Source organism: Phyllobates terribilis, unplaced genomic scaffold (assembly GCF_046119375.1).
Source record: "Phyllobates terribilis strain yellow unplaced genomic scaffold, ASM4611937v1 Scaffold_362__1_contigs__length_1925733, whole genome shotgun sequence".
NCBI classification, from domain to species: Eukaryota; Metazoa; Chordata; class Amphibia; order Anura; family Dendrobatidae; genus Phyllobates; species Phyllobates terribilis.
The window spans coordinates 1,050,905-1,122,993 of record NW_027363122.1 but is presented as its reverse complement, the minus strand read 5'-3'; positions in this window follow the sequence as shown (position 1 = coordinate 1,122,993).

The window sequence follows — 72,089 nt, the reverse complement described above, 5'->3', positions numbered from 1 at the left end:
CCTCCACCAATCTTCCAAGGGATTTTTAATCTGTCTTGTTAAGCTACTGTGACCTCCACGTCTCATCCACGGGGCATTGATATTGTCTTTTTATTCCACTGCGAACTCCACCACTCTTTCAAGGGGCATTGATATTATCTTTTTATTCCACTGCAACCTCCACCACTCTTCCAAGGGGCAATAAAACCATCAAGTTAAGCTACTGTGACCTCCACGTCTCTTCCACGGGGTATTGATATTGTCTTATTATTCCACTGCGACCTCCACCACTCTTCCAAGGGGCATTTAAACCATCTTGTTAAGCTACTGTGACCTCCACGTCTCTTCCACGGGGCATTGGTGTTGTCTTTTTCTTCCACTGCGACCTCCACCACTCTTCCAAGGGGCATTGATATTGTCTTTTTATTCCACTGCATCCTCCACCTCTGTTCCAAGGGGCATTAAAACCATTTTTTAAGCTACTGTGACCTCCACGTCTCTTCCACAGGGCATTCATATTGTCTCTTTATTCTACTGTAACCTCCCCCAGTCTTCCAAGGAACATTGAAACCATCTTGTTAATCTACTGTCATCTCCACGTCTCTTCCAAGGGGCATTAAAACCATCTTGTTAAACGACTTTGGACTCCACAGTTCTTCCAAGGGGCATTAAAATCATCTTGTTAAGCTACTGTGAAATCCTCGTCTCTTCCACAGGAAATTTATATTGTCTTTTTATTCCACTACGACCTCCACCACTCTGCCAATGGGCATTGGTATTGTCTTTTTATTCCACTGCGACCTCCACACTCTTTCAAGGGGCATTAAAACCATCTTGTTACCCTGCTGTAACCTCCAAGTCTCTTCCAGTGGACATTGACATTGTCTTTTTATTCCACTGCAACATCCACCGCTCTTCCAAGGGGCATTAAAACCGTCTTGTAAAGCTACTGTGACCTCCACGTCTCTTCCATGGGGCATAGATATTGTAATTTTATTCCACTGCGACCTCCACCACTGTTCCAAGGGGCTTTAAAACTGTATTGTTAAGCTACTGTGACCTCCACGTCTTTTCTACGGGGCATTGATATTGTATTTTTATTCCACTGTGACCTCCACCACTCTTCCAAGGGACATTGATATTGTCTTTTTATTAAACTGCGATCTCCACCACTCTTCCAAGGGGCATAAAAAACGTTTTGTTAAGCTACTGTGACCTCCACGTCTCTTCCACTGGGCATTGATATTGTCTTTTTATTCCACTGCGACCTCCACCACTTTACCCAGGGACATTTAATCTGTCTTGTTAAGCTACTGTGACCTCCCCGTCTCTTCCACGGGGCATTGATATTGTTTTTTTATTCGACTGCGACCTCCACCACTCTTCCAAGGGGCATTGATATTATTTTTTATTCCACTGCGTCCTCCACCACTCTTCCAAAGGGCATTAAATCTGTCTTGTTAAACGACTGTGACCTCCACGTCTCTTCCCATGGGCATTGTTATTGTCTTTTTAATAAACTGCGACCTCCACCACTCTTCCAAGGGGCATTGATTTTGTCTTTTAATTCCACTGCGACCTCCACCACTCTTCCAAGGGGTAATAAAACCATCATGTTAAGCTACTGTGACCTCCACGTCTCTTCCAAGGGCCATTGATATTGTCTCTGTATTCTACTGCGACCTCCACCACTCTTCCAAGGGGCATTAAAACAGTCTTGTAAAGCTAATGTGATCTCCACGTCTCTTCCACGGGGCATTGATATTACCTTTTTATTCCACTGTAACCTCCACCACTCTACCAAAGGGTATTAAAACCGTTTTGTTAAGATACTGTGACCTTCAAGTCTCTTCCCCGGGGCATTGATATTGTCATTTTATTCCACTGCGACCTCCACCACACTTCCAAGGGGCATTAAAACCGTCATGTTAAGCTACTGTGACCTCCACGTCTCTTCCAGGGGCATTGATATTGTCTTTTCATTCCACTGTAACCTCCACCACTCTACCAAGGGGCATTAAAATCTTCTTGGTAAGCTACTGTCACCTCCACGTCTCTTCCAAGTGGCATTAAAACTGTCTTGTTAAACCACTCTGAACTCCACAGCTCTTCCATTGGGCATTAAAACAGCCTTGTTAAGTTACTGTGACCTCCATGAATCTTCCACGAGCATTGATATATTTTTTTTATTCCACTGCAACCTCCATCACTCTTTCAAGTGGCATTTAAACCGTCTTGTTAAGCTACTGTTACCTACACTTCTCTTCTACGCGGCATTGATATTGTCTTTTTCTTCCACTGCGACCTCCACTACTCTTCCAAGTGTCATTGATATTATCTTTTTATTCCACTGAGACCTCCATCACACTTCCAAGGGGCATTAAAACCGTCTTGTTGAGATAATGTGACCTCCACGTCTCTTCCACGCGAAATTGATATTGTTATTTTATTCTACTGTAACCCCCACCTCCCTGACAAGGGGCATTAAAACAGTCTTGTTAAGCTACTTTGTCCTCCACGTCTCTTCCAAGGGGCATTAAAAAAAGTCTTGCTAAACCACTCTGAACTCCACAGCTGTTCCAAGGGGCATTAAAACCATCTTGTTAAGCTACTGTGACCTCCAAGTCTCTTCCACCGGGCATTGACTTTGTCTTTTTATTCCACTGCGACCTCCACCACTCCTCCAAGGGGCAATGATATTTTCTTTTTATTCCACTGCGACCTCCACCACTCTTCCAAGGGGCATTAAAACCATCTTGTTAAGCTACTGTGACCTCCACATCTCTTCCACGGGGCATTGATATTGTCTCTTTATTCCACTGCTACCTCCACCACTCTTCCATTGGGCATTAAAACCATCTTGTTAAGCTACTGTGACCTCCACGTATATTCCAAGGGGCATTGATATTGGGTTTTTATTCCACTGTAACTTCCACCACTCATCCAAGGGGCATTAAAACCGTCTTGTTAAGCTACTGTGACCTCCACGTCTCTACCACGTGGCATTGATATTGTCTTTTTATTCCACTGCGACCTCCACCAATCTTCCAAGGGATTTTTAATCTGTCTTGTTAAGCTACTGTGACCTCCACGTCTCATCCACGGGGCATTGATATTGTCTTTTTATTCCACTGCGAACTCCACCACTCTTTCAAGGGGCATTGATATTATCTTTTTATTCCACTGCAACCTCCACCACTCTTCCAAGGGGCAATAAAACCATCAAGTTAAGCTACTGTGACCTCCACGTCTCTTCCACGGGGTATTGATATTGTCTTATTATTCCACTGCGACCTCCACCACTCTTCCAAGGGGCATTTAAACCATCTTGTTAAGCTACTGTGACCTCCACGTCTCTTCCACGGGGCATTGGTGTTGTCTTTTTCTTCCACTGCGACCTCCACCACTCTTCCAAGGGGCATTGATATTGTCTTTTTATTCCACTGCATCCTCCACCTCTGTTCCAAGGGGCATTAAAACCATTTTTTAAGCTACTGTGACCTCCACGTCTCTTCCACAGGGCATTCATATTGTCTCTTTATTCTACTGTAACCTCCCCCAGTCTTCCAAGGAACATTGAAACCATCTTGTTAATCTACTGTCATCTCCACGTCTCTTCCAAGGGGCATTAAAACCATCTTGTTAAACGACTTTGGACTCCACAGTTCTTCCAAGGGGCATTAAAATCATCTTGTTAAGCTACTGTGAAATCCTCGTCTCTTCCACAGGAAATTTATATTGTCTTTTTATTCCACTACGACCTCCACCACTCTGCCAATGGGCATTGGTATTGTCTTTTTATTCCACTGCGACCTCCACACTCTTTCAAGGGGCATTAAAACCATCTTGTTACCCTGCTGTAACCTCCAAGTCTCTTCCAGTGGACATTGACATTGTCTTTTTATTCCACTGCAACATCCACCGCTCTTCCAAGGGGCATTAAAACCGTCTTGTAAAGCTACTGTGACCTCCACGTCTCTTCCATGGGGCATAGATATTGTAATTTTATTCCACTGCGACCTCCACTACTCTTCCACGGGGCATTGATATTGTCGTTTTATTCCACTACAACCTCCACCACACTTTCAAGGGGCATTAAAACCGTCTTGTTAAGCTACTGTGACCTCCACGTCACTTTCATGGGGCATTGATATTGTCATTTTATTCCACTGTGACCTCCTCCACTCTTTCACGGGGCATTGATATTGTCGTTTTATTCCACTGCGACCTCCACCACATTTCAAAGTGGCATTAAAGAACTCTTATTATGCTACTGTGACCTCCACCACTCTTCCACGGGGCATTGATATTGTCGTTTTAATCCACTGCAACCTCCACCACACTTCCAAGGAGCATTAAAACCATCTGGTTAAGCTACTGTGACCTCCACGTATATTCCACGGGCATTGATATTGGGTGTTTATTCCACTGTATCCTCCATCACTCCTCCAAGGGGCATTAAAACCATCTTGTTAAGCTACTGTGACCTCCACGTCTCTTCCACGGGGCATTGATATTGTCTTTTTATTCCACTGCGACCTCCACCAGTCTTCCAAGGGACATTTAATCTGTCTTGTTAAGCTACTGTGACCTCCACGTCTCTTCCACGGGGCATTGATATTGTCTTTTTATTCCACTGCGACCTTCACCACTCTTTCAAGGGGCATTGATATTATCTTTTTATTCCACTGCAACCTCCACCACTCTTCCAAGGGACAATAAAACCATCATGTTAAGCTACTGTGACCTCCATGTCTCTTCCACGGGGTATTGATATTGTCTTATTATTCCACTACAACCTCCACCACAGTTTCAAGGGGCATTAAAACTGTCTTGTTAAGCTACTGTGACCTCCACGTCTCTTTCACGGGGCATTGATATTGTCATTTTATTCCACTGTGACCTCCTCCACTCTTTCACGGGGCATTGATATTGTCGTTTTATTCCACTGCGACCTCCACCACATTTCAAAGTGGCATTAAAGAAGTCTTATTATGCTACTGTGACCTCCACCACTCTTCCACGGGGCATTGATATTGTCGTTTTATTCCACTGCAACCTCCACCACACTTCCAAGGAGCATTAAAAAAATCTTGTTAAGCTACTGTGACCTCCACGTCTCTTCCACGGGGCATTGGTGTTGTCTTTTTCCTCCACTGCGACGTCCACCACTCTTCCAAGGGGCATTGATATTGTCTTATTATTCCACTGCGACCTCCACCACTCTTCCAAAGGGCATTTAAACCATCTTGTTAAGCTACTGTGACCTCCACGTCTCTTCCACGGGGCATTGGTGTTGTCTTTTTCCTCCACTGCGACGTCCACCACTCTTCCAAGGGGCATTGATATTGTCTTTTTATTCCACTGCGACCTCCACCTCTCTTCCAAGGGGCATTAAACCATTTTGTTAAGCTACTGTGACCTCCATGTCTCTTCCACGGGGCATTCATATTGTCTTTTTATTCTACTGTAACCTCCTCGACCCTTCCAAGGAACATTAAAACCATCTTGGTAAGATACTGTCACCTCGATTTCTCTTCCAATAGGCATTAAAACCATCTTGTTAAACGACTTTGGACTCCACAGCTCTTCCAAGGGGCATTAAAACCATCTTGTTAAGCTACTGTGACCCCCACGTCTCTTCTACGCGGCATTGATATTGTGTTTTTATTCCACTGTAACCTCCACCACTCGTCCAATTGGCATTAAAACTGTCTTGTTAAGCTACTGTGACCACCACGTCTCTTCCACAGGAAATTTATATTGTCTTTTTATAACACTACGACCTCCACCACTCTTCCAAGGGTCATTGGTATTGTATTTTTATTCCACTGCAACCTCCACACTCTTACAAGGGGCATTAAAACCATCTTGTTAAGCTGCTGTATCCTCCAAGTCTCTTCCACTGGACATTGATATTGTCTTTTTATTCCACTACGACCTCCACCGCTCCTCCAAGGGGCATTAAAACCATCTTGTAAAGCTACTGTGACCTCCACTTTTCTTCCACGGGGCATTGATATTGCCTTTTTATTCCACTGTAACCTCCACCACTTTTCCAAGGGGCATTAAAACCGTCTTGTTAAGCTACTGTGACCTCCACGTCTCTTCCAAGGGGCATTAAAACCGTCTTGTTGAACCACTCTGAACTCCACAGCTATTCCAAGGGGCAATAAAACTGTCTTGTTAATCTACTGTGATCTCCAATTCTCTTCCACGGGCACTGATATTGTCTTTCTATTCCACTGCGACCTCCATCACTCTTCTTAGGGGCATTAAAACCGCATTGTTAAGCTACTGTGACCTCCACGTCTCTTTCATCGCGTATTGATATTGTAATTTTTTTCCTCTGCGACCTCCACTACTCTTCCACGGGGCATTGATATTGTACTACAACCTCCACCACACTTCCAAGGGGCATTAAAACCGTCTTGTTAAGCTACTGTGACCTCCACGTCTCTTTCACTGGGCATTGATATTGTCATTTTATTCCACTGTGACCTCCACCACTCTTCCACGGGGCATTGATATTGTCGTTTTATTCCACTGCAACCCCACCACACTTCCAAGGGGCAATAAAACCATCTTGTTAAGCTACTGTCAACTTTACGTCTCTTCCAAGGCACATTAAAACCGTCTTTTTAAACCACTTTGAACTCCACAGCTCTTCCAAGGGGCATTAAAACCGTCTTGTTAAGCTACTGTGAACTCCACATCTTTTCCACGGGGCATTGATATTGTCTTTTTATTCCACTGCGACCTCCACCACTATTCCAAGGGGCATTAAAACCGTCTTGATAAGCTACTGTGACCTCCACGTCTCTTCTACTGGCATTGATATTGTGTTTTTATTCCACTGTAACTTCCACCACTCGTCCAAGGGGCATTAAAACCATCTTGTTAAACTACTGTGATTTTCACGTCTCTTCCAAGGGGCATTGATGTTGTCTTTTTATTTCACTGCGACCTCCACCACTCTTCCATGGGGCATTAAAACTGTATTGTTAAGCTACTGTGACCTCCGCGTCTTTTCCACGGGGCATTGATATTGTCTTTTTATTCCACTGCGACCTCCACCACTCTTCCAAGGGGCATTGATATTATTTTTTATTCCACTGCGACCTCCACCACTTTTTCAAGGGGCATTAAATCTGTCTTGTTAAACGCCTGTGACCTCCACGTCTCTTCCACTGGGCATTGATATTGTCTTTTTAATAAACTGCGACCTCCACCATTCTTCCAAGGGGCAATAAAACCATCATGTTAAGCTACTGTGACCTCCACGTCTCTTCCAAGGGGCATTGATATTGTCTTTGTATTCCACTGCGACCTCCACCGCTCTTCCAAGGGGCATTAAAACCGTCTTGTAAACCTACTGTGATCTCCACGTCTCTTCCAAGGGGCATTAAAACCGTCTTGTTGAACCACTCTGAACTCCACAGCTCTTCCAAGGGGCATTAAAACCGTCTTGTTAAGCTACTGTGATCTCCACGTCTCTTCCACGGGGCATTGATATTGTCTTTTTATTCCACTGTAACCTCTACCAAGGGGCATTAAAACCATCTTTTTAAGCTGTTGTGACCTCCACGTCTCTTCCAAGGGGCATTAAAACCGTTGTGATCTCCACGTCTCTTCCCTGGAGCATTGATATTGTCTTTTTATTCCACTGCGACCTTCACCACTCTTCCAAGGGGCATTACAACCGTCTTATTAAGCTACTATGACCTCAAGTTCTCTTCCACGGGCAATGATATTGTCTTTTTATTCCACTGCAACCTCCACCACTCTTCCAAGGGGCAATAAAACAGTCTTGTTAAGCTACTGTGACCTCCACGTCTCTTCCACGGGGCATTGATATTGTCATTTTATGCCACTGCGACCTCCACCACTCTTCCACGGGGCATTGATATTGTCGATTTATTCCACTGCGACCTCCACCACACTTCCATGGGGCATTAAAACCGTCTTGTTAAGCTACTGTGACCTCCACGTCTCTTCCACGGGGCATTGATATTGTCATTTTGTTCCACTGCGACCTCCACCACTCTTCCACGGGGCATTGATATTGTCGTTTTATTCCACTGCGACCTCCACCATACTTCCAAGGATCATGAAAACGGTCTTGTTAAGCTACTGTGACCTCCACCACTCTTCCATGGTGCATTGATTTTGTCGTTTTATTCCACTGCGACCTCCACCTCATTTTTAAGGTGCATTAAAACCGTCTTGTTAAGATACTGTGATCTCCACGTGTCTTCCCAGGTGCAATGATATTGTATTTTTATTCCACTGCGACCTCCACCACTCTTCTACGGGGCATTGATATTGTCGTTTTATTCCACTGCGACCTCCACCACACTTCCAAGGGGCATGAAAACTGTCTTGTTAAGTTACTGTAACCTCCACCACTCTTCCACGGTGCATTGATTTTGTCGTTTTATTCCACTGCGACCTCCACCACACTTTTAAGGGGCATTAAAACCGTCTTGCTAAGCTTCTGTCACCTCCACGTCTCCTCCACGGGGCATCGATGTTGTCTTTTTATTCCACTGCGACCTCCACCACCCTTCCAAGGGGCATTGATATTGTCCTTTTATTCCTCTGTAACCTCCACCACTTTTCCAAGGGGCATTAAAACCGTCTTTTTAAGCTACTGTGACCTCCACGTCTCTTCCAAAGGGCATTAAAACCATCTTGTTAAAGCACTCTGAACTCCACAGATCTTCCAAGGGGCATTAAAACCGCATTTTAAGCTACTGTGTCCTCCACATCTCTTCCACGGGGCATTAGTATTGTCTTTTTATTCCACAGCGACTTCCACCACTCTTCCAAGGGGCATTAAAACCATCTTGTTAAGCTCCTGTGACCTCCACGTCTCTTCCACGGGGCATTGATATTGTATTTTTATTCCACAGCGACCTCCACCAGTCTTCCAATGGGCATTTAAACCGCATTGTTAAGCTACTGTATCCTCTACGTCTCTTCCACTGGTCATTTATATTTTCTTTTTATTCCACTGGGACCTCCACCACTGTTCCAATGGGCATTAAAACCGTCTTGTTAAGCTACTCTGACCTCCACGTCTCTTCCACGGGGCATTGATATTGTCTTTTTCTTCCACTGCGACTTCCACCACTCTTCCAAGGGGCATTGATATTGTCTTTTTATTCCACTTCGACCTCCATCACACTTCCAATGGGCATTAAAACCGCATTGTTAAGCTACTGTGTCCTCCACGTCTCTTCCATTGGGCATTTATATTTTCTTTTTATTCCACTGCGACCTCCACGACTCTTCCAAGGGGCATTAAAACCATCTTGTTAAGCTACTCTGACCTCCACGTCTCTTCCACGGGGACATTGATATTGTCTTTTTATTCCACTGTAACCTCCATCACTCTTCCAAGGGGCATTAAAACCATCTTGTTAAGTTACTGTGACCTCCACGTCTATTCCAAGGGGCATTAAAACAGTCTTGTTAAGTTACTGTGTCCTCCATGTCTCTTCCACGGGCATTGGTATATTTTTTTTACTCACTGCAACCTCCACCACTCTTTCAATTGGCATTTAAACCATCTTGTTAAGCTACTGTGACCTACACTTCTCTTCTACGCCGCATTGATATTGTCTTTTTCTTCCACTGCGACTAGTGTTGAGCCACCCCCGTAGTGTTCGAGTTCGGTTCGGTTCGTCGAACACCCGTGTGTTCGCCCAACTGTTCGTCGAACTGTTTGTCGAACACCTATGAACACCATTAAAACCAATGGCAGGCAAACAAAAACACATAGAAACACATAGAAAACACCTTCAAAGGTGTCCAAAACCTGACAAACTGCTCAGAAGACACAACTAATACATGGAAAAGTGACAAGTACATATAGTCATGTGAAAAGAAAAGAGGTGGAGGAGTAAAAGGAGGCAGAGACACAGATATAGGCATGCCATGCCCTTCTAAAAGCAAAGAAGTGCGAAGCCGACCCGGCCCGTTCCTGCCCGTGCCACCTCCGTGTCGCTGGGTTCGTGCCAGAGCCGCGGTGGACCCTGACGGCCAGCCCCCCCCTCTCCCAATACTGGTGCCCGTCCGCTGGTGGGTCGAGCCCCCCCGCAGTGGGGGGGGGGGGAGTAACATCTGCAGAAGAAAGTCCATCTTCCAGCCAAACTAAGATGTCGACTTTTTTTTGTGGACAATGTGATAAGATCCCTTTCTTACAGCCACGCCAATCGCTACAAATTCCAGATGAGGCACAAAAACAGCAGGTGCTTCAACGGATATCAAGTGCTCCTTCAAGTGGGCTCTCCTCCACCTCAACTTCAACATCACAAATACTCCAGTCCTCAGAGGTGTCACCCCAATCGCACTTGCTTCCTCACAGCTCCCAAGTCTCCAGCTGCCCTTCTGAGTATGGGGTAACACAGATGGTTGAGTCTGCACAGCTGTTTACTCATACTATAGCCTGAGAAACGGAGGTCTACTCCAGAGATTCTGTTAATCCAGACGAGGAAATGATCTGCACTGATGCCCAGAATCTTTATAAGTCGGATCCAGGACCAGATGAAGAAGGTTCTGAGCATAATGTAGACCCTTGTTCCCAAACTGTAACTCCTGTTGGTGGAGACAATGAGGAAGATGATGATGAGACTCAAATACCTGATTGGAGCGACAACTTGACTTTTCGGTCAGGGCAGGAAGAGGTTGGCTCTGAGGACGATGGGTGTGAGAACACACAGGGTGATGATGACGAGGTTGGAGATCCCACTTACTGTCAACCCACAGTCAGCCAGTCGATGAGGTCAGCAGAGGAGGTGGAGGAGGATGTGACTAGCCCAGGGGATGGGGATGACTCAGTACCCGGGCCTTTGCCTGGCCTTGGGGATGTCGCGGTGGTCGGCTCCCTGGCCCGTACCCTGGGGTCACTCTTTAAAAGGGTGGATAATTGTTAATTTTATAAGAGTTCGTGACGCCACCTGTGGTATCTGGTGAGAAGCACCAGCGCTGCAGCAGTCCACTGAGTCCCGTAATAAGGCAGCTCAATGGTATAGCTCCCCACAGGTGGAGCTAGGTCTCAGGGCAGCGTATGCAGGGGGAATGCAGGACAGGCAAGACCCAGCTGGGTCAGACCAAGAACGGGAACGGACACGGTAGTCACTTCAGTACCTTTTACTGGTGGAAATTCAGGCACATCCCGGAGCACTGTAGGGTGAAGGGTGCATATCAGGATCCTCCCCAATGAGCGGGTGTAGGGCCTCCTGTTTCTTGCCTCTGCGTAGTAAGTTTCTGACCTGCCTGGAGCTAGGCCTAACTTTGTCTCTGTCCTGCACTGGCTGACCTTGTGGTAGGGCCTTCTCTTGGAGTTCACGCTCCCAGTATGCGAGGCCTAAGCGTCTCCTGGCTCTGTTACTTATCAGCACCTTAGCGATCTTGCGACTTGTAGTTCTCCAGGGAGTCCGGTTATGCCTTACTGGGTCATAGAGATCCCGGTAAGCTCGGATCCGGTGTCTGGTAAATGCTTCGGGGTGAGCTGGTTAAGCTCCTCTGCCCCTTATGTACTAACTCGCCACTCGCCTTCGGCCTACTTGGGCCCTCACTAGGCTATACACACAAACGGCAGCTTGCCGCGCTTCACCGATCTCATGGCGCCGGCACACCTTAAGCTCTATCTGGGCTCCCTGAATCTAGCTAGCAGGAGCCTCGTGCTCCACTGCTGAACTATTAACTGAGTTCTCTAGACTAGACTGAGCTCCACTGCAGACTGACCTCTCTTAGGCTTCTCTACTGCAGGAACTCTTCAGAGGAAATGAACTGCCTAGCTCCACCTTCCCTATTTATATCCCTAACGGGCTCCCTCTGTTGATCTGAGGTGGAAGGTGGAGATGTGTGAATGTTTATGGGGGCCTCTTGTGGAGGGTTCCATCAATGCACTCTTCTAGGATCTGTGATACCAAGCGCAGCGGGGCGTCACAGATGCTATTGACGATGAGGTTTGGTTGCGCCTTCCTGGACAGAGACGGGGTACTGGAAGCACGTCAACAACTGCATCCTCAACCACAACTCTGGCTCTGACCACAAGTCGTGGTGGCTCTTCAGGTCGCATGGGCTCTAAGCCTTGTATAGCCTGGGCATTTTTTCAGATCGATAAGGATGACCCAACTCGTGTTATCTGTAATATTTGTCACCAAAAGCTAAGTGGAGGCCAAAAAATCCATAGTTTGAGTACTTTATGCATGTACCGTCACATGGATATGAAGCATAAGTTGCAGTGGGAAGCTCACCGTGCTACAATGCGGCCTAGCGGGCCGGGCCAACCACTGTCTGCCCCATCTTGTGCATCCGCAGCCTCTTCATCCTCTGTGACTGGGGGGACAGCAGTCACACATGTTTTTGGACGCAGACCTGCCACCTCTTTACCCGCAACAGCCAGTGTGATTGGCAGGTCGTCAGTTCATTGAGAAGTGGAAACACCTGCTGGTGTTGAGCGCACTCCGACATCGAGAGCACCACCTTTGGATCAAGGCAACCTAACATGTCCGCCTGCATCTTCCTCAGAGACCGGCAGTTTGCCGGGGACACCCTTCTCAACCCCGTCTAAGCACAAAAGCCAGCCCTCGATCCCTCAGATGTGGACAAGTAAAAGACCATTTCCTCCTAGCCATGAGAAAGCTAAGAGGTTGAATTTTACCATCTGCAAGCTCTTGGCTACAGAAATGCTTCCTTTCCGCCTGGTGGACACAGAGGATTTTCGAGACCTTATGTCCATCGCAGTGCCCCAGTACCAGATGCCTAGTCGGCACTACTTCTCAAAGAAAGGTGTGCCTGCGTTCCACCAGCATGTCGCACACAACATCACCACTTCTTTGAGAAACTCTGTGTGTGACAGGGTGCATTTCACCACAGACACTTGGACGAGTAGGCATGGACAGGGGCGTTACATGTCGCTGACTGGGCACTGGGTAACTATGGTGACAGCAGAACAAGGGGCTGCTGTCCAAGTCTTGCCGTCCCCACGAGTTGTGCGTAAATCCTCTTTATCTCAAAGTTCCTCCACTGCTTCTGCCTCCTCAACCTCCTCTTGGTCCTCCACCTGCACCCAAAGCCTGTCTGGTCATGCCACAAGCTTTCTAACTGCGCAGAAGGGATCCTGCACACCAGGGGCGGACACAGACTGTAGTGGGCCCCTGTGCAAGAAATTTTTGGGGGGCCCCCCCTGCGCTTCATAAGGCAACAAAGTTATGTAAACATAACCCCCCCCATGTGCAGCTCACCCCCCCGTGCATCTCCCATCCCCCCCGTGCATCTCTCATCCCCCCCATGTGCATCTCTCACCCCCCCATGTGCATCTCTCACCCCCCCGTGTGCATCTCTCACCCCCCCGTGTGCATCTCTCACCCCCCCCGTGTGCATCTCTCACCCCCCCCGTGTGCATCTCTCACCCCCCCATGTGCATCTCTCACCCCCCCCCCGTGTGCATCTCTCACCCACCCACTCCTAGTTAATTAATTGTATTTAAAACAAATAAAACTTGTTATACTTACCCCCATGCGATCCCTGCAGAATCCTGGCGCTCGTCCACGTCGCTGCCACCACGTTCTCCTGACGTTCGGCCATGTGACGGTGCCACATGCATAGCCATCAGCTTTTGTTTTGGCCAAAAGATTTTTAAAGCCGCCACCACGATAAGGTAGACTCTTCTGGCCGGGCCCTACTCTAACCTATTAAAATTTTCTTAAAATATCCAATACTCTTTTTAGATATATTTTTATTTAGTTTTCTCTAAGGGAATGTGTCATATACATTTTTTTTTTAAAATGACCAATAATACCACATACAGGGAATACCGCCACACCATGACCAGACCACATATTACCACAACATAGTGACTGAATAATACCACACAGAAGGGGGAAAAACTGCCACACCATGACCAGACCACATATTACCACCACATTACTAATATTACCACCACATTACTAATATTACCATAAGTGTCATTATACACGGGAGCTCTATACATGGTATGTATAATGTAAGTGTCCAGGTAATCTAGTGATCACCAGTGACATTATACACAGGAGCCCGGTACATAGTATATAGTGTAAGTGTACATGTAATACAGTGATCACCAGTGACATTATACACAGGAGCTCTGTATATAGTGTCAGTGTACAGGTAATACAGTGATCACCAGTGACATTATACACAGGAGCTCTGTATATAGTGTCAGTGTACAGGTAATACAGTGATCACCAGTGACATTATACACAGGAGCTCTGTATATAGTGTACAGGTAATACAGCGATCACCAGTGACATTATACACAGGAGCTCTGTATATAGTGTATAGTGTACAGGTAATACAGTGATCACCAGTGACATTATACACAGGAGCTCTGTATATAGTGTCAGTGTACAGGTAATACAGTGATCACCAGTGACATTATACACAGGAGCTCTGTATATAGTCTACAGGTAATACAGGGATCACCAGTGACGTTATACACAGGAGCCCGGTACATAGTATATAGTGTAAGTGTACATGTAATACACTGACTCACTGGTGACGTCTCTAGGTGAAGTCCTTCAGCTACGCTTTTCTCCTTCATCCAGCACAGACCGCCATCACGTCTTCCAGCCAGGACTCGTCTCTGCATAAAATAACACAGTTATCTAGAGCACATTCCCCAACTTCTACATTACGCAGCTGAATACAGACGTGCATCCACCATCAATATATGGTTAGTCATTATGCAACCTACCATTCCAAATATAAATTGTAATCCACCACGGTGCCCCCATTAACTTTAAATAGGCACTTAATATATAATTTAATTAGAACCTCTACTCTTTCCGCCAATTTGTTACCAGTTACACTCCTGCATCCGCAACGCCCCCTACTCTATACTTCCAGCTCCCCGCATTCATTATTTACATGCACCCCCTGCCGCAATTCATTATATCATGTCCGTGCTCTCCCCACCCCATCATCATTTATCATTTACTGTCCCCCACCCCACATTCATTATGTGCAGCTCGTTATCCCCCTACTCCCAATTCCCCCATGTACAGCTAATTTTCTCCCAATTCCACCATGTGCAGCTCATTTTCTCCCAATTCCCCCATGTGCAGCTCTCATCCCCCCATGTGCAGCACTCACCCCTTCATGTGCACATCCCTCATCCCCCTCCCCCCCATGTGCCCCTCTCTCATCCCCCCCATGTGCCCCTCTCTCATCCCCCACATGTGCCCCTCTCTCATCCCCCCCATGTGCATCTCTCATCCCCCTCCACCACATGTGCATCTCCCATTCCCCCCACTCCTAGTAAATTGTATTTAAAAAAAAATAAAACTTGCTATACTTACCCCCATGCGATCCCTGCAGAATCCTGGCGCTCGTCCAAATCGCTGACACCAGGTTCTCCTGACTTCCGGTCATGTGACGGTGCCGTCACATGACCGGAAGTCAGGGGAATCATGAAAGCGCTGCCGCAGCAGCGCAGCGCTGAGATGTCCCGGACCCGGCTCTTAGCATGGGGCCGGGGGCCCCATGAGGAGAGAGACGCACAAGAGGGGGGCCCCCAAGGGGGCCCCTACTGGCTGGGCCCCATACTGGAGTCAGGGCAGTCATGCCCTGATGGCGGCCCTGCTGGAGGGGCCCCCTCTCCCTCGGGGCCCCCGTTCAATGAACCGGCTGCACGGGCGGTAGTTCCGCCCCTGCTGCACACCCCTTTACTATGCTGGCAGCAGGGCTCAACGTCATCAGGCGGTTTTTACTTTGAAATGTCTGGGAAATGTGAGTCACACAGCTGAGGAGTTGTGGACAGCTCTGGAGACCCAGTTTCATGAATGGTTGTCTCCACTGGACCTGCAACCAGGGAAGGCTGTGTGCGACAATGCTACAAACCTGGGTGCGGCCCTTCGCCGGGGCAATGTCACACACGTGCCTTGTATGGCTCACGTGTTGAACCTGGTTGTCCATCAATTTTTAGCCCACTATCCCGGACTAGATGGCCTTCTGCAGACAGCACGGTCGCTGTGTGCTCACTTCCGCCATTCGCATCCCGCAGCTCTACGACTTACATCTCTACAAAAGTCGTTGGGCCTGCCAGTTCACCGGCTGAAATGCGATGTGCCGACACGGTGGAATTCAACTCTGCACATGTTGCAGCGACTGTGGCAGCACCGACAAACCCTGGTGCAATACGTACTGACGTATAGCCTGGGCCAATGAGATCCAGAGGTGGGGCAAATCACGCTGCAGGAGTGGTCTCAGATCAGGGACCTATGAAGTTGACGCGCCCACTGGGCCATGGGATACCCGGAGCTGGGCCGGTAGACGCCGGGGGTTGTAGTCACTGTGGCGGTGACCCGGTCCGTGACCCAGGGCGGTCAATCCAAGGGTAATTTGTATATATGGGTTTTATAATGTCCGACTACGCCACCTCTGGAGTGCGGCAAATGGGGCCGCCGCTGCGGAACAGTCCTCTGAAGCTGGTGGTTTTGCAGCAATGGTATTATTACTCCCCACAGGAAGAGTGTAGCTTCAGGGCAGTGTGGGTGGATGATGGTGGTTGTAGTGCAGGGAGTCAGTAATGAACACAGAGTCCATGTGATGCAGTCCCAAGATCTTTACTCACAGTTGTTGCAGTCCAGATTACAGGTACCAGAGCAATCTCCCCCGTCGTGCTGTGCGTACTCAGTGAGGGGCTCAGTCCACCCCCAGATAGCTCTGGAGTACTTAGCAGGAGCCCCTTCTGTGTGTCCTTTCTCTGGCCTTCTCCCTGCACCTCACACCCAGTGACACTTCTATCCGGTATCCTCGGGCCTTGGCGGGCGACGTGTGTTCCGTCCCCTGGGTCCTATGTGGCTACCTTCTTAGTGAGACTGGTGTGGACTTTGGCCTGCAGTACATGAAATGCTGCAGCCTCCGGTTTCTAGTTGAGCCTTGCTGTTTCTCCGCTAGTTGAGGGACCGGTTCCCCTTATCTGGCCTGACCCCTCTACCTCCTGGTAGCAGCGGGAGTACGGGTGGCCTTCTGCACAGCCCATACCCCTAGGGTCCCTTTGGTTCCTGGAGCCTTCTTGCTCCCACTCCTCTCTTCTTTCCTTCAGTCCTGGGCCTCCCAGGCTAGGCCCGCCTCCGGAGCAGAGCTCATGCAGAGCCTCTGCTCCTGTCACTTTTCCTCCTCTGACTGGCTTGCTCTTTCTAAGATGGCTTCCTATTTATACTCTCCCTGTCATGTGCTCCCCTAAGCACCCACTACATAGGACCGTCCCAAAAGCTAGGGACCTGGGACTCTGCTCTCCCTTAGGAGTAATCTCGCCCTACCCCCACTGCGGGTATGTGTTGGATGCAGGTGTTAGGGTCCCGAGCCATACGCTTTCCTTACCTGAGGGTGAGATACCACACCTCTGGGTGAGATGCAGTAACTCTGTGGCGACTGAATCCTCAGGGGCGCCACACACCCTTTTGCACAGTTTTGAAATGGTGACGAAGATGTTTAGTGCTGACGACGATGCCATTATCAGCATGACTATTCCGGTGACTTACATGCTGGAGCACACATTAAACAGAATTCAGAGTCAGGTGGTGGGACAAGAGGAGGTGGAGGAAGTAGAGGAGGAGTCGTATGCGGAAGGGATAACATCTCCAAGGTCCAGACGGTCGGCAGCACTAAGGTGGCAGGCATGGGAGGGTGGGAGAGAGGGATTAACCAGGGCACATGGTAGCAGCCAAACTGTTGAGGAAGGTGCAGGAGCCGAGGAAGAAGTGGAGGACGAACTAGCGATGGGCATGGAAGACTCATCAGATGAGGGAGACCTTGATCACATTTCTGTTGTGCGAGGTTGGGTGGAGAGGGCAGAGGAAGGAAGCATGATTCTTACCTCGCTACCAACACAACAAGGACTTGGTTCTCCTGGATACGCAAGACACATGAGTGCCTTCTTGCTGCACTACCTGCAAAATGACCCTTGGATTGTCAGAATTTGAAGTAATCCTGACTACTGGGTTGCCACACTCTTAGATCCCAAAAGTAAATTTGCCGAAATAATTCCTGCCATAAAAAGGGATTTACGCATGCAGGAGTATCTGCAGACGCTGTTGCAGAATCTTACATGTGCTTTTCCACAAAACACCAGTGGTGCACGTAGTGAATCTCACAGTTCTAACTTGCCAACCGTTGGACTGTCGAGTCTTCATCACTCAAACTGTAACAGTAACACAGTATCTGCTGGTAACAGCAATTTTGTGGAATCGTTTCACCACTTTTTTAGACCATCCTTTGCAAGGACACAGGAGACAAGAAGTCTGACACATAGTCAATGCCTAGAGAGGATGGTACAGGAGTATCTCCAAGTAAACATTGAAGCCATGACTGTGTCACTGGACCCTTGCTCATTTTGGGATTCCAATCTGGAAAAATGGCCAGAGCTCGCCACTCACGCCTTGGAGACCTTGTCATGCCCCATAGCCAGCGTTCTCTCTGAGCGTGTGTTCAGTGCTGCTGGTGGTATGCTGACAGATAAGCGCACGCGGCTCTCCACTGATAATGTAGACAGACTCACGTTCATAAAGATGAACAAATCATGGATTCGCAAGGACTTTTCTACCCCTGTGTCATCCTGGGGAGACTAAAAGCTTGAGGATTTCGTAAAATCACCTCACCAACCGTTTTAAGCAACTGTGGGGCAATTGATGCCACTTAACCCTAGAACGCATGACCATAAAAATCTACACTTTCACGTACCTGGGACCTTTTAGGCCCGTGTGCAAATAACATGGAATAACTCAAAGTCAAATGACAAACAACTATATACATGAAGAATACCTAGAGTTTCAAAATTCTAACTAAAAGAATCTTGCAGAAAATAGAAAACAACTAACAGGGCGGGCCTGCGAGGCCCCAGGTATGCGTTCTAGGGTTAAGTGGTGTCTGTGCCACAATTTTGTGAAAAAATGGAGACTCTTTTTGGAGTCCCCTTGCTGTGTCTTACGTGACGTTGTCATCGTCAATTCCAGGTGAGTTGGGTCGCTCCCCCCCCCCTTTTAACTGTAAGAAACTACATACACTATGGCTTGGGGTAACACAGATGGTTGAGTCTGAAGAGCTGTTTACTCAGAGGTCTGCTCCAAAGCTTCAGTGTCTGCTAGTCAGCGTAGAATTTTTAACTGCATCTAGCCTAGGCAATACTTTGGGCGTAGTAGCCAAGCTGCGAAGCAAGCTGCACCGCCTGTGTATCTAATAAGAATTTTTAAATGCATCTAGCCTAGGCAGACTGTGGGGACCCCCAAACAAACCCAGACGCTCAGGCCCCCTACCACCACCCTTTCCTTGACAATACAATAATGTAATTCTTACAACTGGATGGGTGAGGATCGGTCACAGCTTTATTAACTCTTTATACTCATTCCATTAGAAAGGAATTTTATTTCTAAAATAATTCAGCTTGTTGCAGCATGCCCTGGGTCTCCACTCCAGCAAGTTGGCCAACAAGTGTAACTCTCCAACTTGTCCTTTCTATTTCCAGGCCACGGAGGATCCTGCGTACTCGTATGCAGGACTCTGACCCCCACCTATCACTCCTAACGCTTGTTCCACTCCGTCCTTTAGTCCTGACAGGAATATGTCCAGTCCAATATCCATTAAGTGAACACCATCGGGCCGTATGAGACCTGCTTTATCTACCTCCAGTTGTCGGTGTCGTATCACTACACTGTCTCTGTCTCTTCTAAATTTTGCCATCCGAATATTTATTACCCGCCTTGTCCGTTCGATGGCCGTGATGTCTTGCGCACCTTGCCATACCGCTATCGGCACAATCTCTGACCATACTATAGCTAGTTTTGTGAAAAATTCTCTGAAGCGCTCAGTGTCTACTTTCATTATTGCCATTAGTTATGCGCTCTTGTGATGACCTAGGTTGTTTCCCCGGGCCTGTATAACTAAGATGACCAGACCTCTTGCCTCTCTCCCTACCTTGATTACCTCCATTAGTACCTGTGGCCATAGCAGGCCTCTAATACCTCTCCAGTTGAAATATGTGTTATGAAACTCTAATTTCCTCCCGCCTGGGCGGACTTTCGCCGTTTTTTCTGCCAAATATATATACGAGTGGCCTATCACCCACACTGTTGGCTTAGCGTCACCTGTAAAAGAAACAAACCACGTTAGGATAACAAGTCCGGTCTTATGTATCTCGCCAAACACGTGGATCGCCATATCCCTATCCTCTGAACTTCCGTTTCTGACAGTCCTGCTCTTGCTGCTTCCGTGGCCGCGCCTATGCGGAATGAGTGTGTGCCATAATCTTTGGGGTAGTTCCCTGCCGATGTTATGCATTTATTAAATATAGCTTGAAACTGGTATTTTGATAATGGCGTTCCATCAATGTGTGATAGGAATAAATTACTTTGTGATCTGATGGTTATATATGTTTTTACTATTGTTACCCGACTCAGTGTACCGTTTGTGGGTTGTAGAAGTACCCAAGTACCCCTGCCCGCTGGAACCGTTTTCGATTGGCGTATGCGTAGACGTATTGCATTATTGGCTATGACTACGTCCTGGTGTAATAAGCCTCCACTGGTGGTAATTTTGGATTGAGGGACTAATTCGCTTATGCATAGCGCCCCGAAGAAGGCGATCACAAATGCAGTAGACAGTAGTGTTGCTTCAAATTGTGAGTGTCATGTTAATGGTGTTAGGGATATGATGTGAGAAATCAGTTTTAGTGACACGGGACGGGACGTCTACACTCCTGACTTGGCTGACGCCTTTTCCACCCTTTTATGGATTGTCTGATGATGAATCTTTGTCACATCTCCCCAATTCAGTAGTTGGAAGTGAAATGCTACTCCGGTCAGACACCGCTGCGCTGACGCCCCTGATATGCCCCTCATCATTAGCTGGTGGAGAAACTCTATGGTGACTTGTGATCTGGCTTGTTCACATTGGTCAACCCGTCTGCCTGCTACTAGTCGTGTCCACTCTTCCCATGCCTTACCGTATGCTTGCCACGTCGACGGGGCAACTGACGCTCTGATTAATGGCATCAACTATTAGCCACTAGATCCCATAGGGAGGGTGGGCAACTGCTGCCCAATGGGTGGGCGTTGGGGAAGAGCTCTGTGAAAATCTGCCAATTGAATTGTTATAAAGCATTAGCAGCAGCTTTACACCCCTCAGCATAGTGGCTAGCGTGGACCCATACATTGTATTTTAGGCACAGGAATGCTAGCCAGCGAAGTAGGCCTAGTACTGGGAGAGACGATGAGGCCATCTTATTAATGCAATGCTCTAGGCTGGTGTTTTTTGTTATGAAGCGTATATTTTTGTTAGCCAGGCGCGCCCCATATTTCTATTGCTACCACTATTGGGAAGAAAAATTATTTTCAGGGCTAGATGCAGCTAAAAATTATTATTAATTTCAAAGCTGGTGGAGGTCAGTATAGATGGCCTAATACAATGAGTACCACACACTGCTAGAAGCCGAAATATTTTTTCAGAGCTAGATGCAGAAAAAAATTATTTTTAATTTGCAACCTGGTGGAGGTTAGTATAGATGGACTAATAGACCAAGTCCCACACACTGCTAGAAGCCCAAATATTTTTTCAGAGCTAGATGCAGAAAAAAATTATTTTTAATTTGCAACCTGGTGGAGGTTAGTATAGATGGACTAATAGACCAAGTCCCACACACTGCTAGAAGCCAAAATATTTTTTCAGAGCTAGATGCAGAAAAAAATTATATTGAATTTGCACCCTGATGGAGGTCAGTATAGATGGACTAATTGTTATGATCTGCTACAAGCACTAAGGAAAGACAGGAGATCTGTCCCTACAATGGAACTAAGCTGGATCCCTACGATGTAACGGGGAACCTGATCCTGTGATCAGACCCGCTAAAGTCCTCGGCCAGTCTGAACGAAGATCTATAGATGTGAGGGAAGGGATCCCTACAAGAACTAGAGACTGGGAGAAAGATGGACACCTCCTAGCAGAAATTGTAGCAGAAATAGGACAAACAAACAACATAGAACATAGAGGTCCGAAGACCTAGCAAAACTGACAGAGAAAGGTAACAGAGTACCAAGCTAGCTCAAGAGTAGAAATTACAATGAAGTCCAGCAAGGCCAGGAGGGCGGAGCCGGATTAAATAGGCAAAAATGGTCATGTGACTAGCAAACTAAAAAAAAACTAACAGGAGAGTTCTAACAGTACCCCCTCTTCTAAGAGGATCCCCCGGATCCCCTAGGCCCGGGCTTATCAGGAAACCTCCTATGAAACGCTCTGACAAGTCTGGAAGCAGAAACATCATCCGCCCTCACCCATGAGTTATCCTCGGGTCCGAAACCCTTCCAAGCGACGAGATACTGCAAACTCCCTCTATACCATCTAGAATTTAGGATGCGGGAAATTTCATATTCCCCGTCCTCCACCACCGGAGGAACAGTGGCAGAGGCATCACCATCCGATACATCAGCTCTTTTCAACAGAGAAACATGAAATACCGGATTAATCTTCCAGGAGGTAGGAACCTCCAACCTAACAGCAGATTGGTTAACTATCTGAAGCACCTTAAAGGGCCCTACGAACTTGGGACCCAATTTTTTAGAAGGAATTCTCAATCGCAGATTCTTAGAGGACAACCAAACCATGTCACCAACAGCAAACAAAACCTCTTGCCATTTCCTATCAAAGTACCTCTTAGATTTTTTGTTAGCCTCCTGAAGATTACTATGCACATCCGTCCAAACTCTCTCCAAATCACCAGAAAAACTCTCCTCCTCAGGCACAGCCGATACCAATTTGGAGAATGACCCAAAAGACGGATGTCTCCCAGAACAACAAAAAAAAGGCGAACACCCAGCAGAAGAGGATGTATGGTTGTTAAGAGCAAATTCAGCAAGCGGAAGAAACTCAGACCACCCCTCTTAATTGTCTGCCACAAAACAACGCAAGAACTGCTCAACATCCTGGTTCTTCCTTTCTGTCTGGCCATTGGACTCAGGATGATATCCGGATGAAAACGACAAATGAACTCCCAACCTGTCACAAAAGGCACGCCAAAAACGAGCCACGAACTGAGGTCCCCTATCAGAAACAATGTCAGTAGGAACGCCATGTAGTCTGACAATTTCCTTGACAAAGGCCTTAGCGAGTGTCTTAGCGCAGGGCAGTTTGATGAAGGGAACCAAGTGACACATCTTGCTAAAACGGTCCATGACCACCCAGATGACAGTGAAACCCTCAGAGGGGGGAAGGTCAGTAATAAAGATCATAGCCAGATGTGTCCAAGGTGCACTAGGAACCTCCAGAGGGCAAAGCAGCCCCGCAGCAGGAGCATGCGAAGACTTAGATCTAGCACACACAGAACATTGACGCACCCACTTAATGACTTCCTTCTGCCATCCAGGCCACGAAAAACTGCGACCCACAAGTCTCTTGGTTTCAGAAATTCCTGGATGACCTGCCAACCGAGACTCATGACACTCAACAAACAAATCTCTCCTAAAGGTCTAGGCACAAACAACCTCCCATGGGGAGTGTTAGATGGGGCATTCTCCTGAGCTTTAAGAATCTCATCCTCCAAAACGGAGTCCAAAGCAGCAATCACAACACCTTCTTGTAAAATGCTCTCCTCCTCCTCCTCAGCACCGACCATGGGAGAAAAGCTGCGAGACAAAGCATCAGCTTTAACATTCTTGGTACCCGGGTTGTAAGTAATGGAAAAATTAAACCGCGAGAAAAAAAGTGCCCACCTAGCCTGACGGGCATTCAAGCGCTTGGCAGCATCAAGATAGATCAGATTTTTATGATCAGTGAAAACCTGAATGGGAAATTCAGCACCTTCCAAGAGATGACGCCAGTGTTCAAATGCGAGTTTAATCGCCAGCAATTCCCGATTACCAATATCGTAATTAAGTTCAGTCTCAGAAAATTTTTTTGAAAAAAAGGCACAGGGATGTACTCCATCCTTGTTTTCCTGAGACAACACCGCATCGACCCCCACAGAAGAAGCATCAACCTCAACCAAAAACGGCTTAGTCAAATCAGGCTGCATAAGGATGGGAGCAGAGGTGAACCTCTCCTTTAGAAACACAAAAGCTTCAATGGCCTCAGAAGTCCACTGAACCGCATTAGCACCTTTCCTGGTGAGATCAGTCAGTGGTTTGACAATAATAGAAATTTTTTTTATGAATTTTCTGTAATAATTGGCGAAACCCAAAAACCTCTGTATCGATTTCAAACCAATAGGCCTAGGCCATTCCTGCACAGCTTGAACTTTAACCGGATTCATCTCAAAACCTTCACTGGAGATAATGTAGCCCAAAAAACTAATTCTCTGTACAGCAAACTCACATTTCTCTAGCTTAGCAAAAAGCGAATTGTCCATTAATAACTGTAAAACCTCACGTACGCTCTGCCAATGAGACTCCAGATCCGGCGAATAAATCAAAATGTCATCCAAATACACAACCACATTTTTGCTGATCAAAGGTCTAAGGATGTCATTAATAAGATTCTGAAAAAATGCTGGAGCATTGGTAAGACCAAAAGGCATAACCAGATTCTCAAAATGACCCACAGGAGTGTTAAAAGCAGTCTTCCAGTCATCACCCTCCTTCATGCGCAACAAATTGTATGCCCCCCGGAGATCAATTTTAGAGAACCACTTGGCCCCCACTAACTGGTTAAACAAATCAGGAATCAATGGCAGTGGGTAGGGATTGCGTACAGTAATTTTATTAATCTCACGAAAGTCCAGACAAGGAAGTAAACCGTCGTCCTTTTTTTTTAACAAAAAAAAATCCAACAGCCACAGGAGACTTGGAAGGCCTAATGTGACCGGTGGCCAAGCTTGTCTGTATGTATTCCTCCAAAGCCTTTCTCTCAGGAATAGTAAGATTAAATAAACGACTTTTAGGAAGAGTCGCTCCAGGGACAAATTCAATGGTACAATCATAGTCTCTATGGGGAGGCAAAATTTGCAATTCCTTCTCAGAAAAAACTTTCCAAAAATCCTGAATAGGTACAGGTAATTCCCCTTTATCCACAGCAGCAATGCGCCCGTTACAACACTTGTCATAACACTTAGGGCTCCAGGACTTAATTTCATTGGTAGACCAATCCAGTACAGGATTGTGCAATTTTAACCAGGGTAACCCCAACACTACTGGAGAAGGCAAATTATTTAATACTACCAAATCCAAATTCTCTTGGTGAATACCATTAATAGTGAGGGGAAATTCACAGACCTTGTGAGTAACACTCTTTAAGGGAGAGCCATCGACAGAAACCACAGCAATAGGGGATGACAAAGGTTTGGGTTTTAATTTAAGTTTTTCCAGGAATCCCCCATCAATCACATTCAGAGTAGAACCACAATCCACAAATACCCGAAATTCAATTAATTCTTCTTGAGCAGTGATAGTAGCAGAAAGAAGTACACCCTTAGTATTTAAACAGGCTATACGAGCGTAACTGACCTTTTTTTTTTTCTTTGTTCATACGAAGCACACAGTTCTTAATGAAATGATCAGATTTTCCGCAATAAAAGCACAAACCTTCAGAAAATCTGCGGTCTTTTTCCTGAGAGCGGGGTGACATCGCCCCAATCTCCATCGGCTCACCAATGTCAGTACAGACCCTCTCAAGACTCGGAGCTGACATGGCAGAGGATTTACTCTTATTAACCCTAGCACGCAGTCTCCTGTCCACCCGTATAGCTAATTGCATTGCCTCCTGCAAGTTTCCAGGTGAAGGATAAGCAATCAGCAGATCCTTAACCCTTTCACCTAGCCCCGCAAGAAATGAGCTTTTCAAAGCTGAATCGTTCCACTCCACCTGAGCAGACCACCGACGGAAGTGAGTACAATAATTTTCCACATTACCTGATCCCTGTCTCAAACGTCTTAATTCAGACTCAGCAGATGAGACACGATCAGGATCATCATACAACAACCCCAAAGCAGAAAAAAAACTATCCACTGATCTAAAGCACGGATCACTAAGTTGGATAGAAAAGGCCCATCCCTGAGGTTCTTTGCGCAAAAGTGACATTATGAACCCTATGCGCTGTGATTCATCACCAGAGGATCTGGGTCTTAAACGAAAATACAATAAACAAGCATTTTTAAAGTAAAAAAATCTTGTTGTTCACCAAAAAATAGATCAGGCAGACGTACCTTTGGCTCTACAAAATGTGCTCCAAGGCAGCTACTCATGTGTTGTTGGAGCTCGGCCACCTCCAGAGAGAGTCCCTGCAGGCGTTGAGCCAAATCCTGAACCGAGACCATGATGGAAACTGGGGGCCTTTCCTTAGAGAAATTTTTTTGGGCTGGACTTACTGTTATGATCTGCTACAAGCACTAAGGAAAGACAGGAGATCTGTCCCTACAATAGAACTAAGCTGGATCCCTACGATGTAACGGGGAACCTGATCCTGCGATCAGACCCGCTAAAGTCCTCGGCTAGTCTGAACCAAGACCTATAGATGTGAGGGAAGGGATCCCTACAAGAACTAGGGACTGGGAGAAAGATGGACACCTCCTAGCAGAAATTGTAGCAGAAATAGGACAAACAAACAACATAGAACATAGAGGTCCGAAGACCTAGCAAAACTGACAGAGAAAGGTAACAGAGTACCAAGCTAGCTCAAGAGTAGAAATTACAATGAAGTCCAGCAAGGCCAGGAGGGTGGAGCCGGATTAAATAGGCAAAAATGGTCATGTCACCAGCAAACTAGAAAAAACCTAACAGGAGAGTTCTAACACTAATAGAACAAGTCCCACACACTGCTAGAATCTGAAATATTTTTTCAGAGCTAGATGCAGAAAAAAATTATATTGAATTTGCACCCTGATGGAGGTCAGTATAGATGGACTAATAGACTAAGTCCCACACACTGCTAGATGCCGAAATATTTTTTCAAAGCTAGATGCAGAAAAAAATTATATTGAATTTGCACCCTGATGGAGGTCAGTATAGATGGACTAATAGACCAAGTCCCACACACTGCTAGAAGCCCAAATATTTTTTCAGAGCTAGATGCAGATAAAAATTATATTTAATTTGCAAGCTGGTGGAGGTCAGTATAGATGGACTAATAGACCAAGTCCCACAAACTGCTAGAAGCCCAAATATTTTTTCAGAGCTAGATGCAGATAAAAATTATATTCAATTTGCAACCTGATGGAGGTCAGTATAGATGGACTAATAGAACAACTCCCACACACTGCTAGAAGCCCAAATATTTTTTCAGAGCTAGATGCAGAAAAAAATTATATTGAATTTGCAACCTGATGGAGGTCAGTATAGATGGACTAATAGACTAAGTCCCACACACTGCTAGAAGCCCAAATATTTTTTCAGAGCTAGATGCAGATAAAAAATATTTTTAATTTGCAACCTGGTGGAGGTTAGTAAAGATGGACTAATAGACCAAGTCCCACACAGTGCTAGAAGCCCAAATATTTTTTCAGAGCTAGATGCAGAAAAAAATTATATTGAATTTGCAACCTGGTGGAGGTTAGTATAGATGGACTAATAGAATGATGCTATGCCCTAAAGGTTTTACTTCACTAGGTGCATTAAAAAAATTGGTATTCTATACACAGGTGGTGTAGCTTGCAACACAGATAGGCTACTCCACTGACTAACACACTCTGCAATAGGCCAGAAAGGATTTGCTTTGCTAGATTTAGCAAAATGCTGTGAAAAAAACTTGCACAGTACTGGCACACACCTGACTGGCAAAAACTGATAGGAACTGATGTAACTTAGTCCTGAAAAGGACTGCAATTACAATTAGTCTTTACTCCCAACCTATCTATTTAAGAGCACAGACCTGCCTGATAAAAGTCGTAGGAAATGCTGTAACCTAGTCCTTAAAAGGACTGCAATCAAAACTATTCCCTACTCCCAAGCTATCTGTAGATTTGTGCGAAAATTGGCTTGAAATTAACAAGGTTTAGCGCACACAGCAACAGCTGTGCCGTCTAACACGCAGCTGCAGCAGTGAGAAAATGGTGGCGACGGGGAAAATGGCTGGGTCTTATAGGGCAAGGACATGTGACATACACTGCCAATGACACATGCCCTTGCTTGTGTGAAAAAAAGCAGTTCGATCAATGTGTGCTCTGCTGATAGGCTGACAGATTGCACCTCCCTACTGTAAATGCGGGAAAGAGAAAAAAAAATGGAGATCTTCATTATTCCTGCAGAGATCCATCCCCTGCCCCTCCCCCCGCCCCGCTGTACACTCAAACTGCGTATTAACATTAATTTTCAGCATTACTGAGAAAAAATTCAATTGCAAAAAGAACTTCGGCACTCCATACATGAATATATAAGATATATTGTATCTAGACTAATGTCACTTTGAAAAATGAAGGTTTTTTGCGCATAATTTGGCCAATTTATGTGTGCCCATCAACCACGACAAGGTCACCTTCGTATGATGGGAAACTACGCTACGCTACCACTGGATATGCCACTCTTGGGCTGTAAGCCTGTATGGACAATATGTCTCTGCTTGGGCTTTTAACCTACAATGTATGGGCTGGTAGAGCTAGTTAAAACCACCTGTGACTGAATGGGAGGGACACATGGTCAGAAAAAAGGCTGTCAAACTTCTAATAGTGTGAACACGTACCTGCTGCAATGCTCCAGGAGCGGGATCCCAAAAATGATTAATAGAAAAAAGAGAGGGGTCGCTCACTGGTCTATTCGGGTGCTCTGAAGAAAAGAGTAATCTCAATTGCAAAAAGAACTTCGGCACTCCATACATGAATATATAAGAAATATTGTATCTAGACTAATGTCACTTTGAAAAATGAAGGTTTTTTGCGCATAATTTGGCCAATTTATGTGTGCCCATCAACCACGACAAGGTCACCTTCGTATGATGGGAAACTACGCTACGCTACCACTGGATATGCCACTCTTGGGCTGTAAGCCTGTATGGACAATATGTCTCTGCTTGGGCTTTTAATCTACAATGTATGGGCTGGTAGAGCTAGTTAAAACCACCTGTGACTGAATGGGAGGGACACATGGTCAGAAAAAAGGCTGTCAAACTTCTAATAGTGTGAACACGTACCTGCTGCAATGCTCCAGGAGCGGGATCCCAAGAATGATTAATAGAAAAAAGAGAGGGGTCGCTCACTGGTCTATTCGGGTGCTCTGAAGAAAAGAGTAATCTCAATTGCAAAAAGAACTTCGGCACTCCATACATGAATATATAAGAAATATTGTATCTAGACTAATGTCACTTTGAAAAATGAAGGTTTTTTGCGCATAATTTGGCCAATTTATGTGTGCCCATCAACCACGACAAGGTCACCTTCGTATGATGGGAAACTACGCTACGCTACCACTGGATATGCCACTCTTGGGCTGTAAGCCTGTATGGACAATATGTCTCTGCTTGGGCTTTTAACCTACAATGTATGGGCTGGTAGAGCTAGTTAAAACCACCTGTGACTGAATGGGAGGGACACATGGTCAGAAAAAAGGCTGTCAAACTTCTAATAGTGTGAACACGTACCTGCTGCAATGCTCCAGGAGCGGGATCCCAAAAATGATTAATAGAAAAAAGAGAGGGGTCGCTCACTGGTCTATTCGGGTGCTCCGAAGAAAAGAGTAATCTCAATTGCAAAAAGAACTTCGGCACTCCATACATGAATATATAAGAAATATTGTATCTAGACTAATGTCACTTTGAAAAATGAAGGTTTTTTGCGCATAATTTGGCCAATTTATGTGTGTCCATCAACCACGACAAGGTCACCTTCGTATGATGGGAAACTACGCTACGCTACCACTGGATATGCCACTCTTGGGCTGTAAGCCTGTATGGACAATATGTCTCTGCTTGGGCTTTTAACCTACAATGTATGGGCTGGTAGAGCTAGTTAAAACCACCTGTGACTGAATGGGAGGGACACATGGTCAGAAAAAAGGCTGTCAAACTTCTAATAGTGTGAACACGTACCTGCTGCAATGCTCCAGGAGCGGGATCCCAAAAATGATTAATAGAAAAAAGAGAGGGATCGCTCACTGGTCTATTCGGGTGCTCTGAAGAAAAGAGTAATCTCAATTGCAAACTGCGCCCTCCACCACTCTTCCAAGGGGCATTAAAACCATCTTGTTAAGCTTCAGTGACCTCCACGTTTCTTCCACGGGGCATTTATTTTGTCTTTTTATTCCACTGCGACCTCCACCACTCTTCCAAGAGGCATTAAAACCATCTTCTTAAGCTACTGTGACATCCACGTCTCTTCCACAGGGCATTGATATTGTCTCTTTATTCCACTGCGACCTCCACCACTCTTCCAAGGGGCATTGATATTATTTTTTATTCCACTGCGACCACCACCACTCTTCCACAGGGCATTAAATCTGTTTGTTAAACGACTGTGACCTCCACGTCTCTTCCACTGGGCATTGATATTGTCTTTTTAATAAACTGCGACCTCCACCACTCTTCCAAGGGGCATTGATTTTGTCTTTTAATTCCACTGCGACCTCCACCACTCTTCCAAGGGGAATTTATATTGTCTTTGTATTCCACTGCGACCTCCACCGCTCTTCCAAGGGGCATTAAAACCGTCTTGTAAAGCTACTGTGATCTCCAAGTCTCTTCCATGGGGCATTGATATTGTCTTTTTATTCCACTGTAACCTCCAGCACTCTACCAAGGCGCATTAAAACCGTCTTTTTAAGCTACTGTGACCTCCACGTCTCTTTCAAGGGGAATTAAAACCGTCTTGTTGAACCACTCTGAACTCCACAGCTCTTCCAAGGGGCATTAAAACCGTCTTGTTAAGCTACTGTGATCTCCATGTCTCTTCCCCGGAGCATTGATATTGTCTTTTTATTCCACTGCGACCTCCACCACTCTTGCAAGGGGCATTAAAACCGTCTTGTTAAGCTACTATGACCTCAAGGTCTCTTCCACGGGCAATGATATTGTCTTTTTATTCCACTGCGACAGCCACCACTCTTCCAAGGGGCAATAAAACCGTCTTGTTAAGCTGCTGTGACCACCACGTCTCTTCCACGGTGCATTGATATTGTCATTTTATTCCACTGCGACCTCCACCACTCTTCCAAGGGGCATTGATATTGTCTTTTTATTCCACTGTAACCTCCACCACTTTTCCAAGGGGCATTAAAACCGTCTTTTTAAGCTACTCTGATCTCCACGTCTCTTCCAAAGGGCATTAAAACCAACTTGTTAAAGCACTCTGAACTCCACAGATCTTCCACGGGGCATTAGAACCGCATTTTAAGCTACTGTGTCCTCCACATCTCTTCCACGGGGCATTAATATTGTCTTTTTATTCCACAGCGACCTCCACCACTCTTCCAAGGGGCATTAAATCCATCTTGTTAAGCTACTGTGACCTCCACATCTCTTCCACAGGGCACTGATATTGTCTTTTTATTCCACAGCAACCTCCACCACTCTTCCAATGGGCATTAAAACCGCATTGTTAAGCTACTGTGTCCTCCACGTCTCTTCCACTGGGCATTTATGTTTTCTTTTTATTCCACTGCGACCTCCACCACTGTTCCAAGAGGCATTAAAACCGTCTTGTTAAGCTACTCTGACCTCCAGGTCTCTTCCATGGGGACATTGATATTGTCTTTTTATTCCACTACGACCTCCACCACTCTTCCAAGGGGCATTGATATTGTCTTTTTATTCCACTGCAATCTCCACCACTCTTCCAAGGGGCATTAAAACCATCTTGTTAAGCTGCTCTGACCTCCATGTCTCTTCCACGGAGACATTGATATTGTCTTTTTATTCCACTGTAACCTCCACCACTCTTCCAAGGGACATTAAAACTGAATTGTTAAACCACTCTGAACTCCACAGCTCTTCCAATGGGCATTAAAATAGTCTTGTTAAGTTACTGTGACATCCATGTCTCTTCCACGGGCATTCATATATTTTTTTTATTCCACTGCAACCTCCACTACTCTTTCAAGGGGCATTTAAACCGTCTTGTTAAGCTACTGTGACCTACACTTCTCTTCTACGCGGCATTGATATTGTCTTTTTATTCCACTGCGACCTCCATCACACTTCCAATGGGCATTAAAACCACATTGTTAAGCTACTGTGTCCTCCACGTTTCTTCCACTGGGCATTGATAATGTCTTTTTATTCCACTGCGACCTCCACCACTGTTCCAAGGGGCATTAAAACCGTCTTGTTAAGCTACTCTGACCGCCACGTCTCTTCCACGGGGACATTCATATTGTCTTTTTATTCCACTGTAACCTCCACCACTCTTCCAAGGGGCATTAAAACCATCTTGTTAAGTTACTGTGACCTCCACGTCTATTCCAAGGGGCATTAAAAAAGAACTGTTAAACCACTCTGAACTCCACAGCTCTTCCAATGGGCATTAAAACATTATTGCTAAGTTACTGTGACCTCCATGTCTCTTCCACGGGCATTGATATATATTTTTTTTTATTCCACTGCAACCTCCACCACTCTTTCAAGGGGCATTTAAACAGTCTTGTTAAGCTACTGTGACCTCCACGTTTCTTCCACGGGGCATTTATTTTGTCTTTTTATTCCACTGCGACCTCCACCACTCTTCCAAGGGGCATTAAAACCATCTTGTTAAGCTACTGTGACTTCCACGTCTCTTCCACGGGGCATTGATATTGTCTCTTTATTCCACTGCGACCTCCACCACTCTTCCTAGGGGCATTAAAACCGTCTTGTTAAGTTACTATGACCTCAAGGTCTCTTCCACGGGCAATGATAATGTCTTTTTATTCCACTGCAACCTCCACCACTCTTCTAAGGGGCAATAAAACTGTCTTGTTAAGCTACTGTGACCTCCACGTCTCTTCCACGGGGCATTGATATTGTCATTTTATGCCACTACGACCTCCACCGCTCTTCCACGGGGCATTGATATTGTCGATTTATTCCACTGCGACCTCCACCACACTTCCAAGGGGCATTAAAACCATCTTGCTAAGCTACTTTGACCTCCACGTCTCTTCCACGGGGCAATGATATTGTCATTTTATTCCACTGTGATCTCCACCACTCTTCCACGGGGCATTGATATTGTCGTTTTATTCCACAGCGACCTCCACCACACTTCCAAGGGGCATTAAAACCGTCTTTTTAAGCTACTGTGACCTCCATGTCTCTTCCAAAGGGCTTTAAAACCATCTTGTTAAAGCACTCTGAACTCCACAGATCTTTCAAGGGGCATTAAAAACGCATTTTAAGCTACTGTGTCCTCCACATCTCTTCCACGGGGCATTAATATTGTCTTTTTATTCCACAGTGACCTCCACCACTCTTCCAAGGGGCATTAAAACCATCTTGTTAAGCTACTGTGACCTCCACGTCTCTTGCACCGGGCATTGATATTGTCTTTTTATTCCACAGCGACCTCCACCACTCTTCCAATGGGCATTAAAACCGCATTGTTAAGCTACTGTGTCCTCCACGTCTCTTCCACTGGGCATTTATATTTTCTTTTTATTCCACTGCGACCTCCACCACTGTTCCAAGGGGCATTAAAACCATCTTGTTAAGCTACTCTGACCTCCACGTCTCTTCCACGGGCATTGATATTTTCTTTTTATTCCACTGCAACCTCCACCACTCTTCCAAGGGGCATTAAAACTGTATTGTTAAGCTCCTGTGACCTCCACGTCTCTTCCACTGTGCATTGATATTTTCTTTTTATTCCACTATATCCTCCACCACTCTTCCAATGGACATTAAAACCGTCTTGTAAAGATACTGTGACCTCAACGTCTCTTCCACGGGGCAATGAAATTGTCTTTTTATTCCACTGCGACCTCCATCTCTCTTCAAAGGGGCATTAAAACTGTATTGTTAAACTCCTTTGACCTCCACGTCTCTTCCACGGGGGCATTGATATTGTCATTTTATTCCATTGCGACCTCCACCATTCTTCCAAGTGGCTTTGATATTGTCTTTTTATTTCAATGCGACCTCCATGACTCTTCCAAGGGGCATTGAAACCGTCTTGTTAATCTACTGTGATCTCCAAGTCCCTTCCACGGGGCATTGATATTGTCTTTTTATTCCACTACGACCTCCACCACTCTTCCAGTGGGCATTAAAACCGTCTTGTTAAGCTTCTCTGACCTCCATGTCTCTTCCACGGGGCATTGATATTGTCTTTTTATTCCACTGTGAACTCCACCACATTTCCAAGGGGCATTGATATTGTTTTTTTATTCCACTGCGACCTCCACCACTATTCCAAGGGGCATTTAAATTGTCTTGTTTAGCTAATGTTATCTCCAAGTCTCTTCCACGGGGCATTGATATTGTCTTTTTATTCCACTGTGACCTCCACCACTATTCCAAGGGGCATTAAAACCATCTTGTTAAGCTACTGTGACCTCTACGTCTTTTCCACGGGGCATTGATATTGTCTTTTATTGCACTGCCACCTTCACCACTCTTCCAAGAGGCATTAAAACAGTCTTATTAAGCTACTGTGACCTCCACGTCTCTCCACGGGGCACTGATAATGTCTTTTTCTTCCAATGTAACCTCCACCACTTTTCCAAGGGGCACAAAAACCGTCTTGTTAAGCTACTGTGACCTCCACATCTCTTCCAAGGGACATTAAAACCATCTTTTTAGACCTCTCTGAACTTCACAGCTCTTCCAAGGGGCATTAAAGTCATCTTGTTAAGCTACTGTGACCTCCACGTCTCTTTCACAGGGCATTGATATTGTCTTTTTATTCCACTGCGACCTCCACCACTCCTCCAAGGGGCATTGATATTTTCTTTTTTTTCCACTTCAACCTCCACCACTCTAACAAGGGGCAATAAAACCGTCTTGTTAAGCTACTGTGACCTCCACGTCTCTTCCACAAGGCATTGATATTGTCTTTATATTCCACTGTAACCTCCACCACTTTTCCAAGGGGCATTAAAACCGTCTTGTTAAGCTACAATGACCTTCACGTCTCTTCCAAGGGGCATTAAATCTGTCTTGTTAAACCACTCTGAACTCCACAGCTCTGCCAAGGGGCATAAAAACCATCTGGTTAACCTAATGTGACCTCCACGTCTATTCCACGGGGCATTGATATTGTCTTTTTATTCCACTGCGTACCTCCACCTCTTTTCCAAGGGGCATTAAAACCGTCTTGTCACGCTAATGTGACCTCCACGTCTCTTACACTGGGCATTGATATTGTCTTTATATTCCACTGTAACCTCCACCACTCTTCCAAGGGGCATTAAAACCATCTTGTTAAGCTACAATGACCTTCACGTCTCTTCCAAGGGGCATTAAATCTGTCTTGTTAAACCACTCTGAACTCCACAGCTCTGCCAAGGGGCATAAAAACCATCTGGTTAACCTAATGTGACCTCCACGTCTATTCCACGGGGCATTGATATTGTCTTTTTATTCCACTGCGTACCTCCACCTCTTTTCCAAGGGGCATTAAAACCGTCTTGTCACGCTAATGTGACCTCCACGTCTCTTACACTGGGCATTGATATTGTCTTTATATTCCACTGTAACCTCCACCACTCTTCCAAGGGGCATTAAAACCATCTTGTTAAGCTACTGTGACCTCCACGTCTCTTCCACTGGGCATTGATATTGTCTTTTTATTCCACAGCGACCTCCACCACTCTTCCAATGGGCATTAAAACCGCATTGTTAAGCTACTGTGTCCTCCACGTCTCTTCCATTGGGCATTTATATTTTCTTTTTATTCCACTGCGACCTCCACCACTGTTCCAAGGGGCATTAAAACCGTCTTGTTAAGCTACTCTGACCTCCACGTCTCTTCCACGGGCATTGATATTTTCTTTTTATTCCACTGCAACCTCCACCACTCTTCCAAGGGGCATTAAAACTGTATTGTTAAGCTCCTGTGACCTCCACGTCTCTTCCACTGGGCATTGATATTTTCTTTTTATTCCACTATATCCTCCATCACTCTTCCAATGGACATTAAAACCGTCTTGTAAAGGTACTGTGACCTCAACATCTCTTCCACCGGGCAATGAAATTGTCTTTTTATTCCACTGCGACCTCCATCGCTCTTCAAAGGGACATTAAAACTGTATTGTTAAGCTCCTGTGACCTCCACGTCTCTTCCACGGGGCATTGATATTTTCTTTTTATTCCACTATATCCTCCACCACTCTTCCAATGGACATTAAAGCCTTCTTGTAAAGGCACTGTGACCTCAACATCTCTTCCACGGGGCAATGAAATTGTCTTTTTATTCCACTGCGACCTCCATCCCTCTTCAAAGGGGCATTAAAACCGTATTGTTAAGCTGCTGTGACCACCAAATCTCTTCCACGGGGCATTGATATTGTTTTTTTTCCACTGTGATCTCCACCATTCTTCCACAGGGCATTGATATTGTCTTTTTATTTCACTGCGAACTCCACCACATTTCCAAGGGGCATTGATATTGTTTTTTTATTCCACTGCGACCTCCACCACTATTCCAAGGGGCATTAAAACCATCTTGTTAAGCTACTGTGATCTCCAAGTCTCTTCCACGGGGCATTGATATTGTCTTTTTATTCCACTGCGACCTCCACCACTATTCCAAGGGGCATTAAAACCATCTTGTTAAGCTACTGTGACCTCTACGTTTTTTCCACGGGGCATTGATATTGTCTTTTATTGCACTGCGACCTTCACCACTCTTCCAAAAGGCATTAAAACAGTCTTGTTAAGCTACTGTGACCTCCACGTCTCTCCCATGGGGCACTGATAATGTCTTTGTATTCCAATGTAACCTCCACCTCTTTTCCAAGGGACACAAAAACCGTCTTTTTAAGCTACTGTGACCTCCACATCTCTTCCAAGGGACATTAAAACCATCTTTTTAGACCTCTCTGAACTCCACAGCTCTTCCAAGGGGCATTAAAACCATCTTGTTAAGCTACTGTGACCTCCACGTCTCTTTTACGGGCCATTGATATTGTCTTTTTATTACACTGCGACCTCCACCACTCTTCCAAGGGTCATTAACACCATCTTGTTAAGCTTCTCTGACCTCCACGTCTCTTCCACGGGGCATTGATATTGTCTTTTTATTCCACTGCGAACTCCACCACATTTCCAAGGGGCATTGATATTGTTTTTCTATTCCACTGCGACCTCCACCACTCTTCCAAGTGGCATTAAAATTGTCTTGTTAAGCTACTGTGACCTCTACGTCTCTTCCTCGGGGCATTTATATTGTCTTTTATTGCACTGCGACCTTCACCACTCTTCCAAGAGACATTAAAACTGTCTTGTTAAGCTACTGTGACCTCCACGTCTCTCCCACGGGGCACTGATAATGTCTTTTTACTCCAATGTAACCTCCACCACTTTTCCAAGGGGCACAAAAACCGTCTTGTTAAGCTTCTGTGACCTCCACATCTCTTCTAAGGGACATTAAAACCATCTTTTTAGACCTCTCTGAACTCCACAGCTCTTGCAAGGGGCATTAAAACCATCTTGTTAAGCTACTGTGACCTCCACGTCTCTTTTCCGGGCCACTGATATTGTCTTTTTATTCCACTGCGACCACCACCACTCTTCCAAAGGGCATTAAAACTGTTTGGTTAAGCTACTGTGACCTCCACGTCTCTTCCACGGGGCATTGATATTGTCTTTTTATTCCACTGCGACTTCCACCACTCTTCCAAGGGGCATTAAAACTGTCTTGTTAATCTACTGTGATCTCCACATCTCTTCCACGGGATATTGATATTGTCTTTTTATTCCACTGCAACCTCCACCAGTCTTCCAAGGGACATTGATATTGTCTTTTTATTCCACTACGACCTTCACCACTCTTCCAACGGGCATTAAAACCATCTTGTTAAACCACTCTGTACTCCACAGCTCTTCCAAGGGGCATTAAAACCATCTTGTTAAGATACTGTGCCCTCCACGTCTCTTCCACGGGGCATTTAAACCGTCTTGTTAAACCACTCTGAACTCCACAGCTCTTACAAGGGGCATTAATATCATCTTTTTAAGCTACTGTGATCTCCACGTCTCTTCCACGGGGCATTGATATTGTCTTTTTATTCCACTGTAACCTCCACCACTCTTCCAAGGGGCATTAAAACCATCTTGTTAAGCTACTGTGACTTTCACATTTCTTCCAAGGGGCATTAAAACCGTCTTGTTAAACCACTCCGAACTCCACAGTTCTGCCAAGGGGCATTAAAACCGTCTTGATAATCTACTGTGACCTCCACCTCTCTTCCACGCGGCAATGATATTGTCTTTTTATTTAACTGTGACTTCCACCACTCTTACAAGTGGGCAATAAAACCGTCTTGTTAAGCTACTGTGACCTCCACGTCTCTTCCACGGGGCATTGATATTGTCTTCTTATTCCACTGTAAACTCCACGACTCTTCCAAAGGGCTTTAAAACCGTCTTGTTACGCTACCATGACCTTCACGTCTCTTTCACGGGGCATTGATACTGTGTTTTTATTCCACTGCGACCTCCACTACTCCTCCAAGGGTGATTGCTAGTTTCTTTTTTTTCCATTGCGACCTCCACTACTCTTCCAAGGGGCAAAAAAAACATCTTGCTAAGCTACTGTGACCTCCACGTCTATTCCACAGGGCATTGATATTGTCTTTTTATTCCATTGTATCCTCCACCACTCTTCCAAGGGGCATTAAAACCGTCTTGTTAAGCTACAGTTACCTTCACATCTCTTCCAAGGGGCATTAAAACCGTCTTGTTAAGCCACTCTGAACACCACAGCTCTGCCCTCTGCCAAGGGGCATTAAAATTATCTGGTTAACCTAATGTGACCACCACGCCTCTTCCACTGGGCATTGATATAGTGTTTTTATTCCACTGTAACCTCCACCACTCTTCCAAGGGGCATTAAAATCGTCTTGTAAAGCTAATATGACCTTCACATCTCTTCCAAGGGACATTAAAATCGTCTTGTTAAACCACTCTGAACTCCACAGCTCTGCCAAGGTGCATTAAAACCGTCTTGATAATCTACTGTGACCTGAATGTCTCTTCCACACGGCAATGATATTGTCTTTTTATTCCACTGCGATCACAACCACTCTTCCAAGGTGCAATAAAACTGTCTTGTTAAGCCACTGTGACCTCCACGTCTCTTCCACGGGGCATTGATATTGTCTTTTTATTCCGCTGTAACCTCCACCACTCTTCCAAGGGGAATTAAAACCGTCTTGTTAAGCTACGGTGACCTTCACGTCTCATCCACTGGGCATTGATATTGTCTTTTTATTCCACTGCGACCTCCATCACTCTTCCAAGGGGCATTGATATTGTCATTTTATTATACTGCGAACCACCATCACTCTTCCAAGAGGCATTAAAATCGTCTTGTTACGCTACTGTGACCTCCTCTTCTCTTCCACTGGGCATTAATATTGTCTTTATATTCCACTGTAACCTCCACCACTCTTCCAAGGGGCATTAAACCTTCTTGTTAAGCTACTGTGACCTCCACGTCTCTTCCAAGGGGAATTAAAACCGTCTTGTTAAACCACTCTGAACTCCACAGCTCTTCCAAGGGGCATTAAAACCTTCTTATTAAGCTACTTTGACCTCCACGTCTCTTTTACGGGGAATTGATATTGTCTTTATATTCCACTGTAACCTCCACCACTCTTCCAAGGGGCATTAAACCTTCTTGTTAAGCTACTGTGATCTCCACGTCTCTTCCACGGGGTATTGATATTGTCTTTTTATTTCACTGTGACCTCCACCAATCTTCCAAGGGGCATTGATAATGTCTTTTTATTCCACTAAGACCTCCACCACTCTTCCAAGGGGCATTAAAACCATCTTGTTAAGCTACTGTGACCTTCACCTCTTTTCCAAGGGGCATTAAAACCGTCTTGTTAAACCACTCTGAACTCCACAGTTCTGCCAAGGGGCATTAAATCCGTCTTGATAATCTACTGTGACCTCCACGTCTCTTCCACGCGGCAATGATATTGTATTTTTATTCCACTGCTACGTCCACCACTCTTACAAGGTGGAAATAAATCCGTCTTTTTAAGCTCCTGTGACCTCCATGTCTCTTCCATGGGGCACTGATAATGTCTTTTTATTCCAATGTAACCTCCACCACTTTTCCAAGGGGCAGAAAAACCGTCTTGTTAAGCTACTGTGACCTCCATGTCTCTTCCAAGGGACATTAAAACCATCTTTTTAAACCTCTCTGAACACAACAGCTCTTCCAAGGGGCATTAAAACCGTCTTATTATGCTACTGTTACCTTCATGTCTCTTCCACGGGAAATTGATATTGTCTTTTCATTCCACTGCGTCCTCCACCACTCTTCCAAGCGGCATTAAATTTGTCTTGTTAAGTTACTGTGACCTCCACGTCTCTTCCACGGGGCATGGATATTGTCTTTTTATTCCACTGTGACCTCCACAACTCTTCCAAGGGGCATTAAAACCATCATGTTAAGCTACTGTGACCTCCACTTCTCTGCGAAGGGGCATTAAAACTTTCTTGTTAAACCACTCTGTACTCCACCACATTTCCAAGGGGCATTACAACCGTCTTGTTAAGCTACTGTGACCTCCACGTCTTTTCCACGGGGCATTAATATTGTCTTTTTATTCCACTGCAACCTCCACCACTCTCCCAAGGGGCATTAAAACCGTCTTGTTAAGCTATTGTGACCTCCAAGTCTTTTCCACGGGGCATTGATATTGTCTTTTTATTCCACTGCGACCTCCACCACTCTTTCAAAGGGCATTAAAACTGTTTTGTTAAGCTACTGTGACCTCCACGTCTCTTCAACTGAGCATTGATATTGTCTTTTTTTTCCACTGCGACCTCCACCACTCTTCCAAGGGGCATTAAAACCGTCTTGTTAACCTACTGTGACATCCATGTCTCCTCCAAGGGGCATTAACACCGTCTTGTTAAACCACTCTGAATTCCACAGCTCTTCCAACGGGCTGTAAAACCATGTTATTAAGCTACTTTGACCTCGATGTCTCTTCCACGGGGCAATGATAATGTCTTTTTATTCCTCTTCGACCTCCATCACTCTTCAAAGGGGCATTAAAACCGTATTGTTAAGGTGCTGTGACCACCACGTCTCTTCCACGGGGCATTGATATTGTCTTTTTTCCACTGTGATCTCCACCACTCTTCCAAGGGGCATTGATATTATCTTTATATTCCATTTCAATCTCCACCACTCTTCCAAGGGACATTGAAACCGTCTTGTTAAGCTACTGTGATCTCCACGTCTCTTCCACGGGGCATTGATATTGTCTTTTTATTCCACTGTAACCTCCACCACTCTTCCAAGGGGCATTAAAACCATTTTGTAAAGCTACTGTGACCTCCATGTCTCTTCCACGGGGCATTGATATTGTCTTTTTATTCCACTGCTACATCCACCACTCTTCCAAGTGGCATTGATATTTTCTTTTTATTCCACTGCGACCACCACCACTCTTCGAAGGGGCATTAAAACCGTCTTGTTAAGCTACTGTGACCTCCACGTCTCTTCCACGGGGCATTGATATTGTCTTTTTATTCCACTGCGACCTCCACCACTCTTCCAAGGGGCATTAAAACCGCCTTGTTAAGCTATTGTGGCCTCCACGTCTCATCCAAGGGGCATTGATTTTGTCTTTTTATTCCACTGCTACCTCCATCACTTTTCCAATGGGCATTAAAACCATCTTCTTAAGCTACTGTGACCTCTACGTCTCTTCCATGTGCCATTGATATTGACATTTTATTCCACTGCGACCTCCACCACCCTTCCAAGGGGCATTGATATTGTCTTTTTATTCCACTGCGACCACCACCACTCTTCAAAGGGGCATTAAAACGGTCTTGTTAAGCTACTGTGACATCCACGTCTCTTCCACGGGGCATTGATATTGTCTTTTTTCCAATGTGATCTCCACCACTCTTCCAAGGGGCATTGATATTATCTTTATATTCCACTGCGATCTCCACCACTCTTCCAAGGGACATTGAAACCGTCTTGTTAAGCTACTGTGATCTCCACGTCTCTTCCACGGGGCATTGATATTGTCTTTTTATTCCACTGTAACCTCCACCACTCTTCCAAGGGGCATTAAAACCGTCTTGTAAAGCTACTGTGACCTCCACGTCTCTTCCACTTGGCATTGATAATGTCTTTTAATTCCACTGCGACCTCCACCACTCTTCCAAGGGGCATTGATATTGTCTTTTTATTCCACTGCGACCACCACCACTCTTCGAAGGGGCATTAAAACCGTTTTGTTAAGCTACTGTGACCTCCACGTCTCTTCCACGGGGCATTGATATTTTCTTTTTATTCCACTGCGACCTCCACCTCTCTTCCAAGGGTCATTAGAACCATCTTGTTAAGCTACTGTGGCCTCCACGTCTCATCCAAGGGGCATTGATTTTGTCTTTTTATTCCACTGCTACCTCCACCACTTTTCCAATGGGCATTAAAACCATCTTCTTAACTACTGTGACCTCTACGTCTCTTCCACGGGGCATTGATATTGTCTTTTAATCCCACTGCGACCTACACCACTCTTCCAAGGGGAATTGATATTGACTTTTTATTCCACTTCGACCACCACCACTCTTCGAAGGGGCATGAAAATCGTCTTGTTAAGCTACTGTGACCTCTATGTCTCTTCCACGGGGCATTCATATTGTCTTTTTATTCCACTGTAACCTCCACCACTCTTCCAAGGGGCATTAAAACCGTCTTGTTAAGCTACTCTGACCTAAACGTCTCTTCCACAGGGCATTGATTTTGTCTTTTTATTCCACTGCTACCTCCACCACTCTTCCAAGGGGCATGAAAACCATTTTGTTAAGCTTCTGTGACCTCCATGTCTCTTTCACGGGGAATTGATATTGTCTTTTTATTCCACTGTAACCTCCACCACTCTTCCAAGGGGCATTAAAACCGTCTTGTAAAGCTACTGTGACCTCCACGTCTCTTCCACTTGGCATTGATAATGTCTTTTAATTCCACTGCGACCTCCACCACTCTTCCAAGGGGCATTGATATTGTCTTTTTATTCCACTGCGACCACCACCACTCTTCGAAGGGGCATTAAAACCGTTTTGTTAAGCTACTGTGACCTCCACGTCTCTTCCACGGGGCATTGATATTTTCTTTTTATTCCACTGCGACCTCCACCTCTCTTCCAAGGGTCATTAGAACCATCTTGTTAAGCTACTGTGGCCTCCACGTCTCATCCAAGGGGCATTGATTTTGTCTTTTTATTCCACTGCTACCTCCACCACTTTTCCAATGGGCATTAAAACCATCTTCTTAACTACTGTGACCTCTACGTCTCTTCCACGGGGCATTGATATTGTCTTTTTATCCCACTGCGACCTACACCACTCTTCCAAGGGGAATTGATATTGACTTTTTATTCCACTTCGACCACCACCACTCTTCGAAGGGGCATGAAAATCGTCTTGTTAAGCTACTGTGACCTCTATGTCTCTTCCACGGGGCATTCATATTGTCTTTTTATTCCACTGTAACCTCCACCACTCTTCCAAGGGGCATTAAAACCGTCTTGTTAAGCTACTCTGACCTAAACGTCTCTTCCACAGGGCATTGATTTTGTCTTTTTATTCCACTGCTACCTCCACCACTCTTCCAAGGGGCATGAAAACCATTTTGTTAAGCTTCTGTGACCTCCATGTCTCTTTCACGGGGAATTGATATTGTCTTTTTAGTCCAATACGACCTCCACCACTCTTCCAAGTGGCATTGATATTGTCTTTTTATTCCACTGCAACCTCCACAACTTTTCTAAGGGCCATTAAAACTATCTTGTTAAACTACTGTGACCTCCACGTCTCTTGCACGGGGCATTGATATTGTCTTTTTATTCCACTGCGAACTCCACCACTCTTCCAAAGGGCTTTAAAACCGTCTTGTTACGCTACTATGACCTTCACGTCTCTTCCACGGGGCATTGATATTGTGTTTTTATTCCACTGCGCCCTCCACCACTCCTCCAAGGGCGAATGATGTTTTCTTTTTTTTCCATTGCGACCTCCACTACTCTTCCAAGGGGTCATGAAAATCGTCTTGTTAAGCTACTGTGACCTCTATGTCTCTTCCACGGGGCATTCATATTGTCTTTTTATTCCACTGTAACCTCCACCACTCTTCCAAGGGGCATTAAAACTGTCTTTTTAAGCTACTGTGATCTTCACGTCTCTTCCAAGGGGCATTAAATCCTTCTTGTTAAACCACTCTGAATGACACAGCTCTGCCAAGGGGCATTAAAAAGTGTCTTGTTAAGCTACTGTGGCCTCCATGTCTCTTCCACAGGGCATTGATATTGTCTTTTTTTTTTCACTGTAGCCTCCAACACTCTTCCAAGAGGCATTAAAACTGTCTTGTTAAGCTACTGCTACCTCCACGTCTCTTCCAAGGGGCATTACAACCATCTTGTTAAACCACTCTGTACTCCACAGCTCTTCCAAGGGGCATTAAAACCATCTTGTTAAGATACTGTGAACTCCACTTCTCTTCCACGGGGCATTAATATTGTCTTTTTTTTCCACAGCGACCCCCACTACTCTTCCAATGGGCATTAAAACCGTCTTGTTAAGCTACTCTGACCTAAACGTCTCTTCCACAGGGCATTGATTTTGTCTTTTTATTCCACTGCTACCTCCACCACTCTTCCAAGGGGCATGAAAACCATTTTGTTAAGCTTCTGTGACCGCCATGTCTCTTTCACGGGGAATTGATATTGTCTTTTTAGTCCAATACGACCTCCACCACTCTTCCAAGTGGCATTGATATTGTCTTTTTATTCCACTGCAACGTCCACCACTTTTCTAAGGGCCATTAAAACTATCTTGTTAAGCTACTGTGACCTCCACGTCTCTTGCACGGGGCATTGATATTGTCTTTTTATTCCACTGCGAACTCCACCACTCTTCCAAAGGACTTTAAAACCGTCTTGTTACGCTACTATGACCTTCACGTCTCTTCAACGGGGCATTGATATTGTGTTTTTATTCCACTGCGCCCTCCACCACTCCTCCAAGGGCGATTGATGTTTTCTTTTTTTTCCATTGCGACCTCCACTACTCTTCCAAGGGGCAAAAAAAACATCTTGCTAAGCTACTGTGACCTCCACGTCTATTCCACGGCGCATTGATATTGTCTTTTTATTCCATTGTATCCTCCACCACTCTTCCAAGGGGCATTAAAACCGTCTTGTTAAGCTACAGTTACCTTCACGTCTCTTCCAAGGGGCATTAAACCGTCTTGCTAAGCCACTCTGAACTCCACAGCTCTGCTCTCTGCCAAGGGGCATTAAAATTATCTGGTTAACCTAATGTGACCTCCACGTCTCTTCCACTGGGCATTGATGTAGTGTTTTTATTACACTGCGACCTTCACCACTCTTCCAAGGGGCAATGAAACCATATTGCTAAGCTACTGTGACCTCCACGTCTCTTCCACGGGGCATTGATATTGTCTTTTTTTTCCACTGCAACCTCCACCAGTCTTCCAAGAGGCATTGATATTGTCTTTTTATTCCACTACGACCTCCACCACTCTTCCAAGGGGCATTAAAACCGTCTTGTTAAACGACTCTGTTCTCCACAGCTCTTCCAAGGGGCATTAAAACCGTCTTGTTAAGATACTGTGCCCTCCATGTCTCTTCCACGGGGCATTGATATTGTCTTTTTATTCCACTGAGACCTTCACCACTGTTCCAAGGAGTATTAAAATCATCTTTTTAAGCTACTGTGACATCCACGTCTCTTCCAAGGGGCATCTAAACTGTCTTGTTTAACCACTCTGAACTCCACTGCTCTTACAAGGGGCATTAAAACCGTCTTATTAGGCTACAGTGACCTCCACATCTCTTCCAAGGGGCATTAAAACCATCTTGTTACACCACTTTGAACTCCAGAGCTCTTCCAAGGGGCTTTAAAACCGTCTTATTAAGCTACTTTGACCTCCACGTCCCTTCCACGGGGCATTGATATTGTCTTTTTCTTCCACTGCGACTTCCACCACTCTTCCAAGGGGCATTAAAACTGTCTTGTTAATCTACTGTGATCTCCACATCTCTTCCACGGGATATTGATATTGTCTTTTTATTCCACTGCAACCTCCACCAGTCTTCCAAGGGGCATTGATATTGTCTTTTTATTCCACTACGACCTCCACCACACTTCCAAGGGGCATTAAAACCATCTAGTTAAACCACTCTGTACTCCACAGCTCTTCCAAGGGGCATTAAAACCATCTTGTTAAGATACTGTGCCCTCCACGTCTCTTCTACGGGGCATTGATATTGTCTTTTTAATCCACTGAGACCTTCACCACTCTTCCAAGGAGTATTAAAATCATCTTTTTAACTACTGTGACATCCACGTCTCTTCCAAGGGGCATTTAAACCATCTTTTTAAACCACTCTGAACTCCACAGCTCTTACAAGGGGCATTAAAACCGTCTTGTTAAGATACTGTGCCCTCCACGTCTCTTCCACAGGGCATTGATATTGTCTTTTTATTCCACTGAGACCTTCACCACTCTTCCAAGGAGTATTAAAATCATCTTTTTAAGCTACTGTGTTCTCCACGTCTCTTCCACGGGGACATTGATATTGTCTTTTTATTCCACTGTAACCTTCACCACTCTTCCAAGGGGCATTAAACCCATCTTGTTAAGCTACTGTGACTTTCACCTTTCTTCCAAGGGGCATTAAAACCGTCTTGTTAAGATACTGTGCCCTCCACGTCCCTTCCAAGGGACATTTAAACCGTCTTGTTAAACCACTCTAAACTCCACTGCTCTTACAAGGGGCATTAAAGCCGTCTTGTTAGGCTACTGTGACCTCCACGTCTCTTCCAAGGGGCATTAAAACCGTCTTGTTACACTACTCTGAACTCCAAAGCTCTTCCTAGGGGCATTAAAACTGTCTTATTAAGCTACTTTGACCTCCACGTCCCTTCCACGGGGCATTGATATTGTCTTTTTATTCCACTGCGACTTCCACCACTCTTCCAAGGGGCAATAAAACTGTCTTGTTAATCTACTGTGATCTCCACATCTCTTCCACGGGATATTGATATTGTCTTTTTATTCCACTGCAACCTCCACCAGTCTTCCAAGGGACATTGATATTGTCTTTTTATTACACTACGACCTCCACCACTCTTCCAAGGGGCATTAAAACCGTCTTGTTAAACCACTCTGTTCTCCACAGCTCTTCCAAGGGGCATTAAAACCGTCTTGTTAAGATACTGTGCCCTCCATGTCTCTTCCACGGGGCATTGATATTGTCTTTTTATTCCACTGAGACCTTCACCACTGTTCCAAGCAGTATTAAAATCATCTTTTTAAGCTACTGTGACATCCACGTCTCTTCCAAGGGGCATTTAAACTGTCTTATTTAACCACTCTGAACTCCACTGCTCTTACAAGGGGCATTAAAACCGTCTTATTAGGCTACAGTGACCACCACGTCTCTTCCAAGGGGCATTAAAACCATCTTGTTACACCACTTTGAACTCCAGAGCTCTTCCAAGGGGCTTTAAAACCGTCTTATTAAGCTACTTTGACCTCCACGTCCCTTCCACGGGGCATTGATATTGTCTTTTTATTCCACTGCGACTTCCACCACTCTTCCAAGGGGCAATAAAACTGTCTTGTTAATCTACTGTGATCTCCACATCTCTTCCACGGGATATTGATATTGTCTTTTTATTCCACTGCAACCTCCACCAGTCTTCCAAGGGACATTGATATTGTCTTTTTATTACACTACGACCTCCACCACTCTTCCAAGGGGCATTAAAACCATATTGTTAAACCACTCTGTACTCCACAGCTCTTCCAAGGGGCATTAAAACCATCTTGTTAAGATACTGTGCCCTCCACGTCTCTTCTACGGGGCATTGATATTGTCTTTTTAATCCACTGAGACCTTCACCACTCTTCCAAGGAGTATTAAAATCATCTTTTTAACTACTGTGACATCCACGTGTCTTCCAAGGGGCATTTAAACCATCTTGTTAAACCACTCTAAACTCCACAGCTCTTACAAGGGGCATTAATATCATCTTTTTAAGCTACTGTGATCTCCACGTCTCTTCCACGGGGCATTGATATTGTCTTTTTATTCCACTGTAACCTCCACCACTCTTCCAAGGGGCATTAAAACCATCTTGTTAAGCTACTGTGAATTTCACATTTCTTCCAAGGGGCATTAAAACCGTCTTGTTAAACCACTCCGAACTCCACAGTTCTGCCAAGGGGCATTAAAACCGTCTTGATAATCTACTGTGACCTCCACCTCTCTTCCACGCGGCAATGATATTGTCTTTTTATTTAACTGTGACTTCCACCACTCTTACAAGTGGGCAATAAAACCGTCTTGTTAAGCTACTGTGACCTCAACCTCTCTTCAACGGGGCATTGATATTGTCTTCTTATTCCACTGTAAACTCCACGACTCTTCCAAAGGGCTTTAAAACCGTCTTGTTACACTACCATGACCTTCACGTCTCTTCCACGGGGCACTGATATTGTGTTTTTATTCCACTGCGACCTCCACCACTCCTCCAAGGGTGATTGATAGTTTCTTTTTTTTTCCATTGCGACCTCCACTACTCTTCCAAGGGGCAAAAAAAACATCTTGCTAAGCTACTGTGACCTCCACGTCTATTCCACGGGTCATTGATATTGTCTTTTTATTCCATTGTATCCTCCACCACTCTTCCAAGGGGCATTAAAACCGTCTTGTTAAGCTACAGTTACCTTCACGTCTCTTCCAAGGGGCATTAAAACCGTCTTGTTAAGCCACTCTGAACACCACAGCTCTGCCCTCTGCCAAGGGGCATTAAAATTATCTGGTTAACCTAATGTGACCTCCACGCCTCTTCCACTGGGCATTGATATAGTGTTTTTATTCCACTGTAACCTCCACCACTCTTCCAAGGGGCATTAAAATCGTCTTGTAAAGCTACTATGACCTTCACATCTCTTCCAAGGGACATTAAAATCATCTTGTTAAACCACTCTGAACTCCACAGCTCTGCCAAGGTGCATTAAAACCGTCTTGATAATCTACTGTGACCTGAATGTCTCTTCCACACGGCAATGATATTGTCTTTTTATTCCACTGCGATCACAACCACTCTTCCAAGGTGCAATAAAACTGTCTTGTTAAGCCACTGTGACCTCCACGTCTCTTCCACGGGGCATTGATATTGTCTTTTTATTCCGCTGTAACCTCCACCCCTCTTCCAAGGGGAATTAAAACCGTCTTGTTAAGCTACTGTGACCTTCACGTCTCATCCACTGGGCATTGATATTGTCTTTTTATTCCACTGCGACCTCCATCACTCTTCCAAGCGGCATTGATATTGTCATTTTATTATACTGCGAACCACCACCACTCTTCCAAGAGGCATTAAAATCGTCTTGTTACGCTACTGTGACCTCCTCTTCTCTTCCACTGGGCATTAATATTGTCTTTATATTCCACTGTAACCTCCACCACTCTTCCAAGGGGCATTAAACCTTCTTGTTAAACTACTGTGACCTCCACGTCTCTTCCAGGGGGAATTAAAACCGTCTTGCTAAACCACTCTGAACTCCACAGCTCTTCCAAGGGGCATTAAAACCTTCTTATTAAGCTACTTTGACCTCCACGTCTCTTTTACGGGGAATTGATATTGTCTTTATATTCCACTGTAACCTCCACCACTCTTCCAAGGGGCATTAAAACCATCTTGTTAAATCACTCTGTACTCCACAGCTCTTCCAAGGGGCATTAAAACCATCTTGTTAAGCTACTGTGATCTCCACGTCTCTTCCACAGGGTATTGATATTGTCTTTTTATTCCACTGTGACCTCCACCAATCTTCCAAGGGGCATTGATAATGTCTTTTTCTTCCACTAAGACCTCCACCACTCTTCCAAGGGGCATTAAAACCATCTTGTTAAGCTACTGTGACCTTCACCTCTTTTCCAAGGGGCATTAAAACCGTCTTGTTAAACCACTCTGAACTCCACAGTTCTGCCAAGGGGCATTAAATCCGTCTTGATAATCTTCTGTGACCTCCACGTCTCTTCCACGCGGCAATGATATTGTATTTTTATTCCACTGCTACGTCCACCACTCTTACAAGTTGGAAATAAAACCGTCTTTTTAAGCTCCTGTGACCTCCATGTCTCTTCCATGGGGCACTGATAATGTCTTTTTATTCCAATGTAACCTCCACCACTTTTCCAAGGGGCAGAAAAACCATCTTGTTAAGCTACTGTGACCTCCATGTCTCTTCCAAGGGACATTAAAACCATCTTTTTAAACCTCTCTGAACACAACAGCTCTTCCAAGGGGCATTAAAACCGTCTTATTATGCTACTGTTACCTTCATGTCTCTTCCACGGGAAATTAATATTGTCTTTTCATTCCACTGCGTCCTCCACCACTCTTCCAAGCGGCATTAAATTTGTCTTGTTAAGTTACTGTGACCTCCACGTCTCTTCCACGGGGCATGGATATTGTCTTTTTATTCCACTGCGACCTCCACAACTCTTCCAAGGGGCATTAAAACCATCATGTTAAGCTACTGTGACCTCCACTTCTCTGCGAAGGGGCATTAAAACTTTCTTGTTAAACCACTCTGTACTCCACCACATTTCCAAGGGGTATTACAACCGTCTTGTTAAGCTACTGTGACCTCCACGTCTTTTCCACGGGGCATTAATATTGTCTTTTTATTCCACTGCAACCTCCACCTCTCTTCCAAGGTGCATTAAAACCGTCTTGTTAAGCTATTGTGACCTCCAAGTCTTTTCCACGGGGCATTGATATTGTCTTTTTATTCCACTGCGACCTCCACCACTCTTTCAAAGGGCATTAAAACTGTTTTGTTAAGCTACTGTGACCTCCACGTCTCTTCAACTGGGCATTGATATTGTCTTTTTTTTCCACTGCGACCTCCACCACTCTTCCAAGGGGCATTAAAACCGTCTTGTTAACCTACTGTGACATCCATGTCTCCTCCAAGGGGCATTAACACCGTCTTGTTAAACCACTCTGAATTCCACAGCTCTTCCAAGGGGCTGTAAAACCATGGTATTAAGCTACTTTGACCTCGACGTCTCTTCCACGGGGCAATGATAATGTCTTTTTATTCCTCTTCGACCTCCATCACTCTTCAAAGGGGCATGAAAACCATATTGTTAAGGTGCTGTGACCACCACGTCTCTTCCACGGGGCATTGATATTGTCTTTTTTCCACTGTGATCTCCACCACTCTTCCAAGGGGCATTGATATTATCTTTATATTCCATTGCGATCTCCACCACTCTTCCAAGGGACATTGAAACCGTCTTGTTAAGCTACTGTGATCTCCACGTCTCTTCCACGGGGCATTGATATTGTCTTTTTATTCCAATGTAACCTCCACCACTCTTCCAAGGGGCATTAAAACCATTTTGTAAAGCTACTGTGACCTCCATGTCTCTTCCACGGGGCATTGATATTGTCTTTTTATTCCACTGCTACATCCACCACTCTTCCAAGTGGCAGTGATATTTTATTTTTATTCCACTGCGACCACCACCACTCTTCGAAGGGGCATTAAAACCGTCTTGTTAAGCTACTGTGACCTCCACGTCTCTTCCACGGGGCATTGATATTGTCTTTTTATTCCACTGCGACCTCCACCACTCTTCCAAGGGGCATTAAAACCGCCTTGTTAAGCTACTGTGGCCTCCACGTCTCATCCAAGGGGCATTGATTTTGTCTTTTTATTCCACTGCTACCTCCACCACTTTTCCAATGGGCATTGACATTGTCTTTTTATTCCACTGTTACATCCACCACTCTTCCAAGGGGCATTAAAACCGCCTTGTTAAGCTACTGTGACCTCTACGTCTCTTTCATGGGCCATTGATATTGACATTTTATTCCACTGCGACCTCAACCACTCTTCCAAGGGGCATTGATATTGTCTTTTTATTCCACTGCGACCACCACCACTCTTCGAAGGGGCATTAAAACGGTCTTGTTAAGCTACTGTGACATCCACGTCTCTTCCACGGGGCATTGATATTGTCTTTTTATTCCACTGCGACCTCCATCACTCTTCAAAGGGGTATTAAAACCGTATTGTTAAGCTGCTGTGACCACCACATCTCTTCCACGGGGCATTGATATTGTCTTTTTTCCACTGTGATCTCCACCACTCTTCCAAGGGGCATTGATATTATCTTTATATTCCACTGCGATCTCCACCACTCTTCCAAGGGACATTGAAACCGTCTTGTTAAGCTACTGTGATCTCCACGTCTCTTCCACGGGGCATTGATATTGTCTTTTTATTCCACTGTAACCTCCACCACTCTTCCAAGGGGCATTAAAACCGTCTTGTAAAGCTACTGTGACCTCCACGTCTCTTCCACTTGGCATTGATATTGTCTTTTAATTCCACTGCGACCTCCACCACTCCTCCAAGGGTGATTGATATTTTCTTTTTTTTCCATTGCGACCTCCACTACTCTTCCAAGGGGCAAAAAAAACATCTTGCTAAGCTTCTGTGACCTCCACGTCTATTCCACGGGGCATTGATATTGTCTTTTTATTCCATTGTAACCTCCACCACTTTTCCAAGGGGCATTAAAACCGTCTTGTTAAGCTACAGTTACCTTCACGTCTCTTCCAGGGGGCATTAAAACCGTCTTGTTAAGCCACTCTGAACTCCACAGCTCTGTCCTCTGCCAAGGGGCATTAAAATTATCTGGTTAACCTAATGTGACCTCCACGTCTCTTCCACTACGCATTCATGTAGTGTTTTTATTCCACTGTAACCTCCACCACTCTTCCAAGGGGCATTAAAATCATCTTGTAAAGCTACTGTGACCTTCACATCTCTTCCAAGGGACATTAAAATCGTCTTGTTAAACCACTCTGAACTCCACAGCTCTGCCAAGGTGCATTAAAACCGTCTTGATAATCTACTGTGACCTCCATGTCTCTTCTACGTGGCAATGATATTTTCTTTTTATTCCACTGAGATCACAACCACTCTTCAAAGGGGCAATAAAACTGTCTTGTTAAGCCACTGTGACCTCCGCGTCTCTTCCTCGGGGCATTGATATTGTCTTTTTATTCCGCTGTAACCTCCACCACTCTTCCAAGGGGCATTAAAACCGTCTTGTTAAGTTAATGTGACCTTCACGTCTCTTCCACTGGGCATTGATATTGTCTTTTTATTCCACTGCGACCTTCACCACTTTTCCAAGGGGCATTGATATTGTCTTTTTATTCCACTGTGACCACCAACACTCATCGAAGGGGCATTAAAACCGTCTTGTTAAGCTACTGTGACATCCACGTCTCTTCCACGGGGCATTGACATTGTCTTTTTATTCCACTGCGACCTCCATCACTCTTCAAAGGGGTATTAAAACCGTATTGTTAAGCTGCTGTGACCACCACATTTCTTCCACGGGGCATTGATATTGTCTTTTTTCCATTGTGATCTCCACCACTCTTCCAAGGGGCATTCATATTATCTTTATATTCCACTGCGATCTCCACCACTCTTCCAAGGTACATTAAAACAGTCTTGTTAAGCTACTGTGACCTCCACGTCTCTTCCATGGGGCATTGATATTGTCTTTTTATTCCACTGTAACCTCCACGACTCTTCCAAAGGGCTTTAAAACCGTCTTGCTACGCTACTATGACCTTCACGTCTCTTCAACGGGACATTGATATTGTGTTTTTATTCCACTGCGACCTCCACCACTCCTCAAAGGGTGATTGATATTTTCTTTTTTTTCCATTGCGACCTCCACTACTCTTCCAAGCGGCAAAAAAAACATCTTGCTAAGCTACTGTGACCTCCACGTCTATTCCACGGGGCATTGATATTGTCTTTTTATTCCATTGTAACCTCCACCACTCTTCCAAGGGGCATTAAAACCGTCTTGTTAAGCTACAGTTACCTTCATGTCTCTTCCAAGGGGCATTAAAATCGTCTTGTTAAGCCACTCTGAACTCCACAGCTCTGCCCTCTGCCAAGGGGCATTAAAATTATCTGGTTAACCTATTGTGACCTCCACGTCTCTTCTACTGGGCATTGATGTAGTGTTTTTATTCCACTGTAACCTCCACCACTCTTCCAAGGGGCATTAAAATCGTCTTGTAAAGCTACTGTGACCTTAACATCTCTTCCAAGGGACATTAAAATCGTCTTGTTAAACCACTCTGAACTCCACAGCTCTGCCAAGGTGCATTAAAACCGTCTTGATAATCTACTGTGACCTCCATGTGTCTTCCACGCGGCAATGATATTGTCTTTATATTCCACTGCAATCACAACCACTCTTCCAAGGGGCAATAAAACTGTCTTGTTAAGCCACTGTGACCTCCTCGTCTCTTCCACGGGGCATTGATATTGTCTTTTTATTCCGCTGTAACCTCCACCACTCTTCCAAGGGGCATTAAAATCGTCTTGTTAAGCTACTGTGACCTTCACGTCTCTTCCACTGGGCATTGATATTGTCTTTTTATTCCACTACGACCTCCACCACTCTTCCAAGGGGCATTGATATTGTCATTTTATTATACTGCGAACCACCACCACTCTTCCAAGAGGCATTAAAATCGTCTTGTTACGCTACTGTGACCTCCTCTTCTCTTCCACTGGGCATTAATATTGTCTTTATATTCCACTGTAACCTCCACCACTCTTCCAAGGGGCATTAAACCTTTCCTCTTAAGCTACTGTGACCTCCACGTCTCTTCCAAGGGGAATTAAAACCGTCTTGTTAAACCACTCTGAACTCCACAGCTCTTCCAAGGGGCATTAAATCCGTCTTATTAAGCTACTTTGACTTCCACGTCTCTTTTACGGGGAATTGATATTGTCTTTATATTCCACTGTAACCTCCACCACTCTCCCAAGGGGCATTAAACCTTCTTGTTAAGCTACTGTGATCTCCACGTCTCTTCCACGGGGTATTGATATTGTCTTTTTATTCCACTGTAACCTCCACCAATCTTCCAAGGGGCATTGATAATGTCTTTTTATTCCACTAAGACCTCCACCACTCTTCCAAGGGGCATTAAAACCGTCTTGTTAAGCTACTGTGACCTTCACCTCTTTTCCAAGGGGCATTAAAACCGTCTTGTTAAACCACTCTGAACTCCACAGTTCTGCCAAGGGGCATTAAATCCGTCTTGATAATCTACTGTGACCTCCACGTCTCTTCCACGCGGCAATGATATTGTATTTTTATTCCACTGCGACGTCCACCACTCTTACAAGTTGGAAATAAAACCGTCTTGTTAAGCTACTGTGACCTCCATGTCTCTTCCATGGGGCACTGGTAATGTCTTTTTATTCCAATGTAACCTCCACCACTTTTCCAAGGGGCACGAAAACTGTCTTGTTAAGCTACTGTGACCTCCATGTCTCTTCCAAGGGACATTAAAGCCATCTTTTTAAACCTCTCTGAACTCCACAGCTCTTCCAAGGGGCATTAAAACCGTCTTTTTATGCTACTGTTACCTCCATGTCTCTTAAACGGGATATTGATATTGTCTTTTCATTCCACTGCGTCCTCCACCACTCTTCCAAGGGGCATTAAATTTGTCTGGTTAAGCTACTGTGACCTCCACGTCTCTTCCACGGGGCATTGATATTGTCTTTTTATTCCACTGCGACCTCCACCACTCTTCCAAGGGGCATTAAAACCATCTTGTTTAGCTGCTGCGACCTCCACTTCTCTGCCAAGGGGCATTAAAACTTTCTTTTTAAACCACTCTGTACTCCACCACATTTCCAAGGGGCATTAAAACCGTCTTGTTAAGCTACTGTGACCTCCATGTCTCTTCCACGGGGCATTAATATTGTCTTTTTATTCCACTGCAACCTCCACCACTCTTCCAAGGGGCATTAAAACCGTCTTGTTAAGCTGCTGTGACCCTCCAAGTCTTTTCCACGGGGCATTGATATTGTCTTTTTATTCCACTGCGACCTCCACCACTCTTTCAAAGGGCATTAAAACTGTTTTGTTAAGCTACTGTGACCTCCACGTCTCTTCAACTGGGCATTGATATTGTCTTTTTTTTCCACTGCGACTTACACCACTCATCCAAGGGACATTAAAACCGTCTTGTTAAGCTACTGTGACCTCCATGTCTCTTCCAAGGGGCATTACCACCATCTTGTTAAACCACTCTGAATTCCACACCTCTTCCAATGGGCAGTAAAGCCATGTTATTAAGATACTTTGACCTCGACGTCTCTTCCACGGGGCAATGATAATGTCTTTTTATACCACTTCGACCTCCATCACTCTTCAAAGGGGCATTAAAACAGTATTGTTAAGTTGCTGTGACCACCACGTCTCTTCCACGGGGCATTGATATTGTCTTTTTTCCACTGTGATCTCCACCAGTCTTCCAAGGGGCATTGATATTATCTTTATATTCCACTGCGATCTCCACCACTCTTCCAAGGGACATTGAAATCATTTTGTTAAGCTACTGTGATCTACACTTCTCTTCCACGGGGACTTGATATTGTCTTTTTATTCCACTGTAACCTCCACCACTCTTCCAAGGGGCATTAAAACTGTTTTGTAAAGCTACTGTGACCTCCATGTCTCTTCCACGGGGCATAGATATTGTCTTTTTATTCCACTGCTACCTCCACCACTCTTCCAAGGGGTATTGATATTGTCTTTTTATTCCACTGCTACCACCACCACTCTTCGAAGGGGCATTAAAACCGTCTTGTTAAGCTACTGTGACCTCCACGTCTCTTCCACGGGGCATTGATATTGTATTTTTATTCCACTGCGACCTCCACCACTCTTCCAAGGGGCATTAGAACCGCCTTGTTAAGCTACTGTGGCCCCCACGTCTCATCCAAGGGGCATTGATTTTGTCTTTTTATTCCACTGCTACCTCCACCACTTTTCCAATGGGCATTAAAACCATCTTCTTAAGCTACTGTGACCTCTACGTCTCTTCCACGGGGCATTGATATTGTCATTTTATTCCACTGCGACCTCCACCACTCTTCCAAGGTGCATTGATATTGTCTTTTTATTCCACTGCGACCACCATAACTCTTCGAAGGGGCATTAAAACCGTCTTGTTAAGCTACTGTGACATCCAGGTCTCTTCCACGGGGCATTGATATTGTCTTTTTATTCCACTGCGACCTCCATCACTCTTCAAAGGGGTATTAAAACTGTATTGTTAAGCTGCTGTGACCACGACATCTCTTCCACGGGGCATTGATATTGTCTTTTTTCCACTGTGATCTCCACCACTCTTCCAAGGGGCATTCATATTATCTTTATATTCCACTGCGATCTCCACCACTCTTCCAAGGGGCATTGAAACCGTCTTGTTAAGCTACTGTGATCTCCACGTCTCTTCCACGGGGCATTGATATTGTCTTTTTATTACACTGTAACCTCCACCACTCTTCCAAGGGGCATTAAAACCATCTTGTAAAGCTACTGTGACCTCCACGTCTCTTCCAAGGGGCAATGATATTGTCTTTTTATTCCACTGCGACCACCTCTACTCTTCGAAGGGGCATTAAAACCATTTTGTTAAGCTACTGTGATCTACACTTCTCTTCCACAGGGAATTGATATTGTCTTTTTATTCCACTGTAACCTCCACCACTCTTCCAAGGGGCATTAAAACTGTTTTGTAAAGCTACTGTGACCTCCATGTCTCTTCCACGGGGCATAGATATTGTCTTTTTATTCCACTGCTACCTCCACCACTCTTCCAAGGGGCATTGATATTGTCTTTTTATTCCACTGCGATCACCACCACTCTTCGAAGGGGCATTAAAACCGTCTTGTTAAGCTACTGTGACCTCCACGTCTCTTCCACGGGGCATTGATATTGTATTTTTATTCCACTGCGACCTCCACCACTCTTCCAAGGGGCATTAGAACCGCCTTGTTAAGCTACTGTGGCCCCCACGTCTCATCCAAGGGGCATTGATTTTGTCTTTTTATTCCACTGCTACCTCCACCACTTTTCCAATGGGCATTAAAACCATCTTCTTAAGCTACTGTGACCTCTACGTCTCTTCCACGGGGCATTGATATTGTCATTTTATTCCACTGCGACCTCCACCACTCTTCCAAGGGGCATTGATATTGTCTTTTTATTCCACTGCGACCACCATAACTCTTCGAAGGGGCATTAAAACCGTCTTGTTAAGCTACTGTGACATCCAGGTCTCTTCCACGGGGCATTGATATTGTCTTTTTATTCCACTGCGACCTCCATCACTCTTCAAAAGGGTATTAAAACTGTATTGTTAAGCTGCTGTGACCACGACATCTCTTCCACGGGGCATTGATATTGTCTTTTTTCCACTGTGATCTCCACCACTCTTCCAAGGGGCATTGATATTATCTTTATATTCCACTGCGATCTCCACCACTCTTCCAAGGGGCATTGAAACCGTTTTGTTAAGCTACTGTGATCTCCACGTCTCTTCCACGGGGCATTGATATTGTCTTTTTATTACACTGTAACCTCCACCACTCTTCCAAGGGGCATAAAAACCATCTTGTAAAGCTACTGTGACCTCCACGTCTCTTCCAAGGGGCATTGATATTGTCTTTTTATTCCACTGCGACCACCACTACTCTTCGAAGGGACATTAAAACCATTTTGATAAGCTACTGTGACCTCCACGTCTCTTCCACGGGGCGTTGATATTGTCTTTTTATTCCACTGCGACCTCCACCACTCTTCCAAGGGGCATTGATATTGTCTTTTTATTCCACTGCGACCACCACCACTCTTCGAAGGTGCATTAAAACCGACTTGTTAAGCTACTGTGACCTCCACGTCTCTTCCACGGGGCATTGATATTGTCTTTTTATTCCACTGCGACCTCCACCACTCTTCCAAGGGGCATTAAAACCGTCTTGTTAAGCTACTGTGACCTCCACGTCTCTTCTACGGGGCACTGATATTGTCTTTTTATTCCCTGCGACCTACACCACTCTTCCAAGGGGCAATAAAATTTTCTTTTTAAGCAACTGTGACCTCCACGTTTCTTCCACGGGGCAGAGATATTTTCTTTTTATTCCAATGCGACATCCACCACTCTTCCAAGGTGCATTGATATTGTCTTTTTATTCCACTGCAACCTCCAACACTCTTCCAAGGGGCATTAAAACTGTCTTGATAAGCTACTGTGACCGCCACATCTCTTCCACGGGGCGTTGATATTATCTTTTTATTCCAATGTAACCTTCACCACCTTTCCAACGTGCATTAGAACTGCATTGTTAAGCTACTGTGGCCTCCCCGTCTCATCCAAGGGGAATTAAAACCGTCTTGTTAAACCAATCTGAACTCCACAGCTCTTCCAAGGGGCATTAAAACCGTCTTGTTAAGCTACTGTGACCTCCACGTATATTCCACGGGGCATTTATATTGACTTTTTAATCCAATGCGATCTCCACCACTCTTCCAAGGGGCATTAAAACTGTGTTGTTAAGCTACTGTGACCTCGACATCTCTTCCACGGGGCATTGAAATTGTCTTTTTCTTCCACTGTAACCTCCACCACTTTTCCAATGGGCATTAAAACTCTCTTTTTAAGCTACTGTGACCGCCACGTCTCATCCAAGGATCATTAATACCGTCTTTATAAACCACTCTGAACTTCACAGCTCTTCCAAGGTATATTAAAACCATCTTGTTAAGCTACTTTGACCTCCACGTCTCTTCCACGGGGCATTAATATTGGCTTTTTATTCCACTGCGACCTCCACCACTCTTCCAAGGGGCATTAAAACCATCTTGTTAAGCTACTTCTACGTTCACGTCTCTTGCACGGGGCATTGATATTCTCTTTTTACTCCACTGCAACCTCCACCACTCTTCTAAGGGGCACTAAACCTGTATTGTTAAGCTACTGTGACCACAATGTCTCTTCCACAGGGCATTGATATTGTCTTTTTATTCCACTGCGACCTCCACCAATCTTCCAAGTGGCATTAAAACAGTCTTGTTAAGCTACTATTACCTCCACGTCTCTTCCACGGGGCATTGATATTGTCTTTTTATTCCACTGCGACCAACATCACTCTTCCAAGGAACATTGATATTGTCTTTTTATTCCACTGCGACCCCCACAGCTCTTCCAACGGGCATTAAAACCGTCTTGTTAAGCTACTGTGACTTCCACGTCTCTTCCAAGGGGCATTAAAACCGTCTTGTTAAACCTCTCTCAACTCCACAGCTCTTCCAAGGGGCATTAAAACAGTCTTATAAAGCTACTGTGACCTCCACGTTTCTTCCACTGGGCATTGATATTGTCTTTTTATTCCAATGTAACCTACACCACGATTCCAATTGGCACTAAAACCGTCTTGTTAAGCTACTGTGACCTCCATGCCTCTTCCAAGGGGCATTAAAACTGTCTTGTTAAACCTCTCTGAACTACACAGTTCTTCCAAGGGGCATTAAAACAGTCTTGTTATGCTACTGTGACCTTCATGTCTGTTCCACTGGGTATTGATATTGTCTTCTTATACCACTGCGACGTCCACCACTCTTCCAAGGGGCTTTAAAATAGCCTTGTTAAGATACTGTGACCTCCACGTCCCTTCTACGGGGCATTGATATTGTCTTTTTATTCCACTGTATCCTCCACCACTCTTCCAAAGGGCATTAAAACTGTCTTGTTAAGCTACTGTCATCTTCACGTCTCTTCCAAGGGGCATTAAATCCTTCTTGTTAAACCACTCTGAATGCCACAGCTCTGCCAAGGGGCATTAAAAAGTGTCTTGTTAAGCTACTGTGGCCTCCATGTCTTTTCCACAGGGCATTGATATTGTCTTTTTTTTTCATTGTAACCTCCACCACTCTTCCAAGAGGCATTAAAACTGTCTTGTTAAGCTACTGCTACCTCCACGTCTCTTCCAAGGGGCATTAAAACCATCTTGTTAAACCACTCTGTGCTCCACAGCTTTTCCAAGGGGCATTAAAACCATCTTGTTAAGCTACTGTGACCTCCACGTCTCTTCCACGGGGCATTGATATTGTCTTTTTATTCCACAGCGACCCCCACTACTCTTCCAATGGGCATTAAAACCGTCTTGTTAAGCGACTCTGACCTCCACGTCTCTTCCACGGGGCATTGATTTTGTCTTTTTATTCCACTGCTACCTCCACCACTCTTCCACGGGGCATGAAAACCATTTTGTTAAATTTCTGTGACCTCCATGTCTCTTCTACGGGGAATTGATATTGTCTTTTTAGTCCAATACGATCTCCACCACTCTTCCAAGGGGCATTGATATTGTCTTTTTATTCCACTGCAACCGCCACAACTTTTCTAAGGGCCATTAAAACCATCTTGTTAAGCTACTGTGACCTCCACGTCTCTTACACGGGGCATTGATATTGTTTTTTTATTCCACTGCGACATCCACCACTCTTCCAAGGGGCATTAAAACCGCTTTGTTAAACTACTGTGACCTCCACGTCTCTTCCACGGGGCATTGATATTGTATTTTTATTCCACAGCGACCTCCACGACTCTTCCAAGGGGCATTAAAACCGTCTTGTTAAGCTACTGTGACCTCCACGTCTTTTCCAAGGGGCATTGATATTGTCTTCTTATTCCACTGCGACCTCCACCCATCTTCCAAGCGGCATTAAAACTGTCTTGTTAAGCTACTATTACCCCCACGTCTCTTCCACGGGGCATTGATATTGTCTTTTTATTCCACTGCAACCAACATCACTCTTCCAAGTAACATTGATATTGTCTTTTTATTCCACTGCGACCCCCACAACTCTTCCAACGGGCATTAAAACCATCTTGTTAAGCTACTGTGACTTCCACGTCTCTTCCAAGGGGCATTAAAACCGCCTTGTTAAACCTCTCTGAACTCCACAGCTCTTCCAAGGGGCATTAAAACTGTCTTGTTATGCTACTGTGACCTCCACATTTCTTCCAATGGGCATTGATATTGTCTTTTTATTCCAATGTAACCTACACCACGATTCCAATTGGCACTAAAACCGTCTTGTTAAGCTACTGTGACCTCCACGTCTCTTCCAAGTGGCATTAAAACTGTCTTGTTAAACCTCTCTGAACTCCACAGTTCTTCCAAGGGGCATTAAAACAGTCTTGTTATGCTACTGAGACCTTCATGGCTGTTCCACTGGGTATTGATATTGTCTTCTTATACCACTGCTACCTCCACCACTCTTCCAAGGGGCATTAAAATAGTCTTGTTACGCTACTGTGACCTCCACGTCCCTTCTACGGGGCATTGATATTGTCTTTTTATTCCACTGCAACCTCCACCACTCTTCCAAGGGGCATTGTTATTGTTTTTTTATTCCACTGCGACCTCCACTACTCTTCCAAGGGACTTTGATATTGTCTTTTTATTACTCTGCGACCTCCACCAAGGGGCAATAAAGCCATCTTTTTAAGCTACTGTGACCTCCAAGTCTCTTCCACGGGGCATTCATATTGTCTTTTCATTCCACTGTAACCTCCACCACTCTTCCAAGGGGCATTAAAACTGTCTTGTTAAGCTACTGTCATCTTCACGTCTCTTCAAAGGGGCATTAAATACTTCTTGTTAAACCACTCTGAATGCCACAGCTCTGCCAAGGGGCATTAAAAAGTGTCTTGTTAAGCTACTGTGGCCTCCACGTCTTTTCCACAGGGCATTGATATTGTCTTTTTTTTTCACTGTAACCTCCACCACTCTTACAAGAGGCATGAAAACTGTCTTGTTAAGCTACTGCTACCTCCACGTCTCTTCCAAAGGGCTTTAAAACCATCTTGTTAAACCGCTCTGTACTCCACAGCTCTTCCAAGGTGCATTAAAACCATCTTGTTAAGCTACTGTAACCTCCACGTCTCTTCCACGGGGCATTGATTTTGTCTTTTTATTCCACTGCTACCTCCACCACTCTTCCACGGGGCATGAAAACCATTTTGTTAAGTTTCTGTGACCTCCATGTCTCTTCTACGGGGAATTGATATTGTCTTTTTAGTCCAATACGACCTCCACCACTCATCCAAGGGGCATTATTATTGTCTTTTTATTCCACTGCAACCGCCACAACTTTTCTAAGGGCCATTAAAACCATCTTGTTAAGCTACTGTGACCTCCACGTCTCTTACACGGGACATTGATATTGTTTTTTTATTCCACTGTGACCTCCACCACTCTTCCAAGGGGCATTAAAACCGCTTTGTTAAACTACTGTGACCTACACGTCTTTTCCACGGGGCATTGATATTGTATTTTTATTCCACAGCGACCTCCACTACTCTTCCAAGGGGCATTAAAACCGTCTTGTTAAGCTACTGTGACCTCCACGTCTTTTCCAAGGGGCATTGATTTTGTCTTTTTATTCGAATGCGACCTCCACCACTCTTCCAAGGAACATTGATATTGTCTTTTTATTCCACTGCGACCTCCACCCCTTTTCTAAGGGCCATTAAAACCAACTTGTTAAGCTACTGTGACCTCCACGTCTCTTGCACCGGGCATTGATATTGTATTTTTATTCCACTGCAAACTCCACCACTCTTTTAAGGGGCATTACAACTGTCTTTTTAAGCTATTTAGATCTCCACGTCTCTTCCCCGGGGCATTGATATTGTCTTTTTATTCCACTGTAACCTCCACCACTCTTCTAAGGTGCAGTAAAACCATCTTGTAATGCTAATGTGACCACCACGTCTCTTCCAAAAGGCATTAAAACCATCTTGTAAAATCAATCTGAACTCCACAGCTCTTCCAAGGGGCATTAAAACTGTACTGTTAAGGTAGTGTGACCTCCACGTCTCTTCCAAGGGGCATTGAAATTGTCTTTTTATTCCACAGCGACCTCCACCACTCTTCCAAGTAGTATTAAAATCGTCCTGTTAAGCTGCTGTGAAATCCACGTCTCTTCCACGGGGCATTGATTTTGTCTTTTTATTCCACTGTAACCTCCATCACTTTTCCAAGGGGCATTAAAACCATCTTGTAAAGCTAATGTGGCCTCCACGTCTCTTCCAAGGGTCAATAAAACCATCTTGTAAAACCACTCTGAACTCCACCACTTTTCCAAGAGACATTTAAACCGTCTTGTTAAGCTACTGTGACCTCCACGTCTCTTCGAAGGGGCATTGATATTGTCTTTTTATTCCACTGCGACCTCCAGCAATCTTCCAAGGGGTATTGATATTGTCTTTTTATTCCACTGCAACCTCTAGCACTCTTCCAAGGGGCCTTGATATTGTTGTTTTATTAAACTGCGAACTCCACCACTCCTCCAACGGGCATTAAAACCGTCTTGTTAAGTTACTGTGACCTCAACGTCTCTTCCACGGGGCATTGATATTGTCTTTTTATTTCACTGTAACCTCCACCACTCTTCCAAGGGGCATTAATACCGTTTTTTTAAGCTACTGTAACCTCCACGTCTCTTCCAAGGGGCTTTCAAACCGTCTTGTTAAACCACTCTGAACTCCACAGCTCTTCCAAGGGGGAGTAAATCTGACTTGTTAAGCTACTGTGACCTCCACGTTTCTTCTACGGGGCATTAATATTGTCTTTTTATTCCACTTCGAACTCCAACACTCTTCCAAAGGGCATTTAAACCGTCTTGTTTAGCTACTGTGACCTCCACGTCTCTTCCACGGGGCATTGATATTGTCTTTCTATTCCACTTTAACCTTCACCACCTTTCCAAGGGGCATTAGAACCACCTTGTTAAGCTACTGTGGCCTCCATGTCTCATCCAAGGGGCATAAAAACCATCTTGTTAAACCTCTCTGAACTCCACAGCTCATCCAAGGGGCATTAAAAACGTCTTGTTAAGGTACTGTGACCTCCACGTCTATTCCATGGGGCATTGATATTGTCTTTTTATTCCACTGCGACCTCCACCACTCTTCCAAGGGGCATTGATATTGTCTTTTTATTCAAGTGCGATATCTACCACTCTTCCAAGGGGCATTAAAACTGTCTAATTAAGCTACTGTGTCCTCCACGTCTCTTCCAAGAGCCATTGATATCGTCTTTTTATTCCACTGCGACCTCCAACACTCTTCCAAGGGGCATTAAAACCGTCTTGTTAAGCTACTGTGACCTCCACGTCTCTTCCAAGGGGCATTGATATTGTCTTTTTATTCCACTGCGACCTCCAGCAATCTTCCACGGGGTATTGATATTGTCTTTTTATTCCACTGCAACCTCCACCACTCCTCCAAGGGGCCTTGATATTGTCGTTTTATTAAACTGCGAACTCCACCACTCCTTCAAAGGGCATTAAAACCGTCTTGTTAAGTTACTGTGACCTCCACGTCTCTTCCACGGGGCATTGATATCGTCTTTTTATTCCACTGCAACCTCCACCACTCTCCAAAGGGCATTGATATTTTCTTTTTATTCCACTGCAACCTCCAGCACTCTTCCAAGGGGCAAAAAAAACATTTTGTTAAGCTACTGTGACCTCCACTTCTCTTCGACGGGGCATTGATATTGTCTTTTTATTTCACTGTAACCTCCACCACTCTTCCAAGGGGCATTAATACCGTTTTTTTAAGCTACTGTGACCTCCACGTCTCTTCCAAGGGGCTTTCAAACCGTCTTGTTAAACCACTCTGAACTCCTCAGCTCTTCCAAGGGGGAGTAAAACTGACTTATTAAGCTACTGTCACCTCCACGTTTCTTCTACGGGGCATTAATATTGTCTTTTTATTCCACTTCAAACTCCAACACTCTTCCAAGGGGTATTTAAACTGTCTTGTTAAGCTACTGTGACCTCCACGTCTCATCCAAGGGGCATTCATTTATTTTTTTTTATTCCATTGCGACCTCCACCACTCTTCCAAGGGGCCGTGATATTGTCTTTTTATTACACTGCGAAGTCCACCATTCTTCCAAGGGGCATTAAAACCATCTTGTAAAGCTAAAATGACCTCCACGTCTCTTCCACGGGGAATTGATGTCTTTTTAATCCACTGCGACTTCCACTACTCTTACAAGGGGCATTAAAACCATCTTGTTATGCTTCTTTGACCTCCACGTCTCTTCCCCGAGGCATTGATATTGTCTTTTATTCCACTGCGACCTCCACCATTCTTCCAAGCGGCATTGATATTGTCTTTTTATTCCACTGCGACCTCTACCACTCTTCCAAGGGGCATTAAAACCGTCATTTTAAGATACTGTGACCTCCACGTCTCTTCCAAGGGGCATTCAAACCGTCTTGGTAAACCACTGTGAACTCCACCACTCTTCCAAGGGGAATTTAAACTGTCTTGTTAAGCTACTGTGACCTCCACGTCTCTTGCAAGGGGCATTGATATCGTCATTTTATTCCACTGTGAGCTCCACCACTCTACCAAGGGGCATTTATATTGTCTTTTTTTTCCACTGCGACCTCCACCACTCTTCCAAAGGGCCTTGATAATGTGTTTTTATTCCACTGCAAACTCCACAACTCTTCCAAAAGGCATTAAAACCATCTTGTTATGCTACTGTGACCTCCATGTCTCTTCCACGCGGCATTAATATTGTCTTTAAATTCCATTGTAACCTTTACCACTCTTCCAAAGGGCAATATAACCATATTGTTAAGCTACTTTGAGCTCCACGTCTCTTCCAAGGGGCATTGATATTGTCGTTTTATTCCCTGCGACCTCCACCACTCTTCCAAGGGGCAATAAAACCGTCTTTTTAAGGTATTGTGACCTCCACGTTTGTTCCTCGGGGCATTGATATTGTCTTTATATTCCACTGCGACATCCACCACTCTTCCAAGGGGCATTAAAACTGTCTTGTTAAGCTACTGTGACCTCCACGTCTCTTCCACGGGGCATTGATATTGTCTTTCTATTCCACTTTAACCTTCACCACCTTTGCAAGGGGCATTAGAACCACCTTGTTAAGCTACTGTGGCCTCCATGTCTCATCCAAGGGGCATAAAAACCATCTTGTTAAACCACTCTGAACTCCACAGCTCATCCAAGGGGCATTAAAAACGTCTTGTTAAGGTACTGTGACCTCCACGTCTATTCCATGGGGCATTGATATTGTCTTTTTATTCCACTGCGACCTCCACCACTCTTCCAAGGGGCATTGATATTGTCTTTTTATTCAAGTGCGATATCTACCACTCTTCCAAGGGGCATTAAAACTGTCTAATTAAGCTACTGTGTCCTCCACGTCTCTTCCAAGAGCCATTGATATCGTCTTTTTATTCCACTGCGACCTCCAACACTCTTCCAAGGGGCATTAAAACCGTCTTGTTAAGCTACAGTGACCTCCACGTCTCTTCCACAGGGCATTGATATTGTCTTTTTATTCCACTTTAACCTTCATCACCTTTCCAAGGGGCATGAGAACCTCGTTGTTAAGCTACTGTGGTCTCCACGTCTCATCCAAGGGGCATTAAAACCATCTTGTTAAACCACTCTCAACTCCACAGTTCTTCCAAGGGGCATTAAAACCGTCTTGTTAAGCTACTGTGACATCCACGTCTATTCCACGGAGCATTGATATTGTATTTTTATTCCACTGCGACCTCCACCACTCTTCCAAGGGGGATTGATATTGTCTTTTTATTCCACTGCGATCTCCACCACTCTTTCAAGGGGCATTAAAACTATCTTGTTAAGCTACTGTGTCCTCCACGTCTCTTCCAAGAACCATTGATATCATCTTTTTATTCCACTGCGACCTCCACCACTCTTCCAAGGGGCATTAAAACTGTCTTGTTAAGCTACTGTGACCTCCACGTCTCTCCACGGATCATTGATAGTGTCTATTTTTTCCACTGTAACCTCCACCACTCTTCCAAGGGGCAATAGAACCGTATTGTTAAGCTAATTTGACCTCCACGTCTCTTCCATGGGGCATTGATTTTGTCTATTTCTTCCCTGCGACCCCCAACACTCTTCCAAGGGCTATTGATATTGTCTTTTTATTCCACTGCAACCTTCACCACTCTTCCAAGAGGCTTTAAAACCATTTTGTTAAGCTACTGTGACCTCCACGTCTCTTCCACGGGGCAATGATATTGTCTTTTTATTTCACTGTAATCTCGCCCACTCCTCCAAGTGGCATTAATACCGTGTTTTTCAGCTACTGTGACCTCCATGTCTCTTCAAAGGGGCATTCAAACCTTCTTGTTAAACCACTCTGAACTCCACAGCTCTTCGAAGGGGCATTAAAACTTTCTTGTTAAGCTACTGTGACTTCCACGTCTCTTCTACAGGGCATTAACATTGTCTTTTTATTCCACTGCAAAATCCACCACTCTTACAAGGGGCATTTAAACCATCTTGTTAAGCTAATGTGACCTCCACGTCTCTTCCAAGTGGCATTGATATCGTCTTTTTATTCCACTGCGACCTCCACCACTCCTCCAAGGGGCATTGATATTGTCTTTTTATTCCACTGCGACCTCCACGACTCTTCCAAGGGGCATTGATGTTGTATTTTTATTCCACTCCAAACTCCACCACTCTAGCAAGCGGCATTAAAACCATCTTGTTAAGCTACTGTGATCTCCACATCTCTACCACGGGGCATTGATATTGTCTTTAATTTCCACTGTAACCTCCACCACTCTTCCAAGGGGAAATAAAACCGTATTGTTAAGCTACTTTGACCTCCACGGTTCATCCAAGGGGCATTGATATTGTCTTTTTATTGCCTGCGACCTCCAGCACTCTTCCAAGGGGCAATAAAACCATCTTTTTAAGCTAATGTGACTTCCACGTTTCTTCCACATGGCAATGATATTGTCTTTTTATTCCACTGCGACATCCACCACTCTTCCAAAAGGCATTGATATTGTCTTTTTATTCCACTTTAACCTCCAACACTCTTCCAAGGGGCATTAAACTGTCTTGCTAAGCTACTGTGACCTCCACGTCTCTTCCACGGGGCATTGATATTGTCTTTTTATTCCAATGTAACCTTCACCACCTTTCCAAAGGGCATTAGAACTAAATTGTTAAGCTACTGTGGCCTCCAAGTCTCATCCAAGGGGCATTAAATCCGTCTTGTTAAACCACTGTGATCTCCACAGCTCTTCCAAGGGGCATTAGAACCGTCTTGTTAAGCTACTGTGACCTCCACGTCTATTCAATGGGGCATTGATACTGTCTTTTTATTCCAATGCGACCTCCTCCACTCTTCCAAGGGGCATTAAAACCGTCTTGTAAAGCTAATGTGACCACCGTGTCTCTTCCAAGGGGCATTAAAACCATCTTGAAAAACCACTCTGAACTCCACAGCTCTTCCAAGGGGCATTAATACCGTATTGTTAAGCTACTGTCACCTCCACGTCTCTTCCACGGGGCATTGATATTGTCTTTTTATTCCACAGTGATCTCCACCACTCTTCCATGTAGCATTAAAACCGTCTTGATAAGCTACTGTGACCTCAACGTCTCTTCCACGGGGCAGTGATTTTGTCTTTTTATTCCTCTGTAACCTCCAGCACTCTTCCAAGGGGCATTAAAACAGTCTTGTAAAGCTAATGTGACCTCCATGTCTCTTCCACGGGGCATTGATGTTGTCTTTTTATTCCACAGCGACCTCCACCACTCTTCCTAGTAGCATTAAAACTGTCTTGTTTTGCTATTGTGACCTCCACGTCTATTCCACAGGGGGAACTGATATTGTCTTTTTATTCCACTACGACCTCCACCACTCTTCCAAAGGGCATTGATATTGTCTTTTTATTCCACTGTAACCTCCTCCACTGTTCCAAGGAGCATTAAAACCATCTTGTTAAGCTACTGAGACCTCCACATCTCTATCAAGGGGCATTAAAACTGTCTTGTTAAACCACTCTGAACTCCACAGCTCTTCCAATGGGCATTTAAACCGTCTTGTTAAGCTACTGTGACCTCCATGTCTCTTACAGGGCATTGTTATTGTCTTTTTATTCCACTTAGACCTCCACCACTCTTCCAAGGGGCATTAAAACCATCTTGTTAAGCTACTGTGTCCTCCACGTCTCTTTCACGGGGCATTGACATTGTCTTTTTATTCCACTGCGACCTCCACCACTCTTCCAAGGGGCATTGATATTGTCTTTTTATTCCACTGTAACCTCCTCCACTGTTCCAAGGGGCATTAAAACCATCTTGTTAAGCTACTGAGACCTTCACATCTCTATCAAGGGGCATTAAAACCATCTTGTTAAACCACTCTGAACTCCACAGCCCTTCCAAGGGGCATTAAAACCGTCTTGTTAACCTACTGTAACCTCCACGTCTCTTTTACGGGGCATTGATATTGTCTTTTTATTCCACTGCGACCTCCACCACTCTCCCAAGGGGCATTAAAAGCGTCTTGATAAGCTACTGTGACCTCCACGTCCCTTCCACGGGGCATTAATATTGTCTTTTTATTCCACTGCGACCTCCACCACTCTACCAAGGGGCATTGATATTGTCTTTTTATTCCACTGCGAACTCCACCACTCTTCCAAGGGACATTGATATTGTCTTTTTATTCCACTGCGACCTTCACCTTTCTTTGTCACGCTGTCTCTGTGTACTGGAGGTAGGGGGCCTAAGCTGACCCTAAGCTGGGGCCCTGACTAATCCCTCTACCTGGAAGTACTGTTAAAGGTACAGAGGTCCAGGCCGCCAGCGTAACCCCTACCTCCTGAGGATCCCTGCACCTAAGTAATCTAGTCCTGAGAAGGACCCCTGATCACAACAAAAGGGGACAGGTAATAATATGCCCACACTCAGTACTTAGACGAACGAGACAGTACAACGGTAAAACCAAAACCACCTTGCATACAAAAACTACACAACTACAACAGAGGGAACACCAACGGGAAAGGAGATAAATGTTAAAGTGAGGAAGGGAAAAAAACACTCCAAATACACTTAGCTCTGAAACTCCAAATACCACGATCCGCTCTGTTAGTCTGCATGAAATGCTTTCACCGACACTTCCCTAACAGACCGGCAGGCATTTGAAGGAGTCCCACTACAGCAGCATTGATTGCAGCTGGGCGAGGCTGGACCTTGTCTAGCACAGAGAGAGAGTTAACTCCCTCACTGCCGAAAAACACAAAGCACCAAAAACTCAGCTGCGAGAAGTCAGGCTGTGTAATCGTGAGGATCTTCGTGGCGACACACCCGTGACAGTACCCCTCCTTCTACTAGGGGCCTCCGGACCCTCAGGGCCAGGTTTATCCGGGTGAGTCGTGTGGAAGGCCCGAACTAATCGGTCTGCGTTAATATCCGACGCAGGAACCCACATCCTCTCCTCAGGACCATACCCCTTCCAATGAACCAGGTACTGAAGGGACCGGCGATTAAAGCGTGAATCGATGACCCTCGATACCTGGAACTCCAAGTTACCATTGACCACCACTGGAGGGGGAGGTAAAGGTGACGGTACCACCGGCGCCACATACCTCTTAAGCAATGATCTGTGGAACACGTTGTGAATTTTAAACGTAGGGGGGAGGTCAAGACGGAATGCCACCGGATTAATTATAGAACTGATCCTGTACGGCCCGATGAACCTGGGACCCAGTTTCCAGGAGGGAACCTTAAGTTTTATATTCCTGGTAGACAACCATACCCGATCGTTCACACTTAGGTCCGGACCAGACACTCTCCTCCTATCAGCCATACGTTTGTATCGGTTCCCCATAGTATTCAGATTCTTCAGCACCCCTCTCCATACTGAAGCGAGTGATGAAGAAAATCGTTCCTCCTCAGGAACCCCCGAAGAGACCCCCTACTGAAAGTACAAAACTGGGGGTGAAAACCATATGCCCCAAAAAACGGGGACTTACCAGTGGACTCACTCCGCCTATTATTAAGAGCAAACTCTGCCAGAGGTAAGAAAGAAGCCCAGTCCTCCTGGTTCTCTGACACAAAACACCGGAGATATGTCTCCAAGCTCTGGTTCATACGTTCCGTCTGACCATTGGTCTGAGGATGAAAAGCCGATGAGAACGATAAATGCATCCCCCGCCATGTACAAAACGC